Here is a 72,089-nt window from a genome sequence, read left to right as displayed (position 1 = left end):
ATATAGACATCTGTTGCAACAGATGACTAAACTGTTGCATTAGCTAACTCATCTATTGAAAATTATCCAACAAATATAGACATCTGTCGCAACAGATGACTAAATTGTTGCAACATATGACTCATCTATTAGAAATTATTAAATAGACAAGATATATGTGAACTCGAAATCACAATGAGCCACATAATTTTAAAAGTGACCAAAATTGATCACCTATTTTAAAAGTTACCAAAATAGGTTAAACGTAATAATTTATTACGTTTTCTATTTTTTCTTAACGATCAACTAACGGAGTTGACTTTTACAAAAAACGTAAGAATTTCTTACGTTTTACATTTTTTTTTATAAAACGAAAGAAATTCGTAATTTTATAAAAAAAATATAAAACGTAAGAATTTCTTACGTTTTACACGATAACCGAGGAAAAAAATGCAGTGAATTATCAAATCTATTAAAAGAATACTAAAAAATGAGTTGTTCAACATAACAAAAAGTTACGTTCTTAATTTTTTTTATAGCAGTGGTCTCCCACCCACAATTTCTTTTTCTATAAATGTCCCATCACTTCTACTTTTTCCTCTTTTTACATATGATAATTATGAATTTTTTGATTAGTTAAATTTATTTATATTTTACATGTAGTTCAAATAATTTATTTTTTCCTCTATGTAATAAATTTTTACGTTTTACATAAAAAATTTAAAAAATAAAAGTATCAATTACCTCATTAACTTAACAATTTTCTTATATTTATTCTATATCAAAAAATAATCACTTCTATCCTTAATTATCCGATTTCTCTCTAAAAAAAATTACACTTTTGAGTTTCTTGTACTCCAAAATAGTGAAATATTGAATTATCATCGATCAAATATGCTACTATATAGAAGAATTATATTTTTTTGGTGTGTTAAAAATATGAAATTAATTTTTTTGGATAGTGATTCATCGTAGTTTTTGATTAGTGTTTCGATTAGGATATTGAGGAAACTCACATGCACAAATACGTTTCATATTATAATTAATGGAGTAAAAAATCATAATTAATTTAGGACTCCTAAATTAATATAACAAAATATATTTTTTAGGAACACTCCTAAAAAAATATAATTCTTGTATATAGTAGAATATTTGATTGACGATAATTTAACATTTCACTATTTTGGAGTAGAGGAAAACTCAAAAGTATAATTTTTTTTAATGAGAAATCGAATAATAAAGGATAGAAGTGATTGTTTTTGGATATAGAATAAATATAAGAAAATTGTTAAGTTAATGAGATAATTGATGCTTCTTTTTTAATTTTTTTTTTATGTAAAATGTAAAAATTTATTAAAAAAAAATTATTTGAACTATATCTAAAATATAAATAAATTTAACTAATAAAAAAATTTATAATTATCATATGTAGAAGAAGAAAAAGTAGAAATGATGGGACATTTGTGGAAAAAGAAATTGTGGGTAGGGGACCACTGCTATAAAAAAAGTTAAGAGCATAACTTTTTGTTATGTTGAACAACTCTTTTTTTTAGTACCTTTTAATTGATTTGACAATTCATTGTATTTTTTTCCTCGGTTATCGTGTAAAACATAAGAAATTTTTACGTTTTATATTTTTTTTTATAAAACGTAAGAAATTCTTATGTTTTTGTAAAAGTCAACTCCGTTAGTTGACCATTAAGAAAAAAGTAGAAAATGTAATAAATTATTACGTTTAGTCTATTTTAGTAACTTTTTAAATAGGTGGTCTATTTTGGTCACTTTTTTAATTCCGTGGCTCATTTGGTTCCGAGTTCGATATATGTTGAAAAGCAATTTAAAATATTAAAGCTCAAATATTTTTAGGAGAACTCAAACATTTGTCCCCTTGTCTAAGGTCTTGTATTAAAGACTTGACTTCAATTTTAATTAAATTAATTTAGCTATTATTAATAATTGCTTAATTTTAATAAACAAATGACTAACCTGTTATAAACATCTGTTGCAATAGATGACTAACTTGTTGCAACAAATAGATAATCTGTTGGAAAATAATTAAAATACTAGAAAACTCAAATATTTTTAGGAGAATACAAATGCTTGTCCCATTGTCGTAGAGACGTCTTTAATTTTAGCTAAATCAATTTAGTTATTACTAATAATTGCTTAATTTGAATCAACAGATGACTAACATGTTTCATCAGATGATTCATCTGTTGGAAATTATTAAACAGATAGAAAATCTGTTGTAACAGATGGGTCAACTATTAGAAAACAATTAAAATATTAGAGAACTTAAACGTTTTTAGGAGAACTCAAATGTTTGTCCCCTTGATCCTTTTGCATTTGATGCATGGTATATTATTTTTGTCTTTTTTACCTATTTCATGAAATTTTTCATGTGTTTACTTATTCGTTGTGCCCCTGTTGAAATTTTTTTAAAAATTTTTAGGTCAAATTTTGTTCGTATATCACTTGGACATTACTTCATAGCTTATTTAGTAAGTAAAATTATAGTTTTTGTTGAATTTTTAATTTGGTGTATCTACTACTGCTACAATGGATAGAACCTGCAACATGAATCCAACATATGAGTCATCTATTGCAACAAGTGAGTAATTTATTGCAATATATGACTAATCTGTTGCAACAGATGACCCATATGTTGGATTCATATTACAACACAATAAAATGAATCCAACAGATGAGTAATCTCTTGCAATAGATTAGTCATATATGTTACAACAGATTAGTCATATATGTTGTAACAGATTACTCATTTGTTGCAACAAATTAGTCATATATGTTGCAACAGATTACTAATCTGCGCAACATATTAGTCATATATGTTGCAACAGATTACTAATATGTGCAACAAATTAGTCATATATGTTGCAACAAATACTCATCTGTTGGATTCACGTTACATGTTTTATCCATTATTAAAAAACAGTAGTAGCAGATACATCCAGATGAGAAATTCAACAAAAAAATAACATTAAAAAAATAACAAAAAATATAAAAAATAACAAACACCAACAAATCAAGTTCCTCATTTTTGTCATAACTTAAAAGCCCTAATTTTTTACTTGTGAAAATCGAAAAGAAACGATGAAGAACTCGAAGTTGTCATCGACTGACGGTTGAAAGTAAAAAAGGAACGGGTAAGAACTCAAAACTATTTATTTTCAGAGGTTGAAGTTGCACAAGATTGAAGGGAGAAATTTGAAAAGTTGTTGGTTGGGAGAAGTTAGAGAGAGAAACTATCGAGAGAAAGAGAGAAGAGAGAGAGATTGATTTGCAGAGGGAGGAAAGTTTTGTGGGTGTGGGTTAATTTGTAATTTTGAAAAGATTAAAAAGTTTAGAAAATATTAATCAAGTCCACAATTAATCTAATCAAGTTTTTTAATTATGTTTGACCCTTTAAATTGGTCAATGTCACCAATCCTTCATTCAAGACTTAAAAGACACCTTTCCTTCATTTTTCTCGGTAAAGTAATTACATAAATCTCAAATTAATTACTTAAATCCCCTAATTTTTTACTTTCTCTCTCCTTACTCTTATACATCCAAAAAAGGCCGTCTTTTGCTCCCTTTTTTCTCTCTCTTTAGAAGTCAGTTTTATCCACCATTATCAAAACCCTTTTTTTCACGTCTAGAATCAAGAAATCGTGTACTTAGAGGTTACCAATTTGTAAGTTTTCAAACATTAATTGAACTTACTGATTTCCTTCATTAATTTTGTATATTTCTTTGAACTTTACCAAATTAGAAAATTTTTCGATGCTTTTTTGGTTGCATGTTTGTTTTTATAAATTTGCAATTACATTCTAGTCTGGCTATTATGTTATTTCGTGTTTTTTCATATATTTAAAGTCAAATCTTTTGTATTTTTTATTTTATAGTTGTTAGTGCTTAAGCAAGATAGTATAATTTTGGTAATGGATTCGCGTCCTAACTTTAATTTAGGACTTAGTCAGTTAGATGCTAAAGAATAAAATATTTCTGTCGTTGATTTTGTTCCCCATACATTTGATTTTGAAGAACCTAATTTTGCAGAGAATTGTTCAAATCACCAGAATGATCCGCCAACCATGAAGAAATTGAAGGAAGTGACCAGTTTTAGTTCGAAGAAATCAACTTTAAAATCGAAAAGTAATAAGAAGGTTGATGATTCCGGCCGACCACGTCTTCCAAAGGTGTAGATTTTATACATTATACATTATTCATTACTTCATTTAGCACACTTAAGTGTAATATAAGTTTTTATATACATAGAAGAGTCTCTTTTTGTATTTATAGGAATTATACAATTAGAATCTATGAATTTTGTATAAGATTACCTTATACATTCTGATAAGTTTATAGATAAATAATGTATAAGCTATAATATATCAGTCATTATACATTCTTGAAGTTTTTATTTAAAAGTATAAGCTACAATATGTCAGTCATTATACATTACTTATTTTGGACGACTAATGTATAATATAAGTCTTCTGATATGTATTTCAATATGTTATACATTAAAAGTTCTTATTACATATAAGAGGCATTTTATGTTTTATATGGTATTATACAGTTAGTAAGTCTTTGTATTGTATAAGTTTTCATTATACCTTTTGTCAAACTTATAGGTCATACATGTTTAAGGTGAAAAATTTAGATGTGTAGTATGACATTGTACATTATTGCAGTTTATTTTTTAAATGTATAAGTCTTATTTTGTATAAGGTTACCTTATGCATTTTGATAAGTTTATAGATGAATAATGTACAATGTTAATATTTTATATGTATGGTCTAACATTATACATTCTTGAAGTTCTTATTTGAAAGTATAAGTTATAATATATCAGGCACTATACACTCGTTATTTTGAAAGATTAATGTATAATATAAGTCTTCTGATATATATTTCAATATGTTATACATTAGAAGTTCTTATTATATATAAGAGACATTTTATGTTTTATCTGGTATTAACGCAGCCGAATCATATGCACTACCTTCAATACAAAGTACAACGCCTGTTTTTATATCAAACTCGATATCTTTATTAGATTTGTCAAAAGTGGATATGCACAGAGGAAAATTAACCAATTCCGAGAATTATTTCTTCAACTCAATGTAAACCCTCACTCCATTGTCATTGTAAACCCTCACTCCATTGTCGTTCTTTATGATAATTGGAGAAGAATTACCCTCAACTATGTATTTTACTTCTATTTTTTACGAACTTCATTAATATCCAATTCCATCGCGATCGTAGCAATCAATTTCAAGAAAGTTATACTTTTCAAAATAATAATCGCATCACTTTCGCAGGATTGATATATAATTTTCGACTCCCAAAAGCGCAAATGTCACAACAATATGGGGATGTTCATGTTAATTTTTCTGAGAACTGAAGAAAGCAGTAGAAGATGTTTTTTTTCCACTGAACGCAATTCAACAAAGAAGAAAGTTTAATGTGATGTTTAACATATTTTTTGAATTTAAGTTTCAGTTACTATATTTAATCATACACCACTAAATGTTGGATAATTAATGACGTGAATTAAGGAACAGATTGATATTATCAGATTTATATTTCCTTAAATATAGTCTAATCAGTTTTATCATACATTCCAACAATGTATGAGGATCGACAAGATGTATGAATATATTTCTTAAAATCGGGAGTGAGAAAGGCTGAAGGGGTTTTATGTAATACTTTCACTTACTAAGGAATTTATGTAGTTTATACTTATTATTTTTAATTAAGTGGAGCCTTATAAGTAGGATCAATAAGGATAAAAATGAAATGATTTGTTTAAATAGTTATCAAATAAGAAAAAGTGACATTCTTTTTGAGACAGACAAAAAAAAATAATGACACGTAAAATGAAATGAAGGAAGTATAATTTTTTGCTCCCTCCGTTTCATATTAGTTGGCCCAATAGACTTGGAACACCCCTTAAAAAAATATTTATTAAGTGTTTATTTTACCAAATTAACCTTACTAATTATGCTTTAAAAATATAAACTTTGATATGAATTTATTTACAATATAGTGAATATTTATCAAGAATATTGATAAGATCTATCAAGATCTATTTGATATCTATTAGATTATGAAATATCTATCTTATAAAGAGAAATTAAGAGTATTTTTTTCTATAAATAGAGGGGTTTCGTTCATTGTATGCTTAATCTTATGATGTCTCATCCCTTAAGAATAAAAAAGTGTCTCCTCTTCTCTCTCTATCTACTCTTATCTTCTCTATTTTATATTTCATAACACGTTATCAACACGAGTGCTCTCAATTAAATAGTAAAAGGCAACTCGGCAAAATAAATTCTCAAGGTGATGTGATTCTTTAATTTATGATTATCACAATTCAAGTATGGACATAGAGGTTACACGCACACACAACACTTTCTTTTGATAGAATTATATATAGTCTATTACTACTAGTGCACGTGTACTGTCAAATTATTTACTTCTTCGAAATGAATATTCCTTGAAGTTGTATATGAATGATGTATTTCTTCTTGAATCAAACAGAATTTATCACTTCTAAAGGTAATTTATATTATTTATTCAATATATATCTTATTTTACTTTGAAAAAAAAATATGAGTCAAAATAAAAATTTACTCCCTCTAGCAAAGTGGGTTTATATGACACGAATGCTTAGATTTTTCTATCTATTATGTACTTGTTATATTTGTTTGATATATTAATTATATTATATGATTAAGTTAAGTAAACAGATGTTGGATTTGTTGGATCAAAATGGTTCGTGATTATTTATTCCATTTAAATTTGTTCATGAAGAACAATATTGTTAAAAGATAGAGAAAATGGTCAAAGTCTCCCCCACCCAATCTTTACTTCAAATTTTAACTACACACTTATACTTTGCGGGGGGTCCTATGACCCCCATAAACTATTTTAAAATTAAATTATTACCCCTCAATTATTTTAGAGGGGAATATATACCTGTCTAAAAGCTTATGCCCAGATTTTATTTTAATTTGTGGTTTACACGCGCTGCCAAGTGTCATGCCACGTAATTCCACGCTATATTACTTTTTTTTACTATAAAAAATTGATTACACTTCTTCTTGAATTCACACGATAGGTAATCTTATCAAAATCAAATCAACAATTACTATTCAAAAGATAATCAATTTTTACAAAATGGCGCCACCTTCTCTGATAAACGGAGAAAGATAAGCAGCTTCAATGGTGCATAATTTCTGGCAATGAAATGCCGCTGGACGGTGACGGGGCCGACAAAATTCAAAATTCTGGCGACTTCATTTTTTTTAAAACTAATTTCAACATTCTCAACGTCAATCAATTTTTGGGGAGCTAAGGAATGATTCTAACCCAGAAATTAATTCGAATTTCTCAATCTAAATTGATTCAACATTCTCAACGTCAATTTGAACTAGTTCTATGAAGTTGGAACAAGTCGATTTTGTGCTTGGAGATGAGGAAAATGATAAATTAATCTTAAATCCCATTGATGAGTTCTTGGATGCCGAAATGCCATTGATGAGTTTTTGGATGCCATTAAAGAAGAAGAAGAAGAATAAGAATAAGAAGAAGAAGAAAAAGAATTAAAGAAGAATAAGAATAAGAAATGCAATTGATGAATTCTTGGATGCCATTGAAGAAGAAAAAGAAGAAGAACAAGAGGAAGAGGAGGAAAGAAAAATAACAATTAATATATATATATTTATTTAAAGAAATATTAAAAATAAAATTTTAATAAATTATTTTCGTTCTCACTCTCTTTAAAAAGAGTGAAACACACTCTCTTGCCATGTCAGCATTGGGGGTGTAATAATTTTATTTTAAAATAGTTCAGGAGGGTCATAGGACCCCTGCAAAGTATAAGTGTATAGCTGAGATTTGAGGTAAAGATTGGGGGGCTTTTGACCATTTTCACGTTAAAGATTGGGGGGAATTTTGACCATTTTCTCTTAAAAGATATGATGATGATGCAATTGATGAATTTAAGATATGACATTGGCTAAAAGTTTCAATGCACCATGTTGAGAAAATATTGTGTTTAAGTCTCATCGATTTATGCCTAAGACGCCTTTATATGAATAAGACATTGAGTTTGAATCTTAATGCACTATATTGATGATATTTTGATGGCTAAGGCAAAATAATATGTTTTTGATGAAAAGTCATGAAACTTGTCCATTGAATATGCTCCATTTCATGAAGTGAATGTGGCAGCAATATATGATAGGTCTGAAAGATGATAATTTGCTCCATTCTTGAAGTGAATGTGGCAGCAATATATGATATACTTTGAAAGATATGTACGCTTCGATGTGCTCGTAAAGTAGTAATATCATGAAAGAGGTTATAAACTATCAGAATTCGAAAGGCTTAAGACACAATTATATTTCATTTCAGGGGAATGAGAAAATTATTAATACAAATGTGCACTTGATTGTGTTGGTATCACAACACGCCTCCGAAAGAGGCAGAATAATTGAGAGGAGTTATTCTGAAATCTACTTTCGAAGTAGTAAATCTGAAATTTATTCATATCATAATAAATCTTAAATTTACTAAAGAAAAAAAAAAGAAAACATGTCATGGTAAACTTATGTTTACTACTATAAATGAGTTCATAAGTTGATATGAACGATTGTGACATCTCGAAGATGTGCATATTGAGTATTAGACATGTATTGAAGAACTAGAATATTTTTCAAAATTGTTTATGTAGCTTGTTCTCATGATAAGTTGGTTGGACCAACTAATATTGGGATTGGATCACTTAAAATTTGAAAAGTATAAAAGTGAATATGGGCCCGTTCACCAGTCATGTGATCTATTAAGATGCATCGATATAAGATGATCACTTGTACGTTTGTCGTCAACCTGCCGTTTGACATTAATAAAGTTACTTGTTCAGTAAATATTGAGTTAAGAACATAATTTTCAGATTGTGTAATCACAACAATTCATCTTGATGATGATGGTTTGACATTGAATGCCTTCGATAAATAGCTAAATCATTATTAATGAGAATAAAGCTTTATGTGTTGGTCTGAAATATGATATGTTGCATACAAGAGTACTTGTATGCATTAGGCAATAAATTATGATTATTTCTTCCCTCTTAATTAGTTCAAGGCCATAAATCAGCTATTCCATCTGATAATTTTGATGTGCGGTATACAATTAATAAATATACCATGATGCACAAAAATGAATTCCTCAAAGAAGATGGAGGATGTATGTTAGTTTTCCTAACATAAGGGGGAGATTATAAGTAGCTATGAAATATTTTAGGAATTATCATCAGATCCTTATTCAAAAGATAATTCAAGTCAAATGCCGAAAGTATCTCACATTAAGTTGCAAGCGCTCCTATTTTGTTTCCCTAAAGGACAAAGTCTATTCATGCGTGAAGTGTGGCAGATCAATCGATTCCAAATGAAATAATCCTTTGAAAAGCCTACGACATAACACTTCATGAAACCTTATGAGAGGTTCAGGTACCTAAAAATAATGAAGTGATGAGATCTCAAAATGTTATGTCACACTGTGAACCGATATGAAATGATATATCATCAATATCATCGATACAATATTGGCTTAATATTGTGAAAAAATTACGAGGATCTGAATTCTACGTTTATTTAAGTATGCTGACATAGAAACATTTATCAAGTGACATAAAAGGATGCATCTTGGTAAGTATAACACTTATTTGATTTATAGTCCAAACACTTGAAGATGTCATACATATTGGTATTATCACTTGACAAAAATCCATATGAAAATCCCTAAAGGATTCAATATTCCTGAAGCATATAAAGTTTCTAAAAAACTTGTTTATTATCCTTATTATAAGGGATAAATTGATGGTCTAAATATTGTAGAAACTCTTGGAGAATTTTCAAAAGCAATAGATTATTTACTGAAATGAGAAATATGAAGTACCATATCTTAGTGCAATTGGTGCACAACACTAATGTATCTTGCAAATACTATAAGGCCGGATATAACCTTTTCGATTAATTTGTTAGCAAGAGATAGTTCTGCTCCTACTAGGAGATATGAAGTACCATATCTTAGTGCAATTGGTGCACAATACTAATGTATCTTGTAAATATTACAAGGCCTGATATAGCCTTTTCGATTAATTTGTTAGTAAGATATAGTTCTACTCCTACTAGAAGACATCGAAATGGGATCAAACACGTGATCTTATTTTATTCTAAAGATTGCAGTCTCAATTTTGTTGATTATGCCGATGTTGAGTATTTATTTAACTCGCATAAATCTCGGTCTCACTCATGCAATGTGTTCACATGTGGGATACTGTCATATCTTGGAGATATACAAAATAATCTATCTAGCCACTTCATCGAACCATGCTGAATAATAGCCATTCATGAAGCAAGCCGAGAATATGTGTGGGTGAGGTCCATGATACATCTTATTTGAGAAAAATATGATTTGAAATATGACAATGTACCCACAATTTTACACGTAGATAATGCAGCATGCATATCAAATCTTAATGGAGGATTCATAAAAGGAGATAGAACGAAGTACACTTCATCAAAGTTTTTTTATACACATGATCTACAAAAGTAATGGTGATAGTAACGTGCAATAAATTCTTTCAAGTGACAATTTGATTGATTTATTCACCAAGTCTCTTTCAACTAAAACTTTCAAGAAGATGGTGCACAAGATCGGGATGCAAAAGTTCATTGATGTTATCATCAGGGAAAGCAAAAATACGCGTTGTACTCTTTTTCCCTTTCAAAGTTTTGTCCCACTGAGTTTTCTTTATAAGGTTTTTAATGAAACAACCGAAATGCGTATTATTTATCAATAACGAGGCACATTATCTATCAATTACACATTCAAGGAAAAGTGTTATAAATGTATTTACATTATAGTAAATGTCTACCAAGAATATTGATAAGATCTATTTGATATCTATAGGATATTTAGTATGTATGTTTTAGAGAGAAACTAGTATTTTCCCACATAAATAGAGAGGTTTTGTTCATTATATGCTTAATCTTATGATCTCTCATCCATCAAGAGAAATAAAGAAGTGTCTCCTCTTCTCTCTCTATCTACTCTTGTTCTTCTCTATTTTATATTTTATAACAAACTTGAGTATATACACTTTATCTAGTCATTTAATGATAAGGATAGTATTGGAAGAACATAATAAAATTCTCTTGATTTTATCAAAGAAACAACTAAATTAAAACAGATATTTTTAAAAAGAAAGTGAACTAAAACAAAATGGGGGAATATATCATAACTCCTTGAATGAAAGGTGACTCTCCTCCTGGTGCCTGATAAATTGAAACGGAAGGAGTATTTTGAAGATGTCATCTCATTACAAGAGAATATGTGTTTGAGGGACATTGGAAGTTAAAGCTCTGACTTTGTGTGTGTTACTATTTGGTTTGAATAATTGAGGGTTTCTGACTTGTGATTATCAAATCTACTCAGCTTTTCTTTTTCCAAGGACTCTATATCTATAAAGAAAGATTTTGATACAAACATTGAAGTCGACATGTCCTTTGTGCATTACATGGGTAAATATTGAAGTCTATATTCAATGGATTCAAGTAAAACCCAACAAATTTGACTGAGAACTCGTAGTATATTTTTCTTCTGTGTGTGATATCAATAAGACTAGTAAAAACTTGTAGTATTACTGCATTTTCCCTTTTCAACTAACCTTTGTTTGTTTGTTTGTAATTTTTTTTTTTTTGTGTGTGTGTGTAAATCTCCAAGCTATCAGTAAAATTAGTAAAAATCAAGACTAGCTCAAGTGGTCACTCCACTATCTTCATACTCGTGTTGCGTGTATATATATATACATATATATATATGCAACTTTCTTTTCTTTTCATTCACCATTATGAACTTTATTTACATGCCGTAACATAACGAAAGTAATACAAAAAAAAAAAAAGACTTGATAATTGATTTAAGAGAGTTAGAAATTTCCTGTGTTGGCTTGTCAACCTTAATGTCATAGATTTGACAAAACTTAGTAGTTTAAATTCAAATATTAATGTTATAGATTTGACAAAACTTAGTAGTTTAAATTCAAATATTATATTTATATATAAAAAAATATTCCATATATACAAATAATCAATTCATAAACCTAGCAAGCAAATATATATAATTCAAAACCCATATTTTTGATTATTTTTATTTATATTTTTTTAAGGCAAGAGAATGGATTTGAGAAAAATGGAGGGGGGAAGAAAACAAAAGAAGAGTATTCTTTGATGGGAAAAGAATCTCTCAAAACTATGTAATGTATGCAGATGAAGTTCCAACTATTTGACTTTAATTTTAATCTAATCTTTTTGTCATATGCCGCTGACTTAAATTTTTCAAAAAGCAATAAACTCCTAATGTTTTTTTTATAGATTATTATGGACGTGAACCACTTGGCCATCTAATATACAAAATGTGTAGAATATATACTTCATATCAAATATACATATTGTCCACATATACTGTATACACATCAAAATATACAAATAATATATATATATTTTGTATTACCTCCGTTTAAAAAAGAATGATCTACTTTGACTTGACATAAAGTTTAAAAAAATAAAGAAAAATTTTAAATTTTGTGGTTTTAAATTAAAGTTGTATCAAATGTATCAAAATGTTCTTTAATCTTGTGGTACTAAACATGTCACGTGGAAAGTTGAAATTAAAGTATTGCCAAAAAAGGAAAATGACCATTCCTTTTTAAAGGGATTAACAAAAAAAAGTAGATCATTCTTTTTTAAATAGAGGGAGTATATATTTCGTCCAAATTGATAAACTAGTTGATCAAACGGTATATACTCGTAACTTTCCCTTTATTCTTTTAAAACAAGTTTCTAGTTCAGTTCCAGATTCTTGGGCTACATATTGTCTAAATGCAATTAACATGGATGCCAACTAGCTTAATGGCATTTTGCCCTACTTTTCATTGAACTTGTCATAGAGAATCAGCTTCGTCTAGACAAATTTCTATTCTCCAAAGTTGAAATGTCCTCCATTTTTCAAGCAATTGGGACCTATAATCCTATATATTATTATAAGATATATGTATCAATGCTCACAACGCACAAGGGTTGCTTTAATTTGCTGGAGATAATAGCATTTGTAGCCAAAATATTAAAGTATTGCTCAGGAATCTTTCGACACTATTTGGTCTTGTTTTGTTTGTTACAAAAAAGTCCATAAGTTATGTTTAATATTCATATATAGCAGGACAACGTTATTCACATTTTCGAAGATCAAAATTAAAGCGAATTTATTGTTTATGATGTTAGGGTTTTACGAAGTGTGAATGAAAAATAAATAGGTATTTTTTTGTAAGGACATCAAGACAAAGGATGAAATTTGAATAGACACCTTTTCACTTTGAATAATTATGATTTTTTTAATGGGTTGCGATTTTTATGAAGAGTTGCACCTTTACAAAGAGGTGCACCTTTCTGAATCATTGCTTCTCTTCATGGATCAATACGTTGATGGTTATAAATACCTGATTTTTCCTCGTGTAGATACATACATGAAAATTTTGAAGAAAAAAAAACACTTCTCTTTCTTGAAAAATTCTAGTGTGATTTGCTATCGTTGAAGGCATTCGTATTAGTTTGATAGAGTTTTAGGTACCATTGTTCTGTCGAATTGATTTATTTTGTCCTGAGAGGATATATTTCAGAACCTCAGATATTCAGGAAACACCCTGAATTCGGTGTATTTTCTACCAATTTTCATCTCTTTCTAAATGTTTGATTTTTTTATTTTCCAGAAAATAATTTGAACTTCATTTTGTTGATGTTCGAAAGTTGAATTGAACTTATTGTTGAAGCTCAAAGTTATGTATACAGAGTTACAACTTTATTTGATTATTCATATATTAGTTTGAACGTGTGTATTTAAAATTTTTATTATAAAATACAAATTTTACTAAATCCAGAAAACAACATATGATTCTTTATGAATTATTGTTTTGGTAACATGGTAGAGCTGGCTATTATTTTTGGTATTTGTTTAATTTACGATATAAATAACACTTGTATTAATCATCTGTTCAAATGAATTAAAATAAGAAAAATAATGATCAGAAAGATTAATCATTCTGTCCATATTGAGTTAGTCTTGTATAGTTGGCCCATCAACTACAGACAAGTCTGTTGGGCTTGAGATATATATGTTGTCGGTTTTGATGTTTGATGTTGTTTGAAAGAGCACATTACAGCACTAAACAAGCACAATATCTATAGGGCCATATATAAGTGATTTTGAGAATTTTTATTTGTTGCCATATGTTGGTCAAGTATGAATTCAATATTCGAAAATGTAATACGCATTGCATTTCAGATTTAAAACGTTTAGCCAAACAGACTATTAATTACAGTGACTTGTGGTCATTTGCACAAACATCCTAATTATGCTATTATTTAATTCTTCTCTGATTTATATATTGGGACAAATTCTTCTACAAAGGAATTGAATATCAAAATTTAGCTTAATCGATTAATAACAAAAGAATTTAAAGATTAACCGCTCTAAAAGAAGCGCTTTACAAAAATGATGATAGTCTCGAACAGCTGAAGTTTTTACTTCCCTTGTCCCATGAATAAAATTTCAAATTTAATGAATTTTGCATGAAATAAGTTTGGGTCAAAAAATTTAAGACTACTCATTTTATGGCTATTGGGTGTAATTTCATGATGACAAAGGGTCATTGGATGCAAATAATCCCCACAAAACGCTATCCTCAACTCAACTCACATGGTTCAATTCAATTTTGGGTCCACTAATAATCCATCTCTTTTATGGCCCACGTACCTGAGTACGTTTCTCGATCGAGCTTATCATCATTCATCATTCACCTGATAAAATTATTGTCATGTGATCTGAAGGTTATGGGATTAAATTGTGGAAACTGTCTTCAGCAAAAATACTAGGTGAGAATAAGCTCCTTTTGTTCGATTCGATCATTACCGGACCTCACACATTGGAGGAACTTTAGTGCGCATGCTACCTGCACTTATCTGTTAGGATTTGTCCTGCATTTTTTACTTTACCTGATTTTTTCTCATTATTAGAATTACCTTTCTTGATGGGAAAAAGTTTCTATGTTGGAAAAGATTTCTTTTTGTACCTCTATAAATAAAAGATATCTCTCTTCTTAAATAACAAAATAACATCCACAAAATAGTTAATTAAGTCTTGTTCAGTGGAGATTTCTCTCAATAGACTTTATATTTCTTAATATTTGTTTTTATTATGTAGGTCGTCTGACCAAACACATGCATATTAATAATACCCTTTCCGTTTAAAAAAGAATGACCTACTTTTCTTTTTAGTCTTTTTAAAAAGGAATGACTCCTTTCCTTTTTTAGCAACTTTTTAATTTTAAATTTCCAGGCATATTTAAGACCACAAGATTGAAAAGCATTTTGATATATTTGACATATCTTTAATATAATACCACAAGATTCAAAAGTCTTCTTTATTTTCTTAAACTCCGTGTCAAGTCAAATTAGGTTATTCATTTTGAAACGGAGGGAGTATGCTTTTTCTTTTCGAATTATCACCTTCATAGTTTGCAAACTATAAGTTTTCGTGTGACGCCCTATCAATTCCAAATCCAACATTATCTACTACAATTATTATTTTCTATTTATTTGCTAGTTATTAGTATATTATTTGGGACTAATTCAGAGAGCATCCGAAAAATGCAATTGTGATACATTCAAGAAAATGATAAACCTAGATAAAATAACCAGTACTTTAAGCTTTAGCAACATTAATTCTAGTCTGTCAATTGTTGTAAGAACCTGGAATACAATAAATGATGGTTCTTAAGTACTCTATTATTCTTATAATTTATATTTAGTTTGCACGTAATACTCACATGCACCAATAGCAATTAAGTCAAATTGTATGCATGTAGTATTCTATTTTTTTTTAATAGTTGATGACTTGATGTTACACCTTAATTAATTTGCTGCCTGAAGGTATCAGAACAATTTCAGAATTTTGTTTAAATTTGTTTCCACTCTCAACTAAATAACTAAGATTTGACTTTATGATGAACTAATTTGGAATAGAAGTAACGCCTCATACTTGTCACTTACAAAACAAAATTTATGCATGTACATTAAATCATTTGTCATTTTGATAGCATTCTCATTAAAAATACTTTTTTTTTTAAAAAAATCTAACTGTGAATTAAAACAAGTTTACATGGAGGACATATATTCATATAGTATATCCCAACTTATCTGAAATTGAATCGTGATAGTTGTTATAGTATATCATGACAGCCTCAAACAGTGCTAGCTTCTATATACATGCAAACTTTTAAGGGTTATAAAATGGGCAGTTGCATCTTTGGGTGTGGTTGACTTGGTTTGAGGGGAGACTTCCAAAGAGGAGGTCGCGGTTTCGAGCCTCCCTAATACCTTCTCAATCTAGCTCGTCGCACGGGGTTTACCTAGTGTTGTTTACATTTCTCGTGTGGTTTACGAGCGATTGCACAGTGAGAGATTTACCCAGTGCGCACAAAGTGCTCACCACAGAGTGCTTACCCGAAGAGCAGAGGCTGTGACAGAGGTTGTAGCGGCTGCGGGTTTTCCTGGAGTTTCCAAAAAAAAAAAATGGGCAGTTTGCTATTTAATTACACTTTCTCCCAACTTTTTTCATAATTACATCAAATCCAATCCAGATACATAAGTAACAGATACATAACTAGCAAATTAATTGCCTATAAAAAAGGAAAATAATGATAAGAGATTAAATGACAGAGAGATTAATGAAATTTTAATTGGAATATATTTCTTAAATCTCTAAAAATTAGCAACAATTTCATAATTCAACTTTGAATCACCATCATCAACATCCTCCAATCACAATTCTCTCAAATCCTCTAAATCAAAATGCTGCACAAAAATACAAAACTAAATCAACAAAAAACGTCAAAAAAACTTATACGTACCTAATTCAAAACATATTATTGATAATGATACATAAGCTACTACGTATTTTTATTTTTTTTGGATGAACTATAAATACAATATGTATGTATCAGTGGTACTCAGTATTTTGATTATATCAGTTGCAAGACAATCCAAAATAATTTCAAAATTTAGTATGTATTAGATATAATGATATATCTCAGGAAAATTGATGTATGCATCATAATAAGTATGTTAAATGTATCAGGTGTAAATTAACCCAAATCACATGCAATTTTTTATTACGTATCATAAAATAATGCAATATATCATTAAAATTATCTATGTACCAGTTTGAGTATATTGATGTATCAGGTATAACAAGAACCAAAATCACATATGAATATTAGTATGTATCAGAAAGCACACAATGTCTTATTATCCTTAGAACTATGTATCAGATTCAGTAAAGTGAATGTATCAGATGTTAAAAGAACCTATATCACATGTAATTTCAGTCTGTATTAGAAAGCATGCAATATCTCAGTGTATTATACTTATGTATCAGATTCACCGTTTACATTACCATTAGTTAAATGTTCTACTATGATACATAATTATAATGTATATGGGAGAAATTTATCTATCAAATACATAAAAATCATATCTTCGTAATCAAATTTACCAGGCACAAACTCAACACCAACTTCAGTAGGAGTTGATGCATGCAATTTACTCGATTAATATTGTTAAAATGTTTAAAGAACACAAAATTGAAAGACGCTCTCCTTCAATTTTTTAACTAATTTACTTAAAAATCAAATGAAAAATAAACTAACCTCCAATTTATTTTGAACAATACTGAAGTTAATGAAGGTTGTGTGTGGAAGTTGTAACTTCAATGTTGATGGATTAGAGAATAAATAAGCTCTACGTTAAAAATAAAATTCTAGCTTAATTTGTGCCAATGTCACCGTGATTTAGAGAGAAAAATTAAGAGTTGTGTGTTGTGTACAATATTGGATAGTGAAATATCTGATAAAGAACTTGTTTAGAGATATAGAAGGAATTTTTGTAATTAGTTTAGTGGAATGGAATTTGAAGTAATATATAAAACTTAAGGTGTTGTTTTATGTAAATTTTTCCTATAAAATTAAAAAAAGAGTTTTTTGTTATAATTTTTTTGTTTTCTTTAAAATGAAGAGAAATTTTAATTGATGGTTTTATTTTGAGTAAAGGAAGCTACAACAAACTCGTTGACCCAAATTTGACGGATTATTATATAAACATGAGCATTTCCAAACAAAGTCGTAGCCACGTAAAGCTCATCATTTGCTAATAGTTATGTCAACTCTTCAACCAAAGGCGGATTTAGCATATCAAGTTCATCTTAATTAATTCAATATTTTAAATGTAGAATATAAATTTATATTATAAAAATCTATAAAGTTGCAATAAATAATGGATATGAGCTTATAATTAACTTTAAAGATATAACGAATTTAATGCTAAAAATCCATAAAATTTAAATTATGGATCCGCCTATATCTCCAAGGACCTTATTTATAAGTAGAGGAGGCTATTTGGGTTTTCTGTCTCATAATCTAAAGGGATTATGATGGTGGCTAGTTTTGGAATTCGACATTACTTACGTATTTTGTTTGTTCTTTCAATTATATTTTGTGTTTCAGCACGAAACTCCATTTCAATCTCAGGTATATACATATATATTTTGGGTCTTTATCACTTGTTATTTCTATAATCTTGATCTTATGTACAGGAGGAAGTAGCTAGGTTCATTCCAGCATGCATATAATCAATTGTTATAGAATCCTTATATAAGTCTTCAAATTATTCATTTGAAAAACTTGAAACTCGCACCATTCTTATTAAACAATTATATGATACACTCCAAAAAAGAAGTTTTTATCAGTGGTGGAACGACATAATATTACCTTTCTGTTCCATAAGATATACCACCTTAGTTAAAAAGTTAATTATTTTATTAAACTTGTGATCTTAAACGAGTTAGTATTATATGTTTACGACCTTTTCTTATATTCTTTGCGTGGCAGGTGACGCGATGACAATGTCACAAGTGCAGAGGAGATCACTGCTTTCAGTGGAGCTACAGGATTATGATCCACCATCTGCGAACCGCAACCACTATCCTCGCAAGCCGGGCAGGTCCAATGGTGGACATGGCCGTGGTCACTAGAACAGGCCATGGCTAGTTCACATGAACCTAAACTACAATATATAATTAGTACTAGTATATGATATATCTTAACTAGTACGAATAAAACACCCAAATTTGTAATGCAAATTAAACTAGTATACTCCTTGATCATACTCTATGATTGCTTATAGAGTAGTTACAGTATGAATTTAACGATAATATCTTTATGATTAATTAATAAAACGATGTTTGAGTTCTTGAATTGATATGTGAGAAGATGTTGCAAATGGAGATATTACATTTTCGATCAGTAGAGTCAGGATCAGTCCATTCCAGGTACTGGCCTTGTTTTTTTTTTTTTTCTTCTTTTTTACCAAATACGTAGTAATTGAAAAATAGCCACTATCATAAAACTTGAATTTCACGGGTGAAACTCCATAACATTAACGTGGAATTTAATTCAGGGAAAAGGACAGAAACGACACTTCAAATTAAACTATTTCCATGAAAAACCATGAAATTTAAATTCCACTTTCTAGCCATTTCAATTTACTGGTTTGTTCTATACCGTTTATACACACCTTCTATACAGTTTCTATACAAATCTTATACATCTAAATATTCTATACGAAAATTATACAGTCTTGATACAAAATTTATACAATAACTGTACCTTTTTTTTATTTACGCTTTTATGCAACAATTATATAATTTTCATACACTTTCTATATATTTTTTATATATATTTTATACATATACATATTTGATAGAACTATACACTTTCTATACATATATCTTATATAGATACATATTTTATTTAAAAATTATATAGTTTTTATATGATTTAATTATTATTTGTAAACAATTAAAAAAGTAGAATATTTGAACAGTTAAAAAATTTATGGAAAAAAAAATTGAAATATTTTTAAAAGGGCTGAATTGAACAAGTTGAATACTGTATCAATATTGTATATAGACTGTATCAGTATTGTATATGGACTGCGTAGGCCAAAATGACCCAAATTAGGAATGGCTATAAAGCGGAAATAGTATATCCGATTGGCCACTTTTTGAAAAGTTTTCAAACTTGGGCTATTTGTTTTAAAAAATGTTATAGAGTGTCATTTTTCCTTTAATTTATGAAATTTAAAACGAGGAGTAACTATTCTCAAAATTCAAAAATATGATAGCGAGTGTTTTGGATTGGATACCTACAGTGGGGGCCCATTATAGAGGCCCAAATGTGCTTGAAATAGACCCATTCCACACATATATTGGGCTCAAAGATTCACTGGACACTGATCCAGCTGGCCTGCAATTTGAGATTAATTGCATTTCCTTTTGGGATTAATTGCATTTTATTTACAAATATATGCATTTTCCTGGGATTAATTGCATTTTATTTATAAAATATATGCAATTTCGGATAAATCTTTTTCTAAATTTTCATTTTTCAACTCGTACTCATAACCTAATTTAAAAGATATATATACACCAAATAAATAATGTTAATTTCCACGTTTTGAATCGGAAAAAGAAGAAGGTGAAAATAATCTCTTATGGCTACTTACAAAGTGAGTTGAACGAAATCATATTTTAATAACTTTTATGAGTAAAAGTGAAGATCTAATGTAAAAGGGACATAAATAAAAAAAAAAATTGTAATCAGCTGCAAAATAAAATTTTCAAATAAGTACTCCCTCCGTCCCATTTTACCCGTCTCAAATTGGGATGACACAACTATTAAGAAAATAATGATTGGTAATGTAATTTTATCATTTTGCCCCTCTTAATTGTGTCTTGTTGTTATTTCTAATATTGATGGATGACTAATACCAAAACACTATTTATATTCTTAATGGTGTACTCTTAATAGTATTCCTCTTTGCAACATTTTTCAAGAATGCTAATAATAAGGAGTAATCAATTACACTAAGGGTATAATGGAAAAAAAAAAAATTGTCTTATCTTGATAAGTAAAAAAGAATAAGTAAAATGGGATAACAAATTAAGAAATTTGGGACGCATAAAATGGGACGGAGGGGTATCAAATATTAATAGTCTCGTTTTATTTATTATGTATGATTGCTATTTAAGAGTCAGTTAATTATTCCTTTGAAAATAATTTTTGATATTTGATCTTAATTATAAGAGATTAGTATATAGTACCTCTAGATAAGTCTGTTTTGAAAAAAGAAGAAGCAAGAATTGATATTCAATTTAACGGGAGATTAATCATAACCTAGCTATGGAATGGACAAAATAAATCTTGTTTAAAATGATTTTTTCATTTCTCTTAGGACATGCCCTCTAAAAAGCTCAACATTCAAATCAAAGTGTCCTCAGGAATAAAAATAATAGTAATAAATTTTGATGATGTCTGAATTAACACAATCTTAACTTTCATAAAATCGACTAGCTCAGTACAAAAAATCCTAACATTATTCTAAATAATTTTTGACACTCGATTTATAGCGGATGCTGATGTACGAGCTTTACCCCTATTTCGATTCATCTCTATCGATTGCAGTGGCCCTAGTAGTGAGTACGCACTCGATTTCTTCCGACGCGAAATTAAATTAATTAATCGAATTTAAATAAAAAGACAATTTTTTTTTTTTTGTTTGTCTAAAGTCCACATTGCCGGCCATATAATCTGTCCAAGTATAAACGTCAATCGATTATCCAATGGATAAGTTGGGGCGGCTAAGGACAATTTCTATATCATTATCTATGCTTTTTCCAAATCTTTTCCTGCTTTTGACTTGTATGCCAAGTGCCAACTGATTAATTAAACAATTTAACGAGCCCACTTGTTTGAACTTGTTTCCCAAGATTGCATCACATATTCATTGTACCTCTTTTTCTTCTTCACAATGTGTGAATTTGGCCTGCCAATAGCACTTGGAATTGTCACCTTTCTTCCTGTCCTTTTTTCTACATGGTCATTTAATATTCATCGATTCGATTAAATTTATATTTCTATCGTGAAAGATCTATAAAATATATTTTAGAGAAAATACATCATTTTCACCTCATACTATACAAGAAAAGTTTAAGCTACACCTAAATTATATAAGTTACCTATTACACACCTTAACTATATAAAAGTGATATTATTACCTCCCCGCGACCCTCATTCTAAGCCGCGTCTGTTACACTTATTTTAGGCGCGTCCAGCCTATTAAATAACAAAAGTAAACGCCTAAAAATATTAAGGGAAAAGACATTGTTTTCACCTCAAACTATAGTCGAAAAGTCGAATCCACACCTAACTATATAAGTGACCTATTACACACTTTAACTATAAAAAAAAATAATACTTTTTACTAACGTGGTGCTGACGTGGCAGCACGTGTAAAACACTACACCACATGCAAGTGGTGGTAGCCTGATAGGAGTTTCACTTTTTTATAGTTTAGGTGTGTAATAGGTCACTAGTATAGTTTAAGTGTGGCTTCAACTTTTCGGGTATAGTTTGGGGTGAAAACGATGTCTTTTCCCTATATTTTATTATAAATATTTTAATTATGAGTATTTGACGTAAGAAATTCATTGAATAATTAAAATCTTGAATTAATATGCTCTAGATTCTAGCTCCGTCTCTACGTGAAAGATCTTTAAGACCAATTAAAAATAAAAAATCTAATTCATCACATTGCATTTCTTTGTGATATTCTTAGATAGCTTCTTATTTAGATAGGTAGATGATAGTCAGGATATAGTTATTTTCTTACTGAATCAAATAGAAAGGGGAAACAACTAGCAAAATCATTCAGACTTGCGAGATGCAGCTTAAAGTATGACGTCTTGAGCATTAAATTATCTTTGTGAAATTGAACTGCTAGTGAAAGAATTGCCTACTACTCATTTTCCAACAATCCAAATTGCTATCAATTATCAACTTATATCCTCAAAATAAGGAACTATTTATACGTTGTTGAATGGAAATAAGATTTTTTAATTACTTTACTCTCTCTCCCTATTAATATACCCATACATAGCATCGAAATAAACTATTTATACTTTATTCTTGTCATGATTCCGTGTTCAGTGTTGTATTACGAATCTGTGTGCTTTTCCCTGCTTTCCTCTGCTTTATATTACTTATGGGTGCCGTATTTATGTTATGTAATCTGCTTCTGTGCTGCACTATGTGTTTGTGTGGTATCTCGTGCCTTGAGCCGAAGGTCTATCGAAAACAGCATTTCTATTTCATCAGAGGTAGAGGTATGGACTGCGTACATCTTACCCCCTCAGACCCCACTAGGTGAGAATACACTGGATTTGTTGTTGTTGTTGTTAAGAAAAAACTTGGTAGTGTTAGAACACCTCACAGGAATGAGAGACAAGGCTAAAGCGAGCCAAAAGAAAAGATCTTTTATGTATTATCATGCATAATCTCAAATGTAACCAATTTTGATATAATCCTGCGATTAGATCTAATGATTAATCATTCATGGTCGTTGATAATCATGCATCCCTCGTGCCTTATCCTGATTATTTTTTTCTGAGTTATTTCAGTTTGTAAGGAGCACAAACCAGTACACAATACCAAAGAAAGGAATTGAAGTGTCACCTTCACCTCCTTGTATACTTAATTAATTCACACAACAGAATTAGGATAGTATAATTTGATAACTTGCTCTTGAATCAGAGACATTTCATCTGTGTTATTATTCATTGTCTTGTTACATAATCTGTAGTGATGAGATTATAGCAGACAATCAATTCAAAATTCAGAAGAAAAAAAATAAAAAATAAGAGACATATTTGAAGGAGCAGAATTTTTCCACCCTGCCCAAAGACCTTTCTAGATCTCTCTCTCTCTCTCTCTCTCTCTCTCTGCTTATCAGACTAGAGTATCCTTTCATCAAGGAGATGGTGAATATGAAAAAAGAATTCAAAAAAATTGCAAAAGAACTTGTTAGATAATACTCCAAGAAAGAATATGGCGCCTGAATCCAATCTTCACCATCAATGCACAATCTGCTCCTGCTCCATGTATAGCTGGTCTACCCATGTTGGAGTTGCCTCAGAACCTCGACTAGCATTCAAACGATACTGTTGATCCTCCATCGCCAATTGTCTAGCAGGGGAATCCAAAGGCTGAACCCAAGAGACATCAGACTCAACAGAAGAGTCTGAGACCGAGCCTTCATTTGTAGGAAACCTATTGCCACTGTTCCGTAAACCAAAGGAAGCAGATTTTCTCAACTTATTGAGCTCATCCTTCTGGATGCCCCAGTCCAATTTACCATCAGGTGATCCCCAACCTGAGAGGTTAGAAGGCATAGCGGAAGCATTAGAAAGACGGCCTACAGCACTTCGATCAATGAAACTCTGGCTTCGCTTGGCAAATGCAGCGGACCTTGAACTCGAAGCTGCGGTTGCTGCAGCAATGGATGCATCAATTCCATATGAAGATGATGTCCTGAGAGACGGTGAAGATTGACCGGAAGAATAGCTTGTCATATGTTGCTGGTTCATATTTTGTCGCATCTGCATCCCTTTGGGAGATTGCAGATGGGGTGATACAGCATCGAGTGATAGCCCTTGCAGCTGAGACAAAATTTTGGAATCAAGGGTTGCTAAGATATCGTCGAGATTAGTTGGTTCCAATCCACCATGCCTACCAAGTTCACCATTTAGATCATTAAAAGAAGTTGCAAACGTAGCAGCTTTCGCTGAAGAGCCATTCCACCTGGATGGCGAAGAAAGCGCAGATAAGTCATCCATCAGCTGATCTTGCCTCAGATAACCATTACCTAACTCCATATGTCTGGCATTAATTGAAGTTTTTAACCGACTAATAGGCAACTGCAAAGTTGGAGTTGAATGGCTGGACTGCCCAGGCCATAAAGATCCACCCACAGAAGAAGCTCCTGCAGAAGGAGACATAGGTGGAGTTGAAGTAGGAGGCATCATAACTGATGGAGAACCAAGGGCTAGTGGAGTAATCGATGAGATATCCAATGAAGTCGTGCCATTGGAATATGATCTAGGTGAAAGCACAGCAGACCCTGTGGAAGGATACAAGGGGCGAAGCTCTCCAGGTTTGTGAGCAAAGAAACATACCCTCCTATTGCAATTTGTTTCATCCTTGCACATACGGGTCCGGTACTGTGCAGGGTGAAGCCAGCACTCAAAAATACCATGTGCATACTCACAAGCATCTGCCCTCTGGCATGTTCCCTTGCGAAAGTCTGGACAAGGGACACAGCTATAGTGGTATTTACTAGGATCCCGCCTTCTAGCGTTTTCACCAGGGTGAACAAATGGGCACTCAGTCCAATCATGGGAATATGCTCTTGAGCATGGTTTCACCTTAAATATGTACATTCTGAAATCATCAGTCCCATATATCCCATTCTTTATGTCTGGAAGAGAGGGATCGACAGGATACTCTTTCTTCTCGCTCCCAAATTTAGACACTGTTGGAGTCAACAACAGTTGTTCTTCTGCTTGTTCAGAAATGATCTGATCAATGCATCCACTTCCTTCACCCTCATCACCGCTGTTTCCTCCGAGCAAGTGCTCTAGTATCTTCCTCCTAGAGTTAAGGCAACGACCCCGAGATGAGATCAGGTCAACAGCCCGTTTTCCGTCTGCATCTACCAAATTCGCATCAGCAGAAGCATCAAGCAAGAGCTTGACAACCTCAGGCAAAGCTGAAGAGCCACCAACAATTGCACAGTGAAGCGCTGTAGCCCTATCCGAACCACAAGTTTGATTAACATCAACACAACCCTTCTCAAGAATATAATTTAGCACCTGTTTGCTACCAAAAGTAGCAGCAACCATAAGGGGTGTCCTCTCTTCATATCCCATCTTCTTTACACCAACTTTTCTAACATACCATAACCCCACCTCATTGATGTCATGGCCCTCCTCTTCTACCGCCTTTTGGAAGTTTCTTATATCATCTGAGGCCGATAACTCGAGCAAAAGAGAGAAATTAGGGACAAGTTCTTTTTGATCCTGAATTTTAGCTTCCATGGCTAAATCAGCAGAACAGACTCGACTCCCGGAACCACTACACATGAATAGGGTCTGTGCTTCTCTACAACATTGTACAACAGAACATTTAGTACAAAATATTATCAAATTTTTTACCAATAACAAAAAACCTGTAGCAAGCATGATCTTCCAATTAAATTTTAAAACCCCATTAGTATATAATTGACATAAAAATAATAAAAAAAGCAAGATGAACATAAATCTGTTACTCTTAATGCATGAGCTGCTCAAACAAGTTAGTATACAGATTTTAGCAAGGAAGCATCAATCTTAAGGTTAAAAAGTTCCAATTTTTGAGCACTAAAGTCCAAATTATCTGAATTTACAGCTACTGCGATCAATAAAGTTAAAGCAATTTACAAATAAGAATCTTCCTTGAGATCCTAATCATGGTAGAATCGAACAGAAATGGTCAAAAAACAAACCTAACTATCAGTTTTTTTGCCACTTTCACCCTTAAACTATCAGTTGTTCCCACCTGATATCACTATTTATGTATTACAACACATCTAAAAGCTTATTAATAACCCAACTATCGTTATTCCTTGTTCCTACCTAAACTATTATCATCTACTCAACTAGGCGTGCTTAATAGATAGATGTAATTAGGTTGTGAAAGTTCCGAAAAAAAAGTGATGAATCAAATGTGTTTTTGACCATTAATTCAATAGAAAAAAAAAGGAAACAATTTAAGGCAGGGGGCAGAGGTATAACCCTTTAATTAGGACAAACCATTTTGTTCGAACTTTATGTTAAGAAATTCATTAAATATGTACACATAATAATTTAAAACTAAATTATAATGGTATTCTAAAATCCAGAACTGAATGATCCAACAAATTAACAATATTAGTAATACATACATAAGAAGAAAGAAAGTATGAGAAGCATGCATACCTCGAAGTGTTGGAGAGAGAGATAGAGAAAAGAGCAACTCACGAACAAGAGATGAGTTGGTAATGGAGGGAACTGGAGTTGCTCCTTTTAACAACAACAAAAACGTACGACCCATCAAAGAGTAGGACAGGTGGAGAGAGAGAGAACGCAAAAATTGAATGTACTACTATTTATTAATTAGTGTAGAAGAAAATATTTTCTCTCGTGACCTCACTTTTCTTCAAATGCAAATAAAGATGAAATGCAGATGAAATGAAATGCAAATTCCAAAAAGGTGGGCTTTGTGCTGATGGAAATTGGAGACTTGGAAACAAGACTACCAAGTTGACTTCATTCACGAATAAGTTAATACTCCCTCCTCAGTTTCATTTTAGTTCTTCCTCTTTCTAAAAATATTTATTTCAATTTAGTTATTCCTGAAATTAAGAGTATTTTATTATGTTCTTTCAATACTGTCCTCAATATTAAATAATTAAATAAAGTATATTTACTCAAATTTATATTTTCAACATATAATTAATAAGACTAATTTGATAAAATAAATATTTTCTTAAGGGGAGTATCAAGTTAAAAAGGGTCAAATATTTTGGATGTATACAAATAGATTCTTAAACTTGTATAAAGTTAAATAAGTAGAGTTAAAGTAGCCACAACTTTGCTCGGCTAATTGAATGGAGTTCCCGGATTTAAAAAATCAAGTTCAAGGACACGTTGCGTGGTAATAGTCAATTCAAGGAGCTGAAACTAAGATAAGAAACTTCCCCTTTTTTTTGAGGACTTCTTTTCATCGCCTGTGAATTGATTGGGTTGAAGTGAGACAACTTCTCGGTAGAGGTAGTCAAGCTAAGAGCTAGAAAGTAGCAATTCGGTTAAAAGTCACCTTTCTTGGAAGATTCAATTCATTAGATAAGCCACATAACTATGACTAATAGCATAGGAGCGATAATGGATCTAACTCGGCATGAGAGGAACAAAGTGATTGAAAGCGCATTTCCCATTTTCCAATACAATTAGAGAGACTTTGTAATAACGCCGCCTAAAGTTCTAGCCATTGTTTCAAGCTCTACTCTTGGAGATGACCCCACCAAATGTGATCAACTTTGCATCTACACACATCCTATGTAGCGTTCTATGTGACAAATTTTTATCCTACATAAACATCTTACGTGTATTAAGACACATAAGACATCGCGTCTACTTGTTGAAATTTATATAATTTTAAATATCTGCTTGTCACGCTCAAAATTAGAGGTCAATAAATATGATTTAATGTCAAATTAAAAGGAAATATTTTTGTATTATGTCTTAACAAAATATTTATCTAAGGAGGGAATTTCTCATCCTTCACAATTAACAGTTACTAGCTTAAAAATATACTTTTTTTTTATTAAGATATATAACTAGTAGTTATGACCGATGAGAAATCAACCATACTTCTATGCTTATAAGTTTTAAGTTATAAATGTTATAAGTTGAGGATGACCAACTTAGCATTTTTGATTGATTTTGATTACTAATAATTTTAAAACACTTATAATTATGATTAATTAATTTATATCTTTAGCTGTTAAAAGTTCAATGAGTCAAAACGGCCGGATAGGATTCGAGTGCCGATTTTGTTGGTTTGCTTTGGCCACGAGAAGACGTATGGAACTTTAGTTCCTCAAATAAAGAGTATCTATTAATTATCACAACGCAATTTAAAAAGAATAATACTTCATCCGTCTCATTTTACTCGTTTCAAATTGAGATGACACGGTTATTAAGAAAAATAATAAATAACATAGTTAGTTTACCATAGTATCCCTATTAAATGATGTTTACATTTTAATTTAAAGAAAAATTATTTAATGCAAAAGGTAAAATATGAAGAAAAAAAATTGTCTTATCTTGATAAGTAAAAAAGGACAAGTAAAATAAAATAAAAAATTTGGAGCGAATAAAATGGGACGGAGGAAAATTATCAGAATTTTAAGAAACTCCTAAAATCAAAAGTGAAAGAGATGGGTGATGAAGCACATTGGAAATGTCTTACAACAAGTGAATTAACGTGGAAGATGTATATGTGCTCATTTCCATTGGTCCACCCCCTGTTTTTATTTTATAAATAATATATGAGATAATTTCAATTTCAAAAATCAAGTTTTAAAAACTTTTAATGTAGAATCCTACATGCAATTTTAAAAAATTAAAATAAAATTATATATTTAAAAATTATTAAAAAATTTAGTATAAGTTATTGGGAGATATACATTAATCAAGATGAAATGGATACCGAAAACATTCACTTTTATTTGTTCATTTGACTTTCACGTTCTTAAAACATAATAATTGATAGAGTATTTTATCACATAATTCTTGCAACTATTCTTTACAAAAAATCGAGAAATAATTGTTGCTTAAGGTAAAATATAAAAAATAACATATTACAACTACAACAACAATAAACTCAGTGTATTCTCACACAGTGAAATTTGAGGAGGATAAATGTATACAATCCATACCACTATCTCCGAAGAGGTAGCAAGGTATTTAAAAAAAAAAAACATATTAAAAATAATAAAACAAAAAAATAAAAATAAAATATAGTATTTTCAATATAGTTATGCTTTCATTGTGTGTAATTTTTTTTCTCATCCTGTATTCGGTGTCCATATTGGAGCCTCAATTAATTGAGATCGTGTGTTGCCAGTGGCGGATCTATATGCATTCCAGGGGTTTATCCGAACCCCCTTCGTCGGAAAATTATACTATTTTTACATAGTAAATTCTTTTTTATGTATAAATAGTAGAGGTTGAACCCCTTCGACTAGTCCGTATATGTACTACTGAACCCCTCACTGAAAATCTTGGACCCATCCTTGCGCATTGCAGGACTTATTAAGATGACAATGCTCCCCAACAGAGTTTTCTTCATACCCAAAATCGAATCCTCAATATCTGATTAAAAATAAAGCAGCCTCATCTACCGTAACACAATTGGATATGCTTACATTGTGTTGGTGACGCCTATGGTGGACTGACTTTAATAGTTGGGTGGAGTAGAAGATGATTGTGACAAAGATGCGCACTGCGAAGACGTGGAAATTATCGACGCAAACACACAAAGAGAGGAGAGAGATTGTCGAGTTCGGAGCCTCCAATTATTTTCATTCTCTAGAACCTCCTTTCATTTTCCCCTTTGGTACGGCACTATGTATATTTGGATTTTGTTTTAAATAAAAATATACTTTCTAAAAAGGTTTATCAAAAATTGGTACTACTACTAATAATGATGGGTGAAAATTTATGGTTTATGATGTGGGTTTAGCATTAAATATAATTTATTATTATATTTTTTAAAATATTATAAAAGATTGTAAAAATTATCTCAATTATTCACTATTTCAATATAAAATGGACGATGGGAGTAATTATATATTTATCTTTAAAATCTATTTAATAAAATAGAAATTATAAACTTCAGAACTTAATAATGTCAAATATTTAGAATTCAGGATCCATATTAAATTATGAACTCCGCTTTATTATGTTAGCCAATGGCATAGTGTTTTGCCGAATTTTTTGACACCAAATTGATAATAATAATAATAATAATAATAATAATAATAATAATAATAATAATAATAATAATAATAATTCTTTAAGTGTTGGTTAGAGGACTAATATAAATTTATTGAAAGATGAGTTAATTAAATATGACATTTGATCAAAAGTGAGCAAAGGTTTTTCTTCCCGATTGTACAAAAAATGTTTTTCACAGAGAATATTTTTTAGCTACTAGACACTGAAAGTGACTTATTTTGTGAAAAATAGTTAAACATTTCGGCCATTTTAATCGACGAGCACAATTAATTTGACCGTCTTGTCAATATCGCTTTAACTAAACTAAAATTAGTATGTGGATTCATCACTAATATTGTTTTAGATTAACTGTAATAAGAGAGTTTTTAGGCTCAATCGTAAAAGCTAACTGATCCCGAATAATGAAAGTGACATTAGCACTAATTAAGCTCCTCCACAAAATCATAGGATATTTATAAATCTACTTTAAAAAGAAGGGATTAGGGACATAATTTTGTTCAATATCTAAGTTAGTTCTTGTTGTCCCTTTGGGTACATATTTGATAAAAATCTAAGTTAGGTCCTCTTGTAATTTTTCCATCAGATGTGAACTAGTATACGATGAGGTTCTATTTACTTTAAAATAGAAGGATATAGTCTATGTTGTTTGAACTCTTTAAAAATGTCAATGAATGTGTGTCGGATTCTTCTGACGCATTTTTAAAGAATCCGACACTGGTGCATGTTGAATTCTTTAAAAATGCCAAGGTGTGTGTCGGATTCTCCAATGCTAAACGTATTTTTAAAGAAGCCGACACTGATAAGGCATCAAATTAGGTGAATAGTTTGCCCAACTTAAGATATAATACATTATTTCTAAACAGAGGTGGAGCTAGCCGAACCCCCTTCGACGGAAAATTATAATGTTAATATATATGGTTAAAATAATTTTTATTTATATATTCTAGATATTGAACCCACTTCGATGAGTTTTTCTTCAGATTTTAAACCCCTAAACAAAAATCCTGACTCCGCCTCTGTTTCTAAAACATTGCATGCATTTCTCTTGGTGGAAAAATTCTTTTGCTATGGATTGTAGTTGAACAACTGAAATAGAATAATTTTAATAGGAAGATTTATTATCTAACCTACCTATGAACATCTCTTTAAAATGATTTGACTTTAGTATTCTTTGTTTCCAGTACTGGTGAACTACAAGGAACTGTAAGATCAATGGAAGTTCTTAAGATATACAAGTGTGCATTGGAGATGGAACTTGAATATGCAATCGAATATTAAAAATAGCTTTTCATTCGTTATTATAAGTTTGGCTCATCTATACTATCGCTTGTAAAGGTTATGTCACTATGATTACAAAAAAGTTCATTTCTGTCATTGTTTTGCAACAATAATTTTGTAAAACTATTTTTGCCACATGACCTCTTATTAGAAATCTAAATCAATCAATGTTAAAAATCGTACCAATTAAATGAAATCCGTCGTAATTAATGGGTTTGATTTTTATTTTTAATTAGTTTGATTTTTATTTTTAATAAGTCCAATTTTATTTTAACTTTGTGGATCAAATTTTATTGTAATGAGTTCAATTTTATTTTTTTATATTAAGTAATATTGGTTGATTTGAATTTGGTAACGTGGATCTCTAATAAGAGGCCATGTGACAAAACTGATTTTGCAAAAGTTACCGTTATAAAATAATGACACAAATGAACCTTTCTGTAATGATGATGACATAAATGAGTCAAATTTTTAACAGATGTCATAAATGAGTCATTTCTAATAATTCAATGACATATTTGAGTTTTTTTCTAATTCAATTGGGCTTTTTCTAAATGTGAATCAACATTTTAATTGGTAATATGTTAATATAATATTTGTAATGTTTATGATTGAAATCTAAAAGAAAACAAAATAAAAAATGTATTAACAGAACAATATTTTCCTATTTAAAAAAAAAATAGAAATAGGAAAAGATAAAACATTAAATATAAAATGATTTTTTTTTTTTTAAAAAAAAAAGCACTAGAAAAGAAAACTAATCTTGTTACAGAATATAAAAACATTCCTTAATTATTAGAGATTTTATTTGCAAATAATATGGGATAATGGAAAGACTCATTTATTAGGCGTGAATTAAGGGGGCGCAAATTAGTTTTTTTTTTTATTTTACATCCAGAATATTTTAACAATTTAATAAGGTTATGCTAATGTGGTAATAAAGATTTGACTATAATTGATATAATTAAACTTTGGCTAAAACTCAGCAAGGTATATTTGAATGTTGTATAATTTAATATTGTATATTTACGTATCTTCTCTTTTATAAACATGATACCATTAAAGGGGATCTTGAAGCTTTGGTCCTACATAATTAAGTCTTTAAAGACTAACACTTAGGGGTGTTTAGTCTGCGGTACTAAAGTTAATAATTTTGGGATAAAATAATAATTTTGGATAAAAATTTAAACCACTCATTTGGTTGTAAATATTCGGGATAATTTATCCCGAAACTAATAATTAGTCTCGGAATAAGTTATCCATTCAATTGGCGGGATAACAATCTCAAGACTATTTTTCTTTGGTATAAAATTATACAATAACTAAAATACCCTCAAAACCTAGGACTTCATTTCACACATCATCTATATATATATATATATATATATATATATATACTAGTATTTTAATTATGAATTTTAATAAAAGTTAAATACTTAATAATTTTGACATAAATTTTATATTTACATTAAAAACTTATTAGTAATATATAATAGTTTATTAAAAATTTAAATCTAAAATTCAAAATTCTTATTCCATCATTATTTTCAATTATCCGCTTTCATTGACCCGCCTCACATAAAAATATCAACACCATTGTTGAATTACATATTTTAAATTAAATAATTTTTAATCACTTGAAAATTGATATGGTATATATAAAATGAATTTTAATATATTATATGAGTGATATGTGTTTAAATGAAATGAAATAAACAATAAATCCTCTTTTACTTTAACAAACTTAAGTTGGAAATTTTTATTTCAAACTAAATAAAATGTAGTAAGATTTTTTTAAAACACATACGGCATAATCATGCTAAAGTACGTGAAAAAAAATTAAAATTAAATAAGATAAAGTTTTATTTTTAAAATACACACGATATAATCATAAAAATGTGCACACACAAAAAAATTAAGTTAAATAAAATGAAAGTTTTATTTTTAAGAATAAATATTTAAAGCTTGAAAAGAAATTATATAAAAAAAAAAGTTAAATAAGATGGAGGGTATTTTTGTAATCAATTAATTAACAAACACTCAATAAAAAATAATCTCAGAATAACTAATCCCAATATAACTTATCTCATCATAACTGGTTTCCAAACCAAACGGCTCCTTCCATCTAGTATTTTTTTTTGGCAAAGTATAACTTCTAGTTGTAATGTGCACATAAATTTATTTTGCCTATGATGCAAGTAGGAATGTCAATGGTGCGGTGCGGTGTGGTGCGGTGTAAGTTTTTTCTAAATTCGCATAAATCCGCCCTACATTCATATCCGCTCATATCCGCACCGCACCGCCCCATGTTTTATTTTTTTTCTCTTTTTTTGAAAAATTCATAACTTTATTGAAAATCATAATATTTTCAAATCTACAACCAGAAAATAATAACAAGAAGTTTCTATCATATCACTTTTCACTAAGAAATTGTCAAAAAAATCACGTGTACAAGTAATAATCAAATATCATATTTTTTTAAAAATGAATAGAGATATTAAAAAAACTATAAAATTATTTATTTGTAGTGTTATACATGTCATTTTAAATATCATAAAATTTTAAGTAAAGAATACATATAATTTTAGGTATATTCACGAGAATAATACTAATTTTTAAATTTTTTAATTTAAACCCGCATATACCCGCAACCCGCACCGCATCGCACCATTTAAAAAAAAAACTTACTTTAACCCGCACTGCACCTACACCGTCCCACATAGCTTAAAACCCGCACTGCATCGCACCCACAATGCTCCATTGCCATCTGATGCAAGAGATCGGACATTTCAAGAAGTTGCAAACACGAACGATGGTGTAATGTGTATTCTGTTGAAAAAAATGCTACAATATTGATGTTCGAACTGAAATTATTAGTAGTTAGAGAATAGCTGTCACAAACACTATGTCGTGGCAAGTCACTGCTTTGAAAGCAATTTTGGCCCGACTCTGGTGTAAATCCTTCTAACCGGTCGCTCCCCAAAGTTCCACAACTACTTCCAAACACGTGCACTTGTGCCTGAAAGTTTGGAGGTTGCCTAAACCAATTACCCAAAAATTGTCAAAGAATAAGAAGCCAAGATTAAGGTAGAGAATTGATGATGGAAAGAGAGTATTTTGTTTTCTATGTTTTCTTACATCTTTAGTTCTCAAATGATACTCCTTAAATAGTTATACCATTTACGTTTCATCCATCAAAAGAGTGAATGAAGACAAACAGAGTTAATGTACATAAATTAACATTACTCTTAAATTAATGACAAAGTCATGATGTCTAGTAACTTTTAAGATTTGTGAATGTCTCTTTATTAATCGTCATTTAAATGAATATATATTTATGAAGTGGAAACTCTCTCATCCTATATGACTTACGGATGTTTACACATATTTATTACAGTAAGTTAAAAGAATTTTAATCTTTGCATTAATTAAGAAGGAATTATCCTTCAATCCCCCACTAATACAAAGATAAAGAATGGAATAATTTTTGGGCAAAAGGAAGGAACATGTACTTAAGTGTCAATATCTTTCGATTTGAATTGACACATAGTGATATGAGGCAACAACAAATATCCAAAAAGTGAAGTACTCTTGAACTAGATGGACATAAGTTAAGACCACCACAACACATACCATATCCTTGATTTTAAGCAACCTCTGTGATACTACAAAGTACGTTTATGGTCATACACACAAACCTTGGGTCTCATGAGTGCTCTAGAAAGATAACCCAAGTCTTTCATAAAAAAGTGACCAACCTTTTACACTCACGTAGGTGATCCATCAAGTCTATCTCATAGACCACCTTAAGGCTATGGATCATTAAGAGTAAAAATAAGTTCAACCTTATAATACACTACCTCACGCCATAGGGATAGAATATGTAGTGTTTATTAAAGACCTATATGACTTCGTTTTACCCCAAATGGGTATCCACCATATTACCTCAATCCATGGGTTTTAACCCAATCCCCCTCGACGATTCAAAGACCATTTTCCTTGTCAAACCCTTGGTCATAAGATCCGTCAAATTTCTTTAGGATCTTACATATTCCTAGAAAATAACACCATGTTTCAACAATTGTTTAACTGCACCATATCTGATACGAATATGTCTTTTTTTACCATTGTATATACTATTTTTAGCAATCTCAATTGCTGCCTGTGAGTCACAATGTAAAGAGACTGGAGACACTTGTCTTCCCCATAAAGGCACATCTGTTAAAAGATTTCTCAGCCACTCAGCTTCTTGCCCTGCCAACTCGAGAACAATGAATTTAGATTCCATGGTAGAACGTGCTTTAGAAGTCTTCTTTGAAGACTTCCATAAAATAGCACATGCACCCAAAGTAAACACATAGTCACTGGTAGAGCTAACTTCATCATTGTCAGTCACCCAGTTTGCATCACAAACCTTCTAAAACGGCAACAAATTTATTAAAATACAAACACCAATCCATAGTACCTCTCTCAAATACCTAAACAAGCGATGAAAAGTATTTCAGTGTTCACTACTGGATTATGAGTATATCTACTCAATCTACTAACAACATAAGATATATCAGGCTGAGTATAGTTTATGAGAAACATTACACTCCCAATTATTTTAGCATATTCAATTTGAGAAACAGAAGAATCTTTATTTTTTTTCAAGTGTATGCTAGAATCATAAGGAGTTCTCACTGAAATTGCATCAAAATAATCAAACCTTTTCAACATATTTTCAATATAATGAGACTGACACAAAGAGAAACTATTAACACTTCTTTTGATTTTAATCTCTAAAATCATATCAGCTTCTCCAGGGGCTTTCATTTCAAATTTAGAAAATAAAAATTTCTTAGTCTCATTTACAACATTCATATTATGGACAAAGATTAACATGTCATTCACATATAAATATATAATCACACAATTCGATCCTATTATTTTATAATAAACACAGGTATCAGATGAATTAACAATAAAGTCATTATTCATTAATGTGAAATTAAATTTTTCATACCACTGCTTAGGTGTCTGCTTAAGTCCATATAAGGACTTTTTTAATTTGCATACTTTATCCTCTTGTCCTGGGACCACAAAACCCTCAGGTTGAGCCATATAGACCTCTTTCTCTAAATCATCATTTTAAAATGCAGTTTTGACATCCATTTGGTGTACCACTAAACTGTGAATAGCAGCTAGAGCAATAAGAGTTCTAGTGGTCGCTATTTTAGTCATAGGAGAATAAATATCAAAATAATCAACATCTTTTTTTGGTTAAAATCTCTAATCACAAGTCTAGCCTTATATTTATTAATTGTACCATCAGGCCTCAATTTCTTACTAAATATCAATGTGCTACTTATGAGTTTACAACATTTAGACAAATCATGCAAGTCCCATGTATGATTAGAGACTATAGAGTCTAATTCACTTTTAATAGCCTCTTTCCTAAACATTGCATCTATTGAACTAATTGCTTCATCATAAGTTTTAGGATATTCTTCTATTAAGTAGATAGACATTAATTCCTCATTTAAAGTATCAATATCAAAAACCCCAGTTAAGAAGGTGGTGATAAAATCAGAATCAAAACTAGTCCCAGTTCTACGTCTTTTACTCCTTCTAAGTTCATTTTCATGCTCATTAGCATTAACATCAGAAGCAGGCATAACATGAGTGATAACAGACATAGATACAGAAGTATTATTTTGCACATCACTAGGCATATCATTTTTCAATGGAAAAATATGCTCAAAAAATTCTGCATCTCTAGATTCACAAATAGAATAATCATTTAATGACATAAATCTATATGCAACATTATTTTGAGAATAACCAATAAAGACAGTGTCAAAAGTCTTAGAGCCTACATTTACCTGTCTAAAATCATGTATACCAACCTTATTCAAACACCTCCACACTTTCAAAAATTTCAGGTTAGGAGCAAATCCTTTCCACAATTCATATGAGGTCCTGTCTTACTTTTTATGAGGGACTCTATTAAGAATATAACATGCAGATAAGACAGTCCCCCCCCCCCCCCCCCATATAATCAAGTAGACCCGAGCTCAAAAGCATAGAATTCATCATTTTCTTAAGTGTTTTATTCTTTCGTTCGGCTACACCATTTTGTTGGGGAGTATAGGAAGCACTAAACTCATGGATAATACAAATTTCTCTCACAAAAATCTTCTAGAATTTTAGTACTATATTCACGCCCCTATCAGATCTAAATCTTTTGATTTTCCTGTCTAATTGATTTTCTACTTCTATTTTGAAATTTAAAAATATGCTTTCAGCCTCATATCTAGACTTAAGAAGGCATACCTTAGTGTACCTAGAATAGTAATCATCAAAAGTAAAATAATACTTCTTTCCACCTTTACTAAGAGTGTTCTTAAAATCTGCTAAGTCTGAATGTACTAGTTAAAGCAATTCGATCTTTCTACTAGTAACATATTTAAAAGATTTTTTGACATACTTTGCTTCTACACACACATGACATTTAGAAATATCATCAATATTTACTATAGGAATTAATTCCATTTTTCTAAGTCTTTTAATAGAAGCAATATTAACATGACCTAGTCTACCATGCCATAAATTAATAGACTCAGCAATATAAGTAGAATTAGGATTATTAGCAATCTTTTGATCAATATTTAGTACAAATAGGCTCCCACTAAGGTATTCCTTCCCAACAAAGTTTCCTCCACAAGAAATAATTATTTTTTCAGCTTCAAAAATAAGTTTAAGGCCTACTTTGTTGAGAAGTGCTCTAAAAACTAAGTTTCTATGGAGCTAGGAAACATATAGAACATTGTTCAAGGATAATATTTTTTCAGGAGTTAAATTAAGTAAAAAAATTTCTTTACCCAAAACTTCAGCAGTAGTGGAGTTACCCATGTAGACACACTCTCCATCGGTGGATTCCTCAAAGTCATGGAATAACTCTTCGTTGGCGTAGAAATGCCTTGAAGTCCCTGTGTCCTACACCTACTCAGTCTTGTTAGACACCAAGTTCGTCTCCACGACTACTGCCGTAATCACTTCATCACCCTCAGCAAGATAAACTTGGACATTATTTTGTTTTCCCTGTTTTGAGTTTTGCAAACTATCCCATATTTTTTTTTAGTAGATTTATAAGTAACAAGTAAATCAAAAAAAATATTAATCATATGACTCAATAAATGCCTTCTAGCATTTATTTTATCCTTTTTAATCTTCTTTTTATCAAATTCATCAACAATCATAGTAGTATTAGAACCAATAATGATGTTAGAACCATCATTAAATAAAACATAATCAACTTCTAATTGTTCTAAGAAAATAAAAAGTTTTTGTGACCAACTTTTAAAATTATTTCGTCCAATGGCTCAATTTTTGAAAAACCAAGAAAAGTTTTGTTCAAAAAATAGTCATTTATCAATATTGTATGTAAGGAAATCACTTTCAAATTGTTTAAAAAAATGCTACAATATTGATGTTCGAACTGAAATTATTAATAGTTAGACAATAGTTGTCACAAATACTGTGTCGTGGCAAGCCATTGCCTTGAAAGCAATTTCGGTCCGACTCCGGTGCAAATTCTTCTAGCCGGTCGCTCCCCAAGGTTCCACAGTTACTTCGAAATACGTGCACTCGTGGCTGGAAGTTTGGAGGTTGCCCAAACCAATTACCCAAAAATTGTCAAAGAATAGGAAGCCAAGATTACGGTAGAGAATTGATGAAGGGGAGAGAGTATTTTATTTTCTATGTTTTCTTACATCTTTAGTTCTCAAATGATACTCCTTAAATAGTTATACCATTTACGTTTCATCCATCAAAAGAGTGAATGAAGACAAACAGAGTTAATGTACATAAATTAACATTACTCTTAAATTAATGACAAAGTCATAATGTCTAGTAACTTTCAAGACTTGTGAATGTCTCTTTATTAATCGTCATTTAAATGAATATATATTTATGAAGTAGTAACTCTCCCATCCTATATGACTTACGAATGTTTACACATATTTATTACATAGAGTTAAAAGAGTTTTAATCTTTGCATTAATTAAAAAGGAATTATCCTTCATATTCTATTAAGCAAGAGCTTCATATTAACTTGTTAACAATTGAGCAACATATGGAATATTTCTCAACGAGATAGAACTTCTTGTCAGTTGAGAATGTTCACTTTCTCAGAGTTTTTATATTCTTTAAAAAATAAAGAGTAAATACATAAAGACCCCTTTAATTTTATTCGAGTTTTACAAAAAGATACCTAAACTTTAACTTCGTACTATTATCCCACGATTCTTCTTTATTTCGTTGTAAATACATCATTTTGACCCTTTGCGTGTATACACGCGCCACAGACGCCTGAAAGGGCTCAAATTTGACTTTTTTGACCAATTAAAAGTTGTCACGTGTAAATAATTAGTATATAATTTATATTCTGTTTAAAAAAATTAATATTTATTTTCTTTTTAAAATTAACCCGTACCCCTCTCTCCTCACCCCACCCACCCACCATTTCTTCTTCAACAGTATGTCACTATTAAAGCTCCTCCACTAAAGCTTCATTGAAGTTTTTTTTTTTTTTTAAACATATCATTAAAGCTCCATTTTGCAGTTAAATCATATCATTTAACTACTCACCACTTCTTTTTTTTTTTTTGTTTGGTAAATAAGCATTTTATATCACCAATAAGATATTTACAAAGTTCTAAACAGGGTCAGACCCCTTGTTTCTCATATATGTAACAAAAACTATACTATCTCTAAGACATCACCTATCAGCTAGGGAATCTGATCTAGTAGTAACTAATCAAGACTTTCCAACCAACATTACAAAGTAAACCTTATATCAGGTGGTTTTTTTCACAGTACTGCAGCTTGCTGTTATAGAGGGCCTTCCCATTTCCTGTAAGTTTTGCTCTGAATATGGACATAGATAACAGTTTTCTTGCAAACTTGATCTTCATTATAGCTGCCCTATTGGAATCAGATAGAGTTCCTAGTTCTCCATATTATATTGATCACAATTCCAAATGCACTACTGATGATGGAGCTTTTGGCTGATCTTCCTTTTGTTTGTTTGGCCACCCACTCTACTTCAGTGTTCCAGTCTCCCACATTCTTCTGCACACCCATCCATAGCAGCAGTCTTCTCCATAAACTTCTAGTGACATTGCACTCCATGTACAGATGATCATGAGTCTCATTAGCACTTCGACATAGTACACATTCAATAGGTACTTGTATTACAATTTTCGCTAGTCTTTCACTGTAGGTAGTCTATACTGTAGGGCTAGACATAGAGTGAATTTGTGTTTGGGGTGTATACATGGGTGTATTGCAATGCTTCTCCAAGGAACTTTTGGGTACTGAGCTGACATAGCATCATAAAGCTTTCTGATCATGAACTTGGAGCCTTTGACACATGCTGCTAGCCCAGTCTGTAAGTTCCTTGTAATCTTGGGGCCTTCATGACCTGCTCTCTTGACTCAATGATCTTCCGGGTGGCCCAAGTAGCATTTTTCAGGCTTATACAATGTCTTCTTCAACACCATTAAAGCTCTTCCATTGAAGTTTTTTTGTTTTTTAAATCATATCATTAAAGCTCTATTTTGCAGTTTAATCAAATCATTTAACTATCTTTAAAACTGAATTCAATCATAAAATTATTTTTTGAAGTGGTTTGAACAAAAAAAAAATGGGCGGAGAGATGTTGACAGAGGGGGGAGGGAGTTGGGGGGTTAGATGGAGATGCTGACGGGGTGGGAGTGCTGGATGCGGGGAGGGGGTGGGTGGGATAGGGTGGGGTAGGGTGGTGTTGCTGGATGGGGTGGATTGGGGGTGATAAATTAAATAAAAAAAAAATTATTAAAAAAGAAAATATGAAATTAAATATATTTAACACGTGGTAGCACCTGATTGGTGCGTGTATTCACTCTCTTTGTTGTGACTGAAATTCAGCGAAAAATAGTGTATTTGTAATGGATTAAGTAACAATCGCGGGGTAATAGGTCAAATTCAAAGTTTAAGCGTCTTTTTGAAAATCTCGAACAAGATTAGTGGGGTTTTTATGTATTTTCTCAAAAAATGAAGCCAAAATTTGAAAGATCACTCCTTCTTATGGACCTACGTACTCTTGCAAACCACTCAAACTTTTCGTATCTAGCCTACACTCTTTCCCTTCAACTTCATGTTTACTATCGGTGTTACGAACGGACAACAATAAGCAATATGATAAGCCAAAGAAAAAAACAAGATTAACACACACAGATTTATATGGAAATCCTTGACGAAAAAAACACGGATGGAGGAGGAGGAATTCACTATAATGGAGAGGAATGCAATGAGGAGATGATAGTCTCAATGACGTATATAAACCCGTCCAAAAACAATCCACTAAATGCACTTATAAAATACGTGCGCACAAATAAATCCCAAGTACAAAAACATACAAGTGCGGTCCGATCTCTCCGCTACCACCACAAACCTCACAAAAAATCACAAACATGGGTCGCACTGCGAACTTTTCAGGGCCGGATCAACAAAATTCAGGTCACAAACTCTAACAACCGGTCTCTCAAAAAAGAAATTACACTGCATTCTGTAAAATACTTGTATTCAGACTTAGCCTTCATTATGTTGTTACATCGATATATATATATATATATATGAGTGTCTTGGAGAATAAGACTCCAAAGTCATTACTGCTAAGGACTACTATCTTAAAACAACTACACGACTCATTCAAGTAAAGTCCTAGTCATAAACAACTATACACAAATAGACGTTGGCTCGAACACCTATCGTTACATTAACCTTACACATTCACCTTAATCCTTATGGACCAAATGTTACAATGCTAAAAAGGCACAAATATGTTGCTGCTAATATATGCTAGAAATCCAAGAATTCTTTACACTGGCAATGTTTAATGATAACTAAAATCCTTATCTCAGCATTATTTACTGATCTATATGTACTCTTTGCTTTGCTATGCCATACATACATTAACTTCCAACTTTACAGATTGCAATTGAGAAGATTAATAAGTGAAGTCGAAACGCATGAGAAGCTTTACAGATCTGTATACATTTCCTCTGTGATCATACAAAGGAACACATCGAATCCCAGTCCTCAGCTCGGAAAGAGGCAAACATGTTTGTCCTGCAAATTCATCTTCACCAGATGGATCATAATCCTTAACATCAATCCGAAGCAATGCTAGTTCTGGAACACGAATTGGGAATATGAATTCCTCGTCATCATGATTCCATATTGGTACCCATTGATCGTTCACTCTTTCTGTTTTACGCATCTTGCGAGCATCCGCAGGTACTCCTGCCATTCCAACCTGCATGAATCATCTCAACTTTGTCAATGCAAACGATAATATAAACTGCTCACGATATGCAGAATATAATTAGTGACCTAGAAAAGAAATATATTAGGCAACTTGATATGGTTATTGTACTGTTAGAGTGGGTAAAAAGTCCCACATATATTGGGGAATGGACTGGTAGTTTGCTTATATGAACTTGGCTAATCCTCACCTCTTGAGCTAGCTTTTGAGGTTGAGTTAGCCCAAGGTCCATTTCTTGATATGGGTCCATCCAGAAAAGTTCTTCACAATGTTTGTGTACTAAATGATATGATATATAGTATAAAAATTCGCAATTGAAATAGCTTACCCTGACATAGAAGTCTGGAGGGGAACAATAATCGAAGTGTCTAAAATGGAAGTCTGCACGCCAACCTTCTCCCATGTATATCTTTACCTGTTTATTATCAACAACATGAATATTACACATGAAATGAAACTTATAGTAGTATTAGTATATGTTATTGCAGATGCAAAAGGGAAAGGAAATAAAACTGCTGTATTTACGTGACTAATTAGTAACCAATGCATGTTGAAGTTTATGAACCTTGAGAGTTTTCTTTACTGGCAACGCCATGGAATTGAAAACTTCGTCACATGCTCCATCTCCCCTTAGTAAAAATTCTGGCTTTTTCACGTAGCCACAGCCTCCATTAGCTCGAAAAAATCCTTGCATCATCCATAGGTACTTATCGTATCCCTGTTAAGGTTGTAATTAACAATATAATCTTGACCCTTCCTATTCAAAATTCCTTTAATTTTTTCGCATTTGAAGGAAATTAATATGTCAATTAAGTTTGCGTACTGGACCTGCATATTAAATGCAACCATCTGTGCTCCACGCATCCATGCAATTAGAGGATCATAGTTTGATGATTTAATGCGTGTACCCTTTGGGTACACCCTTAGGATATTTCGTTGTGTAAATCTGAATTACATATGGAAATATTATTTCATAAATTCATGGATTAGCAGGGTTAGAATTGAAAGAGAAAAAAAAAAACTTGGTCGTCACAAAGGTTAAGCTTTTAGATAAGATAATCCCATATTTACACTCAGATACCGTGTTGAGGCATAATATAATTTGATGAAACAAGTAGTAGTAAGGAAAGAGCTACAATAGAGCTGAAGATTTTATATTTACCGGATAAGTTGATGGCTATGTTCAATAACACCTACGGTGTTTTCAAGAGCTTGTTCATTCATGCTAAGCCGTCCGACTTTACTAGAACTTCCATGGCTCCCAAAATTTTCCATACCACCTTTGTGCTTTGCGGCATGGATTGCAATCAAATCTCTATATTTGGGAACTTCATCCTGATCTTCGTTTTCATCTCCCTCCTCTACTTGTACTTGCTCCTGGAGATACCAAAGTGTGCTTTGTATAATATATGTATAAAAGTTAAAGTCCAAAGAAAATAATCTTGCAAAACAAGAGCAAGAAAATAATATAGGAAGAGAGGAAATAAAACCTGAGTAAGAGTGTCACGTCCATTCTCCGAATGCCCTGTGTGCGGTGAAAACTTACTGTCTGATTCTGCAGGGTTATCTTTTGGTGGTGGTTTCGTCGAAATTAAGATATTTCTCATTAATTCTTTTGGTGAAGGAAACTTGTCCATTTCTGATTTTGGGGTGAACAACATGGATTGAAATGTGTTCTTAACCATCTGCATTTTTAAGAGGTGCGCAAAAAATCTTAAAAACTAATGTATGAACCTGATGTAACCAAATTAAGAATTGAAATCTTGCAGCGAGCTATGCATATAGATTTATCGGTTAATATGACCTGCGCGACTTTTTCTTGAAGGTGTGGGCAAGGATGAAGGTGGTCTTCAAAAGTGATTATAACAGGATATTCAGAAGCAGTGAAGGCTTCCTCTTTTATGACTTTCAGACATTTGCCTAGTTTAACCGGCGTTGTCAATGTCCTGCAATTTAAATTTATCGATCGAGTTACTCAGTGTACTTGCTGGTGGGAGATAACAGGTATTCGGTGAATTTTTTACTATGAGTTAGTGAGATAGTTACCCTCCGTGACGAACATGGATATCATCTTTGGTGGTATTAGGCCAAAGGTCCAATTCAATTACTCTAACTCCTTTCTTTAGGGCCTTCTTAATTGGTTCAGTACTGGAATCACTACTGAGCTGGTTTCCAGTTAAGTATGAGTTATGGCCTGTGTATATATAATAATGGGCTAATGGAGCATCCATGTTTTGGTGGACCTGAAGAACCCAATAGATAAAGGGTTTAAAAAGCTTCATATCGAATGAAACATGCATTGTCTATTAGTGTTAAAATGAGATTGAAAGTGTAATGAAGGAAATATTTGAGGAAGACTGAGTATTAATTATCATACAATCATAGTAAGCAAATAGGAAATAAGAAATAATATGAGGATTTTCACAAGGTTCGACCAGGCCTGTATTTTCGTAGCAAAAACAAATTGAGCTTTCCAATTTCCATTATGGAAAAGAAATACACTAGAGAAAATGTTTTTGTTTCCACCTGAACTATACACAAAATTTCTGAGGCACATTCGAACTTTAAAATGGTCCTATTACCCCCTAAACTAATTAAAACCGTATTTTTGGTAACCTTAGTGTCTACGTGGCACATACGTGTGCCTACGTGGACCTTCAGTGTGTTGAGTCATTGATGTGCTACGTAGGCACTAAGATTGTCAAAAATACGATTTTAATTAGTTCAAGGGTAATAGGACCCTCCTAAAGTTCGAGTGTGTCTCATAAATTTCGTGTATAGTTCAGAAGGAAAACAGAGCATTTTCCCAATACACTGTCAAAGAACCTCAATTACAATCAAGAAATACACTATAAAAGAACCTCAATTACAATCCTTTTATATTATTCAAGATGTTTTGCAAACCTAACGACCTAAGTGACCAAGAAAATACAAAAAAAAGAAGAAACTGACAAAATTCGGATTTACGGAGTTCAAAATACAAACAACAGAAACAAATTGTGAGAATCAATAGCCAGAAAATAGTTAAAAGTGTGACAAAAGTTCAAAATTTAATGGGAATTTTTGTTACCTCTCAAGCTGAAATTGACATAATTAATTTTAAATACCTTAAACTGATGAGCATGGTTATTATCACCAATAAGATATTTAAAGAAAGCTTCAAGATTCAATCCCCTTCTATGGACGACATTTAGATGCCTGAGGCTATTGAATATATTTTGGGCCTTTTTTGTAACATCAACCTCCTTCTGTTCTTTCTCTAGAAAAGAAATTAAATGATCCATACTCATAATTCCTTTTGTTGAGTATGATTCAAATACTTCTTTAATATCTTCATGCACTTCACCTCCCCTCAGTTTGAATACTCTGGACCAGCAGAAGCAAACCTTGAAATGTTCCTTACCATTGGACATTATTATTTTTCTCAAACTGAGCAAAAGTAATTTCAATTATTACTTTCACAAATTTATTGTATACAACTTTGTTTAATGTTCAATTTATATGTAGGAATATTAGCAACATGTGTGCTCGTGATATGCATGCTGGAATATTAATTAGAAAACGTTGGGTTTCCATATTCTGAGGATTGCTTAGGAATATAGTGTCTGTTTCATAGAAGAATATATTAAGCCTACACGAAAAGTGATGCTTGTAACTATCAGAAACTTTAGTAAATTGCAAGAGGAAGAGCAAGTTACCTTTCTTGATTGGAATAGGTAAAGAAAATTCCCCCCAGCGAAACAACAAGATTAAAAAGAGAGCACTAGATTTCTAACTTGTCACCTAAACAATTTTTGAGCCACCTTTACGCTACTTTAAGATTGTAATTTTGTCAAGCAGTCCAACCAAAAAATTCAAAAAATGCATGCATGTATAATTGTTTATATATATACACACACAAATATATATATATATATATATATATATATATATATATATACTAGAAGTGCAAGGCCCGTGTCAGCACGGACCCAACTGTAGAACATGTGGATTGCAAGTTTTAAGTTTTAGGATTTATCTTGGAGTAGAAAGTTTGAGCAATAGAATATTTTCATTAGTATGATTGAGCTGAGGGGATCACAATTGAAAACTTTTTTTTAACCTTCTTGTTGAATTTTGTGATAAGGAATATAAAAAAAAAAGGCGTAAATCTGATGAAATAGCTTAAATCAAATATCCAGCACATTATTGATTTTCAATATCGCAATGATTAAGAATCATGTAAACTTACCCGATAAAGAGAATACACACCTTAAATTTGCTATTGTTTTGTTTAATTATTAATTTTAGCACAAGAAAAAAGTGTTATTTTTTAATAGAGAAGGAAGAGTTGAGATTTTCTTTTCTTTATTTTATTTTTAAAACAGAGAAATGTTAATGAATATTGAGGAGCTGTAAAAAGTTAAGAAAGATGGCTACACATATTTGATAGAAAATTTGCTAATGTTAAGAAAGTGTGAAGTGTTTGATAGCAAATTTGTGATAGATATACGTTTTTTGTACTTAAATTTACTTTATTTATATTTAAATTAGTTGGTAAAATCTTTTTGCAAATAATCTTTATACTTCTTTTCTTTAATTTCTTTAAAATATAGTAATAAAATTTACTTATACTTTATTTTTCTCACACTTTACTACATACATTTTATCCTCTTTAAATTTCATTATGTCATTTTACCCTCTTTAAACATCACTGTACATTAAAATCACGATTGAAACAGCTGAAGCAGAAATCAGTCAATTTTGAAAAAAAAATTTGTTAATTATTGTTATTTACAGTATTTTTTATTTCATTTTCAAGTAATATATGTTGCTTTATATCTTCTTCTGTCCCATCCCAATTTATGTGGCACGAATATAATTTTGATAGTTAATCAAATATTTTATGTTGACATATTATTTGGTTATTCTTATTTTTCTAATACATAAATGACTTATAATAAGGAGTGATATAGTGAAATCACCATTCGAAAGACGAAAATTTAATTTAAAATATTCAGAGCTAATTTCGAATTTTATGTCTATTTTATTTTTCATTAAATATTATTTGGTTTATTAATACTTAGATGACACATAATAATTAATTAAGAGCGATTGATTATGTTATTACTATAAAAATTAATATAATTTTATCATATCCAACAGTAATCATCGATAATTCACCGAAATGGTATATTAATTAAATACGGAATGCTATATTTGCATATGGAAAATATAATATTATTAAACATTATTGGATAGTGCATTATATTTATCTTTCATAATAATAAAATTTTACTATATATTTTTCTTTATTTTTTTTTAACTTGATACATATTGACTCAACACAAATTCTAAGAAAATATTCATTAGAAATTTATTTTATTAAATTAAATTTATTAATTTTGTACTTTAAAAATTTAAAGTTAAGTTTAAATATTAATATTTCTATATAAGAAAAAAAAATTTAAATTTAAATTTACTAAAATAAATAAATAAATAAATAAATAAAAAAGATTAATTTCTATATAAAATTCAATTAAAATAATAAAATTTATTTATTTTAAATATTTAGTTGCAATTAATTAAGATAATTTTTTATTTTGTCATGATTTATGCTGCATCGATAAAATTTTGACAGTTGAATTGAACTTTTATCTATTTTTAAAAAAGTATTTTAACTTGTTAATTATTGTGATTTATAATATTTTTTACGTAATTAAAAGAAGAGCGACAAAAAAAAACTAAAAAGAAAAAACTAAAAAAAAAAAGAAATAGAAAAAAAGTCAAGTTGATATGATATAGAAGTTTTAAGTTTTTGACTTAGGAGTTAAAAGTGAGTTGAAACCATTTTTACCCCATTCATATTTGACCAAATTCATATTTACCCATATTTATATGGGGGGATTGCAATCCAAATTTACTCTTTTTTGCCTCACGCTGACGCAGCCGTAGATCGGGCGGTCCTTTTTACATAACACTCTATTATGATTTGCAGTACTTTTTCTTTTATCTCAATTTATGTGGCATTGGTAAAATAATGAGAGTCAATAAATTTTTATATGTCTTTTAAATATTTTATGTTATTAATTATTGTGATCTGTGGTAACAAATTAGTTTTGAACATGATAGCCAATTAAATAAAAAAAAATATTTTCAATATGTAGTTATAGTTAATTAATATAAATTAATAGAATATATTAAATATTTAAACCATTATGATGAAATAATAAAATTATTATAGATTGGGATATGATATGTAATTAAATGGGAGTAAAAGAATATTTTGGTAATTGGATAAGAGGTGGTCTATATAATAGAAAAGAAAAGAAATATATGATATCTTGTTCTTATCCTATTTCCGCAGTATAATCGTTTCCTCCCATGGAATGTTTGCCCCAAAGTCACCTCCATCAAGCATAACATGCAATTCTGAATGTAGGTCATAGGCATAAGTTCCAAGTACAGTAAGTTAATTTGCTACTACAATCACATGATCATTTCTTGATAACCTGATTCTGTTCGCGAATGTTAGTGTTACTTTTCTTGATTTCCAAGATTGTGATTTAAGTGACATTTCAAATTAACTCTCGAGGATTGAAAAGAAAACACCCTCGACGATGAACATGTTGGTTGCACCTTCCAGCATCTGGTGTACATGTGGGGTTCCATTAGATTAACGTACGTATATTGCTAAACAGGGAGGCGAAAGTATGAAAAACAAACATTGGTGACCTATGATATGATTATTGTTTAATCTTATTTCATACCATAACAGATACCTAGCACTAGTCATTGTTTCACGAGGAGTATAGAGGACCAACCTGGAAATTCTCTTCTAGACAGTCTTTCATGTTGGGTTTTGTTCTAAGGTCTTACCTTTCAGTTTGCATCCTCTTAACACACTAGGCCTATGAGCCTAATCTATGATTGGAATCAGGTTAAACATGAAGAAGATTGTTTCAGAATATAAAGTCCAGCATTGGCCCAGTAAAATTTTCATTAAGATCACTCTATTCATATCAAAATTTTGAATCAGATACCACGACTCTTGCTTTGAGACAAAGAAGTTAGTGGATTTCGACAAGGAAATTCAAAAAGGTGCTCTGCCTTACTCCAGTAGTTTACAGCATAAACAACAACAAAGGAGCAGTTGTGTTGTATTAGTTGGTGCACCACTGGAGTTCTTTTCAAGTTCAACTGTACTTTTAGCCCTACTTGCACTCTTCTCTGTCTGCTCCAAGGTATAGATGTCTCAAAGGGACAACATAGGGAGGACAAAACATATATGGTTTCTCGTGCCCCTTGTGTCCATGGAAGGACAGGCAATCCACTTTTTACGCCCCATGCAAAATATAGCTGATCCGCAACACATGTCCAGAAGCTGAGGGTGAAAATATAGCATATTTGTTCAAGACAATTCACAATTAAACTGCTAAATAGCCCCTCTGTAGAGCATAGACATCTATGCTACAAAGTCATTTCGACACAAATTAGCAACATGCCGTTGCTCAAGGCCGGTCAACAACCTCCTCGCATGGAGACTAGCATAACCAGGATACAAGAAATTCACACACTGCGCGGACATTTTCACCGTCGAAAATTGATTGTAGATCTGGTCAACAAGTCCAAACTCACCGCCGTAAATTGGCACAAACAATACGCTCATATCCCCAGCGCATCTTTCACGACAATAAATCATATATAAAGAAATCGCCCCAATTCATTGAATCAAAATATAAACATGGCAGAAACCAACTCTAACAAAGAAAGAAACAAGCTATCTCACGGGTATGGTCATTGGAGTCATTGCTTGTTCACAACCTAGAATACCAATAGCAACCCGATTTCTTTATCTAGAGAATCAATCGCAAGAAGCTGAAAAGAAGTGAACAGTGAAACAATACCAACATGAACAGAACAAGGTCATAATCAGCACAGACAATCTACATCTATCGACTATCAGCACTAACGGAAGGCAGACCAGTCCCAGCATATGAGTACACCCACTACCTCAAACTTGGACTAGGTGTATTACAACCGCCAAATTAGTTGGAGTTGAACATACTAATTTTTATGCCCATTCCAATCCATAAACACTGCAATCAAACTTAAAAGACCACACTCCAACCATACTTAAAAGGCTCCTGTCAAATACCAAACCTAATGTAAGACTACACGGGTTGGGCCCGTTCGAGACACCCCCAACTTGACACCCTTAGGTAAGAGTGCCAATTAGAATTAACCTTAATCCACGTTCGTTGTTTTGTCTATAAAGATACATCCATTATAGTCGTTTGGTTTGAAAATGGTTAACCTGGGATAACTAATACCGGGATTAGTTATCCCGGGACTAAGGGGAAAATGGTGGAATAAGTTATCCCGGGTTGGATTAATCCCTCTAACCAAACAAAGGAAAATGTGTTCTTTTACTTTATCCCGGGATAACCATTTTCAAACCAAACGACCCTTAGATTTATGAAATCAATACATATATAGAGTGGGGGAGCTAGAATTTCCACCAAGAGAGTTCAAAACATGAAAAAGTAAATACAAAGAAGTCGAAAAAGGTTCAACATCTACTATACATAAACATAACAGATAAATTTAACCACGTATAAACCGTGTAATTTTTCGTTGAAGATGAACCTCCTTGGCCCTACCTAGCTCCGCCTCCACATATATATGAACATCTGTGTGGGTTGGGGCAATCAAATCTTTTAGCGATTAAGTATATATACTATCAACAAATGCCTCCAGATTCCCATCTGGTTACTACCATAGCAAGCTAAACGATATAAATTCCACACATTTTCAGAAATCTGCATAGTTGAATATCCAAATGCATATAACTGAATGAATCTAGGTATCCCATTCCAAGGATTTATAACAACTGACCATAAAACCAAAACTAAAATATACGGACGAACATATCGAAGAGAGTATAACATATGCTCATCCAACGACAAGATGAGGCTCATTAAACCTCAAAACTGTAAACATTCGAAACAAAATAAAGACTTTCTACTAAACTTACAACCATAGCCTTTCACTCAGAACGATTAGCATACCTCTCCACCTTATCATCAAGATTAATACCAACCATTGCCTCACCAAGCCCACAGCTAATTTCAGCCAACAATTGTGGGTCACTGTAATGAGTAACAGCTTGAACAATAGCACGTCCTCTCTTTGCAGGGTCACCACTCTTGAAAATCCCCGAACCAACGAACACCCCATCACATCCCAACTGCATCATAAGCGCTGCATCTGCTGGTGTCGCCACCCCACCTGCTGCAAAGTGGACAACGGGAAGCCTTCCAAGTTGCTTCGTCTGCATCACCAGATCATATGGTGCCTGAATCTTCTTAGCGAAAGTGAAAACCTCATCATCATCCATGTTGCGGAGCACCCTGATATCACCCATCACAGAACGCACGTGACGAACAGCCTCAATAATGTTCCCAGTACCCGCTTCCCCTTTGGTACGAATCATCGCTGCGCCTTCACGGATACGGCGTAGAGCCTCACCAAGGTTACGGCAGCCACATACAAAAGGGATACGGAAATTGTGCTTGTTAATATGATTCTCATCATCCGCCAAGGTTAACACCTCCGATTCATCAACGTAATCAATCCCAATAGCCTCAAGTATCTGCGCCTCCACAAAATGCCCAATTCTAGCCTTCGCCATAACCGGAATAGTAACAGCCCGTTTGATTTCTTTGATAAGTTGAGGATCCGACATACGTGCAACGCCGCCTTGAGCGCGTATATCAGCAGGGACGCGCTCAAGAGCCATGACAGCGCACGCGCCGGCCTCCTCGGCTATCCGAGCCTGCTCAGCATTAACGACGTCCATTATAACGCCGCCACGAAGCATCTGAGCAAGACCCACTTTTACGGAAAACGGGGATTGCTTAGTTGTTTCCGTTAAAGCACCATTTCCGTAAACTGTTACAACGCCACTTCCGGCCATAACGGAATTCTCTGTGTGTGTGTGTGTGTGTGTGTGTGTGTGTGAAGGGAGAAATGAGAAGAAGATAGATAGGGAAGAAAAGGCGGTGGAAGAGAATTGGGATTTTGTGTCTGAGGATGTATACTTTTTTATAGGAATATAAGAACTACTTATTTTACTGTAATATATTTAATTCCTCACAAAATCCTTCATTATTTATACACCAAACAAAATCTTTGGAAATGAAAAATACACTAAAAAATTAAACATATTTCACTATCAGTCCACTTTTTCTTTGTTTGTTTGTGATAAACAATTTTTCTGCCGGTGGTTGGAATTTATTTTACGTCCTTAGTCCCCTTTGATTTTGATCCAACACATAATTCAAGAAAGAACATAATATTTAAATAGTTTCAAATTAAAAATAGGTAAAAGATATCAATTATCTTTTAATTTTGTAAATTTAAAGATATCATATGAAAAAATAAATAGCAAATTATCAAAATAATATATTTTTAAACAAATTAAATAAAAAGATAAATAAATTAAAATGATAGAGTAGTTAAGATTCATTTGAGTTGACGGAATATTAAAAATATGTTAACGAATGTATAATTTTATGTTGCTTTTGCTGCAGCAGTAGTCTCATTCTTATAGTTTTTGCCTTCATATCTATCACTCGATTACCATATTATTTTTTCTTGTAGGCTCTACACTACTTTTTTTATTAATTGCTATGTTTTTTTATTAATTGTGTCAAGAGATCTTTGGCTCAAATTCAACAAATTTAAGTACAAAATGATGGTCTAAGTGCACTCTAACCTTACTATACTTCACTTGTGAAAATTCACTTTTTTTTTTTTTGGTTTCTCAAGATATCCCACAGGCAGCCATAAGAGTAATCTTTCGTTCCTCGGTCAGCGCACTAAGCAGTAGAAAACTGTCCACAGAGTTCTCTCTATTCACCAGAGGTGGGGATTGAACGTTGTTGTGGAAATTCACTTGAGTAAGTTATTGTTGATTAAAAAAATCTTAATACACTAAAAAGAAATAACATAAAACGTCACAAAATCTAAACATTAGCCACAAATCACATGTTCTTCAGGTAAAATAATTTCATTTGCTTTCAATAAGAGGATAAAATAAAATCATATGGTGTTGGCTGGTTATCTACCAAATTAAGAGGGGACGAGGAACGGAAAATGGTTGGTTGTAATCTGATTGTCATTATCCGGGAGGAAGAGCATAAATTGGTTGTGAATTAATCAAGGTCCAAATTTATTGAGAAAGTTTGGAAATATCTTCATTTTAATAATTATATTTTGGAGTTATTTATGCATTTGTGTTAATAATAGTGTTATATTTTGTTAGCTTTAATATAATATTTGTTTTGATTCCTATTTCATTTTTATTATTTATTATGTTACAAAGAAAAGTTTCATTTTTATGTAACCATAGATTTGATATGATTGTGCTATTATTTATATACTTTATAATAGTTCTACTCTTGTATGCTTTTATATTTTCTTTAGATTTATACTTGCAACATAATGCAATGCGCCATGTAACAATCATTCAAACATAGCGACAATATATTTTATTTTTTTTAAATATCATTCCTTTAATCAAATGTGAGAGACAATCCTAACCATGAGTAAATTTTGAATAAACTCTTTGGAAGAACTATGTCTTAAACGGCAACGTTGAAGTTGATCTTATAATTCGAGAGTAATTCCTCTCATACAATAAACTTTAGACATCATGTTAAAATTTAAATTGATCGAGCCTATGTCACTTTGTCAATATTTTTATTTTGTTAAAAAGTGAATTTCGATATAATTCACCTCTCAAAATTAGCTATAAAGGTAAGAATAGTCATATAAAGAGATTACTTATTGCATAGTTGATGACGTTGGACTATTTGTACATCATGCCACGAGGGTGGTAAGCTCCTCAACTTGTTATAATTGTCATATTAAGACAAGAGTCTTTTCACTTGTTGAATTTGTTGATTTGCTTTTATAATATCAAACCACATTTTTTATAATTTGACCAACTTACTCCCTCAATTTAGTTTTACTTGTCATAATTTGATTAATTAAAAAAAATAATTACTAACATAGCTACTTTATCATAATACTCCTACTAAATATTATTTATATTATATATTAAATTTAATTTGGAGAAAAAACAATCAATACTAAAGATAAAAGAGGAAAAAAATTTATCTTTCCTTGATATGTTAAAAATAACAAATAAAAATAAAAATATAATTAGAAAATTTGTAACAAGTAAAAGTAAATGGAGAAAGTAATAAGATAAGCGAATATACTCATTAATTATAATTAAGTATAGGGATTTATTATATAAAATACAGCAAAGAGGTGCGAAAAATATCTGAACTGTGTCTAAATTTGCAGTTGCGCATACTGAATTTTGCAGGGTCTTATGACTCCTAGACTTTTTTTTTCGTATTTAAATGGCATATCAGCCACCCAAAGGGCGGTGATTCACACGCGACCTTTCAACAAATAATTATTCCTCTTAATTATAGTTCAACTCCTAATTATTGTAGATATCGAAGTTTTGTAGAACTCTACAAGAAAAATTCAAATTCTATTAGAGTTCTTAACATTTGTAGAAACTGAAATTTTGTGTACTCTACAAGAAGAGTTCAATTTTGGTAGAGTTTAATTTTGATTAGAGTTCTTGTAGGACTACTTTACCCTAAATCTAGTTTGGTGGCTACTCTATTCTAAACCCTAAATTGCGCCTATATAAAGAGAGCAAATAGAGTCTTCAAAGTCCAATTAAATTCGTGAGATATTTATAGATCAAAACTCTACCTTGGAGATCAAATTCAAATATTCCTACGTTTAAGAAATACACCACTAATGGCTCTCGAATGAAAATTCAAATATTCCTACGTTCGAGAAATATGCCTCGAATGAAAATTCAAATATTCCTACGTTCGAGAAATATGCCTCGAATGAAAATTCAAATATTCCTACGTTCGAGAAATACGCCACTAACGGCCCTCGAATTTCAGAGAAAATTCATATCAAATCCAAATATTTCTAAGTTCGAGAAGAAAATCCATATCAAATCTAAATATTCCTATGTTCGAGAAATACGCTACTGTCTGTCCTCGAATTACGAAGAAAATGAAGAGAGAAGAATTAAGGGAGAAACAAATTGGCACGCCTAGTAGAATCAAATTTGCCCTTATCTCTTCTCTCATAAATTATCTACAAATATGTAGCCGGCATAAAGATGAAAGCTCTATGAGTACTTCAAGACTCGTCATCAAGTCTATACTTTGACAAGAAGTAAAACCTACACTTAGACAAAAAATAAAGCCTTGAAATAGTAGGGACATTTATAGACATCGACAAAAAGTAAAGCCTTGAAATAGTAGGGACATTTATAGACATCGAAATCTTGTAGAACTCTACCAGAAGAATCAAAATTCTGTTAGAATTCTTGACATCTGTAGACACTGAAATTTTGTGTACTGTACAAAAAAAGTTCAATTTTTGTTAGAGTTTTTGTGGGGCTATTTTACCCTAAATTTAGTTTGGTGGTTATTCTATTCTAAAACCTAAATTGCACATATATAAAGAGAGCAAATATCTATTAAAGAGGCATTTTCAAAGTCTCAATAAATTCATGGGATATTTATAAATCAAAACTCTTTCTTGATAATCAAATATATCAAGAAGATCCACAACATCTTTTTTTATGGAGATAAAATTCAAATATTTCTACGTTCGAAAAATACGTTACTGACCGTTCTCAAATTACGAAAAAAATCAACAGAATCAAGGGAGAAACAATAACCCTGAATTATTATCATTGTGGGGTTTCAAATAATAAAAGTCAAAATTAAGAGAAATAATTATTTATTGAAAGGTCGATGTAAATTATCGTTCTTTGGGTGACTAAATAGATGGTCCAAATGGACAGATATCTGTCATTTAAATATGAAAAAAACTCAGGGGATCTAGACCACAAAATTCAATATGGGCAATTATAAATTTAGATAAAGTATAAATATTTTTTTCATGCTCTACTTACCTTCTTTTGAAGTGGGACAGTGAAAGGAATTGGGGATCACGAAATGAGGCGGCCAGAGGAAAGGGGTGGGTGTTGACTGATGCATTAATACATTAGAGAAACAATGGGGCCTCCGTCACGTTATTACCTCAATCTAATTTGTGCAATGTGATATAATTTAAATAGTACAAAGAAAAAAATTAATGTCCAAAATAGTTATAAAAAAATTATAAGTCAAAATATATTCTAAAAAATATCACATAAATTAAATTGAGTATGATTATTTGTTTAGTACTTAAAATTTCAAAACAATATACAATATACATTCCCATGTGGTTTGCCAGTGCGCACACAGTGCTCACCCGAAAGGCAGAGGCTATGACAGAGGGTGTAGCGGCTGCAGATTTTTCTGAAAAGTTTCCAAAAAACAATATACAATATGAGTTGATTTTACACTATAATCTCTGCTCGGCGAAGACAAACGAACCACTTAAAACAATAGTTGGATTCGTAAAATGCCTTAAGGTGACCAAAGTCCATAAAACTATGACGGGTCGCTTGGTAAATTGTTGGAGTCCCACATCGGTGAGTTAAAAGGTCCTTTGTCTCTTTATATGATTTTTGACAATACTCTCCTTATGAGTTAACTTTTGAGATTGAGTTAGACCCAATGTCCATTTCTTTATCATGGTATCAAAGCCAGACCCATCCAATTCTTGTTTTCGATGTTTGGGCCCCGCCTTAGGCATGCGGGGTGTTGGAGTCCCACATCGATGGGTTAAAAGGTCCTTGGTTATATTGTTTCGGACAATCCTCCCTCACGAGCTAGCTTTTGAAGTTGAGTTAGGCCCAAACTCCATTTCTTTATCACTTCTGAGATTGAGTTAGGCCCAAACTCCATTTCTTTATCATAAATCGGCTAAGATCATTCTTTATATGAGATAATAATTTTATTATTTTATTTATATAAAAAATAGGATAAAGTCCATTTTATTTTAAATTATTTTTCGTATCAGAACCATTTGGCATGTGGATAAAATTTATAATCTCTGTCCTCTTGTTAATTTATCCTACTTGAGAAATTGAATTAAATAATCTAAAATTAAACAAGAAAAGGTGAAATATATTACAATTAAGCCTATAAAAAAATTTATACCATATTCAATAGGCTATAAATTTCTCTCAAAATAAATTCATACTATTAAAATATCCACCTGAAATAATTGCTTTCCTCGGGCGTGAGCCTGTGACATACTTTCCTCGGTGTAGTTTTTTTTTTTGGTCCAAGTAGATATTATACTTTATTAGTAATATCTTTAGATTTTTGTTTGATATTTTGGTCATACTTTGATAACCTTGAATTTTTGTTTTATATTTTTAGACTTTTACAGTAAATTACTTCCCTTTAATTTTACTTTAATTCATGAACCAATAGTGTAAGTTTGCAACTACTTGTGTGCATAAATAATTTCGAACTCGAAATCAAAATGAGCTACAAAACATAAAAAGTGATAAAAATAGGTCACCTATTTAAAAAGTTATCAAAATAGATTAAATGTAATAAATTATTACGTTTTTTACTTTTACCTTAACGGTTAACTAACGCTCAACACATTTTGTAAAACGTAATAAATTATTACGTTTTTCATAAAAAATAAAAAACAAAAACAGTGTGTAGTATCTTCTTTATGTCAAATCATGAAAAACGTAATAATTTATTACAAACTATAAACAGTGTTTGTCCTACCCATATCACATCACATCATATTTACTTTTTTTATTTTTAAATTTAATCCACCCCACCCATCCACGTAAATTTAACCCCCCAACTCTATAGGTATCATGCTATAGGTATTTACAAACGTTATTTATAAAATATAATAAATTATTATGTTTTACAAATCGCATCAAATATTAAGATAAAAGTGAAAAATATAATAATTTATTATATTTAATTTATTTTGTTAACTTTTTAAATAGATAATCTATTTTGATCACTTTTTATATTTTGTGGCTTATTTTGATTAGAGTTCAACAATTTCCATAGTCCAAAAACAAGAGGAGGAAAACAAATTGTTGAGCAGCAGTTGGTAACGTAAGCGGTGAGCGCAGAAGCTACTTAATTTCCCAATGCCTTCGCGGATTCCCAAGCAAATCTACCAATTGATAAAAAAGAAAATATTACTCCCCCATTTTATTTTATGAGTTGTCATTTAACCAAACACAAAATTTAAAAAATAAATAATGACTTTATAAAGTTTATAAATTTTTTTTTTTAAAGTTTACTTTTTAATTATCTTTTTTTATAAAGGGAAATTCACTAAAGATAAAATAGAAATTATGTAATTAAATAATTATTAAATAAAAGAAAATATATTTTTTAGAACGGATTAAAAAAAAATAAGACGCATGACTGCGTATTTCTTTAGTATTAAATATAAAAGTTAAAATAATCATATAAAAAATTCATTTTCAAAATTATAATGATGAAAAGTGACATGAAATAAGTGGGGTTGGGAGAGCTTGAAATTGTCATGACATGAAACTACCACAAGCGTTTTTTGCACAACCTTTTGAAGGAATCTTTGTTTTTTATTTCTCATTCATGAATAATGATAATTGGTAGATGACAAATGAGCTTCTTCATTTGCCACTACTTGTACAACAATTGGGGTTGGGTACGTCACTTTTTGCTCCCTCAATTTTGGCAAATATCGGCAACGCCTTGATGGCTTATTTCATGCCTTATTTTCTTTTCATTTTCCTTATCCCACTATCACCAGTCTGCAATATTCCACGTTCATGCAATCCGTCACCTTAAAAATTCCGTTTTTTTCATTCATTAGACAAATATTATTAAAATTATATATAATTATTTTAGATCCAAAAATTATTAAATATAACACATGAATTAATAAATATAAAATTATTTTATCTAATCAAATTGTAACGGGTTATATCACATGATTTCTCTCCTCTCCTGAAGTAAGAAAAAGAAAAGAGAGGCAATAGATGGAAGGCACAGAATATTATTCCTTACCTATTTTGACTAAAATTTTATAGTCCTAAATTAACATTATATAAAATGTATCGAAATACTTTTTAATCTTACGATCTCAAACATACAACCACGTGAAAAATTAAAATATTATCACAAAAGCTAAAGATCTTTTTCTTTTTAAATAGAGTAAAAATGAAAGTATAACATTCTTTTTAAAATATAGGGAGTATGAGAATATAACAGTATTATAAGGGTAAAAATATATTTACCTCTAACGTTTACATCAATTTAATAATAAACACATGATATATGTTTTTAATTTAGGCTTTAATTGCTAAATCAAAGTAGTTAATAGTGCATATTCCAATCTTAATATTTGACTTAATTATAACTAAAAATTACACAAATACACAACTTATGTTTTCAATATTACAAAAAAGTGGAAGAGAGTGTAATTACTGGTTGATATTTATGTTATTTATACTAATTATAATAAGATAATATAATTTGATGTAAACATGAGATATTGTAATTTTTTATTTTTTTTTACCACGAGCATAACATCTAATTTCCCGTGTCTACGAACGTGAGGAAGAACCTGCATCTCCTTGTTTACTTATGAACAAAAAGAGCACAAAATGCTTGTGTATATAATACCATGTACACATATTTTAATTATAAGACGGGGGTCGGTAGCTACAAATAGGTAAAAAATAGGTTTGATTGTCTTACTCGTGTATTAACATTTCCTTGATTTGCATTAGTAGAAAGTACTAAATCAATGAAGTTTGCTTTTTATTTAACATCATTTGTAAAGCATCTTAAAGCAATTATGCTTTAATGATAGAGAGTTATGTCAAAAAGACATAATTATCATATAGTTGTTCAATTACTGTGATCACAGAAGAAAATTATTAAAAGATTGCAAAACCAATGGAGTCGTAGTCTCTTTTCTCTTGAATGATCAATAAAGATTAAAACTTGCTATTTCTACCTAGCCCCTAAATACAAATGCCTAAACTTTAAAATACCTGCTTCTTCTGTCGTAAATGCAGAGAACAAATGCCTTAAACAAGATTGGAGATCAAAGACGAATTATAAACTCAAAACATCAATAATAATTACACCTCAGTGACAAAACGAGCATACAAAAAACTAAAAATACTACGATTATATAGAGTGCATAATGATGAATAGCCCCTTTCTTCTACATTGGTTTATTGTACAAAGAGAGAAGACAAACCAAATTTCCTGATTTAGACGAGACATAACAGTTTCAATAGAATCAAATACGGACTCTAAATCCTAAATTCGCCACTGTTCCTATCTGGAAATCGTGCAAGGACTCTCATCTGAAGGGATCTTTTGAGCAAACTTTTTTGCTTGTCATCAGCATACAAAGGACCGAATTCGTAATCTTGCAGCTTTGCCTACTCTGAGATTAAGTGATACATGTAATCATAAATCCGATCCATACTCAAACTTTCCATGACGTCTTGTGCAGCTTTACCAATCGCTTCAGCCAATTCAGCAAAAAAAAAAAAAAAAAAAAAATCAAGTAAAAAAGTATAATGACATTGCTAAATGAAGAGTTGCAAGCCTAAACAACAGTAAATTTTAAAGATAATATCAAATCATACATGCTAGTATTAGCCTTGCAAAAGATTAGCAAGCATGTTAAGAAATCATAAATAACAAAGTAATTTGACTAATTCATCTCTTAATTTTTTTTTTGATGAACTTTACCAATGAGTGAACACTTTTAAATAGAATAAATTGCAAGGATAATATAAAAAAGAATTAATTAATATTTCTTAAAAATTAAGTGTACCATATTATTTGTCCACCTTACTAAATTAAAAAATATATATTATATAAAATAATTAATATTTTTTTAAATTTAGTAAGGTGGACAAATAAAATGGTATAACTAGTTTTAATAAAATGATCAAATAATATGGGACAGAAAGAGTAGTAGGAAATAGTATCTATTTTTAGTAAAAATGACAGTTATTAATCAAGAGAGGTAGTAATATATATATATATATATATATGGCCATAGATCCCCCTCTAAACCCGTCTTCAGTGATATAGTGAGGGAGAAAATCCCCCCCCCCCCCCCCTTAACCCAGAATTAGTAACGAGAGCAAATTCGTTCCATGAAGATGGGCAAGCCGATGGACCAATCATATTATCCCCAGAAAAGAAACAAAGAATCTATTCCCCTTGGAAATTCTCAGTAATTATCAAATTACTGGGCAAAAAATTCAACCACCAGCACTCGAAGATTGATCTATGAAAACTCAACGAATCCTTCCCCTTAATTGACCTGGGCCTCCAATATTACACTGTCAAATTCTCAGATTTTGAATTGCAAAAGAGAATTTTATAGGAGGGACCTTGGTTTGTGGTCGACTCCTAACTTTCGATCCGACTATGGGAGCCAAATTTCATACCCAAGGAATCCCTAAATAAATTCACGATGATCTGACTCTGTTTACCCCAGTTACCCACCGAGTTCTACAATAATTCATTCTTATAGAGGGTGGGTCGCAACGTAAGTAAACTACTCAAGATCAACACATGTACCTCCTCAACACTAAGAGCCAGATATGCAATAATCTGTGTACAAGTGCCACTGGGAACCTTGTTGAAATCTTTAATAACGATTGGAAGCCATATGTAGGCTTTCCACTATGAGAGAGAAGGTTTCCTTTGCAAAACACGTGGATGCTTGGGGCATACCCTCAGTAATTGCCCAATAACCTTTTCTGGAAAAGAGGTTAACCCTTCGGATGTCAAAGACTCACCAACGGTAGTGAAGAAAGAATGGACGGCGGTCAGTTTCAATCGGAGAAGTAAGAAACGCATGCAACTTGGACAAGGAAGCAAAACAAGGCAAATTAACACTAATATTAAAAGGTTTGATGCGATTTCTGGTAAGTTTCTAGATCCACAATCCACTGATACTCCCCAGGTGACGAATTCCAACAATCCCCCACTGGCGGCTCAAGGTAAGTCCTCAAAATTCCCATATAACCCTAATGGGTCGGGTCCTTCTAGGTCCAATTGGAATTCTGGGCCTAAAACGGATATGGATAATTGCCAGCCCACTTCTGCTGGCCAGAAGCGGCCTGCTACCTCCCTTACCCATGGGTTGACTAATGAAACCCCCTCTTTCAATAAAAAAAGGCCCAAACCTTTTGGGCCGACAAAACCTGAATGAAATTGGTGACTCCCCCTTGTCCCAACACATTTCCTCTAGCTTAACCAGCAATCTTTTTGTTGCTGAGCTAAAAAAAAAAATCAAACCCCTCCCTCTCTCTCTTCAAATGCCTGATATCCCCTCTGAATGTACTTTGTCGGAGCACATCAATCAAAAGGTTGAGGGTGCCTTTTCCAACAACACCTCACTTAATGCTCAGTTAACAATGATGAAAGCCACAGAGTCTTCCCTTCGGATACTCTTCAAAAGAACTACCTCAAGGAAAGTAATCCTACTTCTGTCACTCAATTTCTCTCAATTCTCTTTCTCAGACTTCTAATGGCTTCTTCGATCCAGGATCAACATCTACCTCTGGTCATCTACACCAAACCACTTGAACCAAATATTATCCCAACTTCATAGCTGTGCTTTCCCAATAGTCTATTCATCTAAAACTAAATGTGGAGAGGAGGTCCATCACTCTCCTAATACAAAACCCTCACTATCTGGATCAGCTGGTGAAGAAGGACATGAACCAAGGCCTGACCAACTATGGTCAGAATGTGTGAATGACCACAATGAAGAGCATCTTCAGTCAAGGCCTGGCGACCAGATGGTCAACAGACCTGATCACTTCAGAACTCTCCAACATGAGTCAAAGCCTTCCCTTCTTCCCACCAAAAAAGATGGAACTGCTGACGGAGGGTCCTCTTTTTGTTCTAAGATCTGGGGATCCCCACCAACCCCATACTCAAATCCTCCACCTCTGAAATTATCCCCCCTTTCATTAGAAATGATGGAACGGGAACAGACTCTAGAAGCCTTGAGAGAAAGCAACATGGAAATAGAAAACATTCTGGCCTCCCTGAAATCTCCTCACTCTAGAAATACCTCTCTCAAGTTTCTTTAAGGACCTTACCAATGAACTCCTTCTAATCCTCCTACCAATCAAGCTCAACAAGTTTGATCTATAACTAAATCTCCCAGGAACAGGAATCTTCTATTCCACAAAACTGAATTCCCTATCCAGAAAGAGGAAGGAATAACCAAACGCCCTGTCTCCCCTACTTGACAAGGGCAAGAGCCTCATAGATAATCTCCAAGCACCTCTAGCCAACCCCATGATGAACATAATAAGATGGAAAATTAAGGGGCGAACAACGCGGAGTTTAAGAGACATTACCAAGCAATGATCAACATCCACAAGCCCACTCTTTTAACTCTTCTTGAGACTCGCATGGCTGATAAAAAATGTATTATCCAGACCTTAGATTCAATAGCCAAATCTAATTCCCAACCACTGGTAACTCTGGTGGTATTATCATCATATGGGACAGTACCCCCTCTCCATCCAGGACATAACCATCCATCCTCAGGGCATCCATATTGCTGTGAAGGTAAGCAACCCCCATTCTAATTGGTTTTTAGTACTATTCATATTAGTACTGATTTTAATATTCAAAAGTCTCTTGGGAACTTTCTCATTAATTATGCTAACTCCCTCAATACTCCCAACCACTCCCCTTGGCTTATTGGGGGTGATTTCAATGAGGTCCTTAGGGCCTCTGAAAAATTTAGGGGTAATAACATCAATAGAAGTAGGGTCAACACTTTCTGGAACTACATCAATCGATGCAAATTGACTTACCTAGGCTTCAAGGGTAGCAAATTCACCTGGACTAATAAAAGATATAGAAATAGGAGATCCCTGATCCTAGAGAGACTGGATAAATATTTTGCTAATGAAGAGTGGTTATATATTTTCCCCGACACTACTGTAATTCACTTTTCTAGGACTCACTTTGACCATTTTCCCCTTCTTATTAATCTCCACATACCTCCTCCTAAGCCTGATAAACCCTTTAGAGTTGAATCAATGTGGTGCTACCTTAGTTTCATCCAGGTAGTCCAAAATTCCTTTGGTAGGGACACCCCCTTGTGGAGGCTACCCTATCTTTTCAAGAGCAAGCCCAAAACTGGAATAGACTCACATTTAGTAATATATTAAATAGGGGACATCTTAGCCAGACTCTTTGGCATTCAAAATTCTCCCAGTTACCCTATCAGTCTCTTCTTCCAAGACCTGGAAAAAAGTTTCACAAGGTAATTTAGTCTCATTCTTAGACAGGAGCATGAATTTTGGAGACTCAAATCCAGAATATCTGGCTAGTTGAGGGGGATTCCAATACCAAGTTTTACTATACCTCTACTTTTAACAGAAGGAGAAGAAATAGGTTTAATCTTTAAAGGATGAGAGTGGTAATTAGGCGACCTTCTTTAAATTAATCAACCAGCATATTGTTTCCTATTATCACCCTCTTTTCATGACTGGACATAACTTCTCCTTCATGTCTTACCAAGCTAATCCATTTTCTAAGGTATTTCTTCATTATGAGGATCATCTCTTTCTGGATAGCATACCCTTTACTGAGGAAATAAAGAGCATCATCTTTTTCTTCAAACCTGACAAAGCCCCTGGTCCAGATGGCCTAATCCTTTTGTTTACCAGAGGTTCTGGAATATTATTGGGCCTCCTATCACTAAATTCTGTGAGGAGACCTTCTCTAAAGGCAGTATTAACCCTAATGTAAACTTCACCCACCTTTGTCTCATTCCTAAATGCCCAAATGCTTCCAGCCTGAAAAATTCAGACCTATTGGCCTTTGCTATACCCAATATAAACTCATCACCAAGATTATAGCTAGAAGACTTAGACCTCATCTAGCTAAGATTATTAGTACTAGTCAAGCTAGTTTTCTTTCTAACAGAAGGACCTCTGAAAATGCTATCATTGTCCAAAAAGTGATCACTCACTTCCAAAAAATGAAAGGCTAACAGAGTAACATGGTGTTAAAAATTAACCTAGAAAAAGCTTTTGATAGAATTGAGTGGTCCTTCATTAGGCAAGCTCTCCATTTATTGAATATCCCTCCCAAAATATCCTCTCTCATCATGTCATGCATCACCTCTTCCACTATCTCTATTCTCATTAATGGGGAAAGACTAGTTTCTTTCAACCCACCATAGGTATAAGACAAGGAGATCCCCTCTTCCCTTATCTTTTTATTATGTGTGTGGACCTTCTCTCCAGAAGAATTGACTATGAGATTGATATCTTAAATTGATACCCTATTTCTATCAATAAGAGAGGCCCCTACACTCTCTCGCCTATTCTTTGCTGATAATCTTACTCTTTTTGCCAAAGCTACCAGTGGAAACTGTGCCACCATCTCCAAGGTCCTCCAGGACTTCAGCTCTCACTCTGGGTAAAAGATCAACCACTCCAAGTCTAAGATCCTCTTCTTAAGAAACTACCCTTCCCATACCAAAGATCAACTCTCTTCTATCTTCTATATTAGAACCTCTGATAACTTTGGTAAATATCTGGGTTTTCCAATCTTTCACAAGAAGCCTGCTAATGGTGACTTTAATTTCATCCTTGATAATCTAAATGCTAAACTGGCTAGTTGGAAGGTTAATCTCTTAAATATGGTTGGGAGGGTCACCCCAACCATATCTTCTCTAAATAACATCTCTGCATATGCTATGTAATATACTTCTCTCCTCAGTACTATCCTCTTCCCAATTGACAAAATTCAAAAAAATTTTATTTGGGGGACAACCTCTGAGAAAAGGAAACTTCATCTCTTAAGCCGAGACTTTATTTCCAGGACTAAAGATGATGGAGGCCTTGGATTTCAAAGAGCTAAATCCAGGAATGATACTTTCAGTGCTAGCTTATCCTGGAGGTATTACCATAACCCTAACAGCCCTTGGACCTCTATTCTCAAGGGTAAATATGAGAGACTTAATTTCCCTCCCAGTAAGTCCCCCTCTAGAATCTGAAAATTCATTACTCAGGGTGGGACCTTGTGTAAGCTTGGGGATCATTGGATCTCCAAAGATGGTAACAATGTTAACTTCTGGGAGGATAGATGGATTCCTCATCTAGAACTCTTAAGAAACCTGATTCAAGGACCCCTATCCCTCTTCGAGTCCAAGCTAACTTTAGCCGAGGTCTGGAATGAGAGTGTTTGGATTTTTTCCAAACCTCTCACTCCAATTACCTTTGGACCTTATCCACAGTATCCAAAGCTCCTTTAGGAGGAATCCCAGAATTCATGCTGATCATTTAATTTGGGGACTCACTGGGAATGGGTGTTTCACTATCAAATCCATGTATAATTTCATTTCCAGTATTGGTAAAATTCAGGATAGTCACATTGGCCACTCCTTTAAGTGGATCTGGCATATCAATGAACCTCCAAAGCTCAAAACTTTTCTTTGGCTAGCCCAACACAATAGGCTCTCTACTTCTTCTTATCTTGCTAGATTAGGCTTAGATATCAACCCTATATGCAAGGCCTGTAATAATCATATTGAGGATATAATTCATATCTTCTTTGATTGCCCCATCACTAAAGATTTTTGAAAACATCTCTTCGAGGCTGGTACTAAGACTGATTGTCTCAACATTACCAGTTTCTATCCCCCAAAATGGCATTCCACCTGGTCTATGCTGAATTACAAGAGTTTTATAAGATCCTCAATTGGTATAATATCCCCTCTTTAAGCCTTTGAACCATATGGAAGAACAGGAATCATAACACTTTTAACAACCTGTGTGCCCATCCTAGCTAGAAACAGGCTTATGATGAGACCTTAGAGTATATCACTCTAGTCTCTCCAAATAAGCAACCCCACTGAAAGGTGGACATCAATCTTAGGTGGATCAGACCCAAGGTTGGTTCTTTCATGCTTAACACCGACGGAACTTATAAAGGAAACCCAGGTAAAGGGGGTATTGGGGGAGTCATTCGTGGTTCTGTTAGTAGTTGGGTTTTTGGGTTCGCTAAGGCCTATCCTTGGGCTAATAACAATCATATGGAGCTCATAGCACTCCACAAAGGCCTACGCCTACGCTAATTGAAATTTGAATCGACTCAACTGAAGTACTGTCTTGGCTAGCTAATGGCAACTTACTTTATGACTCAATTATTGATGAATGCAAGTCAAAACTAAGAAGACTAGGAAGACCCATGGTCTCACACTATTATAGAGAGCAAAATGGAGTTGCAGATGCGTTGGCAAAACTATGTTCCCAAATGGAACTACAACTGACAAGCAACCTTTTTTGAAGTTCCGCCTATGTGTGCACAGAAGCCACTATGGGCAGACATGACTGGAACTTTTTTTTGCAAGATCGATTAATGATTGTAATTTAAACCCCAACACTGGGTCTGTGTTTTGTTTTGTAATTAACCCAGACTAGAACTTGCTGGATCTTCCCCATCTGTTTTAATTTAATGCAATCGTCTTGACCAAATATATATATATATATATATATACACACACACACACACACACAAAATTGAGCCAAATAATTATTTTGAGTAGTTTTTTTCCCTCATAAAAGCAATTGGACGCCAAGTCAGAATAGGTTTTTAAATTTTTTACTTCTTTTATATATATATATATATATATATATATACAATTGAGCCAAATAATTATTTTGAGTAGTTTTTTTCCCTCATAAAAGCAATTGGACGCCAAGTCCGAATAGGTTTTTAAATTTTTTACTTCTTTTTTTTGTTAGGAAGAGCTTATTATAACAATTAATTAAATTATTGTCCTTCAAATCAATTTTTTTTTTCTTTCCCCCTTCTTTAAATTATATTTAGTGCTCTATTCCACTTGAGTCGAGGGTCTTTCGTAAAACAATTTAATGGTAAGATATTTCTTACGGAATTTCACTCAGTATGTTGTTGTTCATCCGCTTTATAAAAATTTATAATGTTTTTACTTTTTGTAGGTATTGCTTGCAACTGTCTAATTCTGAAAATAATGTTCAAACTAATACAAAAGTCTATGTGCAGGTTCTGTAAATATATATATATATACGTAATATAATTGGGCCTAATAAATATTATGAATAGTTTTTTTCCCTCATAAAAGCAATTGAACGCCAACTCCGAATAGATTTTTAAAATTTTTTACTTCCTTTTTTTTTTGGAAGTGTTTACTATAACAATTAATTGAATTGTTGGTCTTCAAATCAAATTATATTTTTTTCTTTTTCCCCATTTTTAAATTATACTTAGTGCTCTGCTCCACTTGAATCGAAGGTCTTTCGTAAAATAATTTAGTGGTAAGGTATTATTTGTGAAATTTCACTCGGTATGTTGTTGTTCATCTGCCTCTGCTATTTGTTTGTTTTTTATTATAAAAATTTATAATGTTTTTAGCTTTTGCTTGTATTTTGCAGAGAAATTTTGACTTTGAAGAGAGTCGCCACTTAATTTTGAAAAGGAATTAAGAAACCTTTAGAGAGTTACTTCAAATGATTCAAAACAGAAAAATCGTTTTAAGTTAGAGATTTTAGATAAGCGGTTCGTATTAACGTTTTAGGAAGGTGTTAGGCACCTAAAACATCCGCTAACTTGCGGTTATCCGATCTGTTTGAAAATCGTCTTTGACTAACTTTGGAAAAAAGTTGATTTCTGCAAAGAAAAGAAATTTTAGTCATATTTTAGTGTTTATACAAAACTTGTTTTTAGGCGATTTAGTTAGGGATTTAAACTAAGTTCGCAAAAAACATGTAAATAAGTAAACAAAAGGAAAAGGGGAGAAAAGTGGGGAAGTAGTGATTTGGGCTTTCAAGCCCAAACCATCGGCCCTGTCCTAATCTAGTTAGGTTTTCAACCTATTTCACCTGTCTTAGTCTAGTTTTTGAGCCTTTGGCTCGAGTCTCGCTCCACCTGCATTAAATTTACAACTTTAGCTTCGAGGCCCAAATGAATAAAGGAATAAATAAACGAATAAAATAAACAAGGACAACAATGATTAACTAAAATAAAATAAAATAACAAATGAGACTTTTGTCTCTTAGCAGATTCGCATGTGGGATTTCAACCCCTTCTTTCTTCTTCTGACTCCCTATACTCGTTGCCATAAGATCACCTTTGGACTTAGCACTTTGGGCTTGACTCAATGAGAATGGCCTTATCGTCCCATTGAGGAAATGCAGGAAGAAAAAAAAAGCCCGTTTGGACTCCAAGGTGTATTCATGTAGAGAAAAGGAAAAAACAAAAGAGAGAATTAATGTATATCCTCATAAATTCTATACTCGTAAATGAATTATGCGATGAAGAAGCCAATATTTTAAACAAAAGAACACAACAGTCAACTTACTACATATGGACACATGAAACCATAAAATTTATATGAACTCTAGGAATATGAAACACATAGCTTGCAAGGTTGAAGAAGAACTTACATCGATTAATGATTTCCAAACAAATAATGATTTTCAAACAAATAATGGGATAAGGTGGAATGGGAAATTGCAAGCAGACAATGTTAACAGGTTGTGTAATAAGACTATAGAAAACTTTGGTGACTCAAAAATATAAACTAAAAGACTTAAGAAAGAACTTGTAACTTTCAACGGAAGAGAAACTTGTAAAATATTTCTTTACCCTGGTTTGACATCTTTTGTCAATAGGATCCTTAAGAATGAGAATGACCATGACAAACTGATATAAGTAACCAAAAAAAACAGGAAAAACACCAAAAAAAAACAACAACGAATCAGGCCATAGTGGCTCCAGCACATGTCTGCAACGAGCTTATAACTAGCAACGGGAAGAGAAAGAAAAGCCTAGTGTTGCAGCAAATTCGTTAGTAAATTTTGGAACATAAGTCACATCAAATACTAAATCAAAGGGAAGCTATACATGAGGTCCACATCAAATAAGGATAGCACTGAAATGGGGATCAAAATTAATAATGAGAAGTATGAAATTGCGACACGTGAAATAGGTCGAGTAAAAGAAAACAGAATCTTTATGATATGCTAAACAAGTTTAGTAGTTAATAAATAATATTATCATGACTCAATACTCACTAAGTCGCACCATGATTCGTTTTATCATAAAGGAACCTGACTATCTCGAGGACCTAATAGCACATTTGGAGCCATCCATCTCAAACAAAATCAGAGCTCCTCCAGATAGCACCTTGCGAACTATGTATGGCCCTTGCCAGTTTGGAGTGAACTTGCCGTTGTAGTTCTTTTGGTGAGGGAATATTCGTTTGAGAACCAGTTGCCCCACTTCAAATGCTCGAGTTCGTACCTTTTTGTTAAAGGCACGAACCACCCTGTGTTGATACTGCTGACCATGGCATAAATCGACCATTCTCTTTTCATCAATTAACATGAATTGTTCATAGCAAGCACGAATCCATTCTTCGTTACTCAGTCTAGCTTCCTGAATAATCCTTAGGGAAGGTATTTTGACCTCAGCAGGCATCACATCTTCATTCCCGTAAACTATTAAATAGGGAGTTGCTCCTGTGGAGGTTCGAACTGTTGTTCGATACCCTAGCAAGGCGTAAGGTAACATCTCGTGCCATGATCTATCATTTTCGACCATCTTTCTCAAGATCTTCTTGATATTCTTGTTAGTAGCTTCTACAGCTCCATTCATTTGGGGATGGTACGCTGTCGAGTTGCGATGCACAATATTGAACTGATCATAAATTTCTTTCATCAAGTGACTGTTCAGGTTTGCCCCATTACCAGTAATAATCGATTTCGGCACTC

General features: G+C 32.0%; 4 protein-coding genes across 5 annotated transcripts; 1 reads left to right on the top strand and 3 right to left on the bottom strand.

The window, feature by feature from the left end:
* The first annotated feature begins 18,491 nt into the window (after positions 1–18,491).
* Positions 18,492–19,747, top strand: LOC107874610. Its single transcript, XM_016721373.2, has 2 exons — positions 18,492–18,691; positions 19,052–19,747. Exons 1-2 carry the CDS (start codon positions 18,592–18,594, stop codon positions 19,192–19,194), a joined length of 243 nt encoding a protein of 80 aa, XP_016576859.2. The 5' UTR covers positions 18,492–18,591; the 3' UTR covers positions 19,195–19,747.
* Positions 19,748–23,788: 4,041 nt separating this feature from the next.
* LOC107875468 (zinc finger CCCH domain-containing protein 66) lies at positions 23,789–27,289 on the bottom strand. The gene is made up of 2 exons (XM_016722200.2): positions 27,073–27,289; positions 23,789–26,218 (listed from the first exon to the last, which is right to left on the bottom strand). Exon 2 carries the CDS (start codon positions 26,197–26,199, stop codon positions 24,133–24,135), a length of 2,067 nt encoding a protein of 688 aa, XP_016577686.2. The 5' UTR covers positions 26,200–26,218; positions 27,073–27,289; the 3' UTR covers positions 23,789–24,132.
* Positions 27,290–42,791: 15,502 nt separating this feature from the next.
* LOC107875469 (phosphoinositide phospholipase C 2) lies at positions 42,792–46,848 on the bottom strand. 2 transcript variants are annotated; one of them, XM_016722201.2, is made up of 9 exons: positions 46,393–46,837; positions 45,332–45,528; positions 45,090–45,231; positions 44,776–44,970; positions 44,448–44,662; positions 44,114–44,231; positions 43,851–44,003; positions 43,614–43,700; positions 42,792–43,276 (listed from the first exon to the last, which is right to left on the bottom strand). In XM_016722201.2, exons 1-9 carry the CDS (start codon positions 46,696–46,698, stop codon positions 42,968–42,970), a joined length of 1,722 nt encoding a protein of 573 aa, XP_016577687.2. In that variant the 5' UTR covers positions 46,699–46,837; the 3' UTR covers positions 42,792–42,967. The 2 variants fall into 2 exon arrangements, with proteins under 2 accessions (XP_016577687.2, XP_016577688.2); XM_016722202.2 differs by lacking the exons at positions 45,090–45,231; positions 45,332–45,528 and having other exon boundaries at positions 46,393–46,848.
* A 5,243-nt stretch (positions 46,849–52,091) lies between these two features.
* On the bottom strand, positions 52,092–53,701 carry LOC107875470 (probable pyridoxal 5'-phosphate synthase subunit PDX1). Its single transcript, XM_016722203.2, has one exon. It carries the CDS (start codon positions 53,241–53,243, stop codon positions 52,314–52,316), a length of 930 nt encoding a protein of 309 aa, XP_016577689.1. The 5' UTR covers positions 53,244–53,701; the 3' UTR covers positions 52,092–52,313.
* Between the last annotated feature and the right edge of the window lie 18,388 nt (positions 53,702–72,089).

The sequence above is a fragment of the Capsicum annuum genome, chromosome 6 (assembly GCF_002878395.1).
Source record: "Capsicum annuum cultivar UCD-10X-F1 chromosome 6, UCD10Xv1.1, whole genome shotgun sequence".
NCBI classification, from domain to species: domain Eukaryota; kingdom Viridiplantae; phylum Streptophyta; class Magnoliopsida; order Solanales; family Solanaceae; genus Capsicum; species Capsicum annuum.
The sequence above is the reverse complement of the archived record's forward strand: the minus strand, read 5'-3'. Positions and strand labels throughout refer to the sequence as shown.

Excerpts from the sequence above, each read along its gene's own strand:
- LOC107875469 (XM_016722201.2), bottom strand. The coding sequence starts at position 46,698 with ATGTCCAATGGTAAGGAACATTTCAAGGTTTGCTTCTGCTGGTCCAGA. Across the intron at positions 45,529-46,392 it reads ACCATGCTCATCAGTTTAAG|GTCCACCAAAACATGGATGC; the intron begins GTATTTAAAATT and ends TGGGTTCTTCAG. Across the intron at positions 44,971-45,089 it reads TTCAAGAAAAAGTCGCGCAG|ATGGTTAAGAACACATTTCA; the intron begins GTCATATTAACC and ends TTAAAAATGCAG.
- LOC107874610 (XM_016721373.2), top strand. The coding sequence starts at position 18,592 with ATGATGGTGGCTAGTTTTGGAATTCGACATTACTTACGTATTTTGTTT. Across the intron at positions 18,692-19,051 it reads AAACTCCATTTCAATCTCAG|GTGACGCGATGACAATGTCA; the intron begins GTATATACATAT and ends TTTGCGTGGCAG.
- LOC107875468 (XM_016722200.2), bottom strand. The coding sequence starts at position 26,199 with ATGTGTAGTGGTTCCGGGAGTCGAGTCTGTTCTGCTGATTTAGCCATG.
- LOC107875470 (XM_016722203.2), bottom strand. The coding sequence starts at position 53,243 with ATGGCCGGAAGTGGCGTTGTAACAGTTTACGGAAATGGTGCTTTAACG.